Consider the following 72,089-nt stretch of genomic DNA (forward strand, 5'->3'; position numbering starts at 1 on the left):
CTGATGTCTCCAATTCCACCGTTCTTGGGTTTTATTTTTAACCTTTTTTCCAGTTTACAATCAGTGTGTGTTCTGGTCAGCATTGATGGGTAGACCATATAGAGTCAGAATAGTAATACTAAAACTTAAGACTTTTATTTTTAGAAATTCAATTATTTGAATATTACAAGAAACTCTAGGCTCAAACATTTCTGATTTTTCAATCAACGATTTCCAAAAAAAAATTTTTAAGAAAAACAGTTGTTCTAAGAAGTGATAATGTGTACTACAAAAAGACATACATATATAACTATGTACATACATAAATACACACACATATAGATACATACAAGGTATTTATAGAGTCAAATAAATATAGGAAATACTGACTTAAACCAGGTTAAACAGGCCTCATAATTGTTGATATTCTCAGAGCCTTTATTCACATGTGAATGTGATTATGAATTTCCAAATTGTAATAAACTACTCAGCATCTCTAATGTTATTTGAACCTCAATTTGTTATCACCTATTAGCTTCTACAAACATTGTTCTGTGGAACAGAATACCCAGAATGCTTTTCTAGACAGAGTGATTGAATTCTACAAGAATTTTTAAATTATAGAACCAGAAGGAATCTCAAGAAATCATGCCACTTAGCCTCCTCACCAGATGTCACAAACATGGGCTACCCTGACGTCACAGACGCATGTGACGACTGGCAGATCACGTAAACAATTCAGTCGGGCTAGGTGGGCCTATGGCGCCCTGGAAGCACATGTATGATGTACAGGAAGGAAATGACTTAGCTTGAGCTCTGATACAGAACCAGTGTCCCAGATGATTCGATTTTCTAAAGGAAGCCAGAAACCGAGTTTGTGTTAAAGCTTCCCTAAAGGTTTTTTAAACACTGCCCAGACCAAATACAAATACCTGTAGGCCAGATTCGTTACATAATCCCCCAGTTTGCCATCTGATTTAAGCTACCTAGACAGATATTTTTCTGTTCTGTTTTTCAAAATTTTGTACTTGGTGTCTAGGACAGACAAGATAACTATGTAACTATTTTGCATTTGGCTGCCGGGCCAGGTCAGAAGCTGGTCAGAGGCACTGAGGACTTTCCCACTCTAGGATTCGAATTATATTATATTTGAAAAATATTAGAATTAAAAATAATTTTAATATTTTTGCATTTGTAACTATCAGTGATTTACAATAATTTTCTGTATGACCCCCCGTGAATCCTCCGATGTGACCAATCTGTTAAGTGGAAAATATAAATAACATCAGAACAGTCAACATTTCCTTGGCATATAACATCAGAAAAGGGCAGATCACGGAGCTGTGGTAGCTGACGTCATCCAAACTGACCTTTATTCCACTGAAGAGACCCACGTTACTCTCACACTTCGTATAATGCCCTGTTCTATAATAATATAGCTAAGTGAGCTCATTAAAGATGATTTCACTTGGGAAAATACCAGAATTTTTCAAAGGGAAACCTGTATAGCTCCTGGAAATTATAATTCGAATATCACTAGGACCAAGACCTCTTTGGTTTATAAAGCTGGGGAAGAAAAATTAGCTGCACAGATAAAAGCATGGACTTCGGAGTCGAGGAAGCTCGTGTTATAACCCCAAACCCTGTCTCACTGGCTGGTTCACTTTCAGCAAGGCGCCCTTCAGAGCCTTAGTGGTTGGGGTGCTGGGTGGGAACTGAGATAATAAGAGGACATGTTACAGCAGGTTGCTGATGTTTCCATGTGTATAACATGCTCCGAGTAATAAAGTTACAGCAATTAAAAAGGGGCCAGTGGTTGTAAGGCTGGGCTGCGTGACTATCACGGTATGGCAGTGAGAAACGTCTTCATGACGAGGCCAGAGTTCTCTGCCTTCACTCTGATGATGGTTACATAAGAGACGCATGCCCTGGCTGGTATAGCTCAGTGGACTGAGCGCAGGCCTGTGAACCAGGGGATCGTGATTCCATTCCCAGTCAGGGCACATGCCTGGGTTGCAGGCCAGTTCCCAGCAGGGGACTCACAAGAGGCAGCCATACGTTGATATTTATCTCCCTCTCTCCTTCCCTTCCCCTCTAAAGATAAATAAATAAAATCTTTAAAAAAAAAAGAAACACATGAAGTAAAACTATATACACACAAACACATGGAAAACCAATGTAATCTGAATACGGTCTGAATTCAAGTAAGCATTTTACTGATGTCAGCTCCCTAGTTTTGATGAAGTAGTATGGTTATGGAAAATATTGTATTGAGGGCCCTGGATGATGGGTGCACAGAAAGTCTCTATACTATTTTCCAACTCCCAAGTCTTAAACTCTTTCAAAATAAAAATGCTAAAGAAAAACAGAAGGGGGAAAAAAAAGCTTGCTGAGGGGATTATATGTGATAATGGTGCAAAAAATTCAGCACAATTGTAAGTGTTTTCTAAATGGTAGCTGTCGTTTTTTAATTAAGTCTAGGAATTGAAACTGAAGAATTATGAAAACAAACGCTAGATCATTGAGAAAATGAGACAAAGTTTATCGGTCATCTAGGAAGGTAACGCAAATTGAATTTTGAATACTAAGAGCAATAAAAGGACAAAAGATGAGATAATGTCATTAAGAACTCATCAGCTCAGGTTCATTTCTCATTGCCCACCCGCCACCATTTCAGGCACTCAACATTACACCCAGGAATCAGGAACACAGTGCTGAGATATTTGTTTGGCTATGAAGGGTTGCATAATTGACTGTAAATGGCACGCTAAACTTTTTCCTCTCAGCGCTCACTGATACTAATGATGCTTTGAATACTTACAGCTTACTAATAGCTATAATACATTATAAATAGTGGATTTCCTAATTACCTATTTTAATTCATGGCAGGGCTTAAGCAATAGGCAAAAATAAATTGTGATAAATCCTTACAGACAAGTTAAACTGACTTTCTAGTGAGTATAAATGGTCCCTGTTTTTGAAGTAAACTCAGAAAATAGACTTATCAGAAGATTAATGTATATGAGTCTTTAATTTCTTCTTTCTAGTTATACAATTTTTGAGAAATACTAACTTTAATGTTATAGTTTTAATGAAGAATTATAAAAACATGTTTTAATCACTAACTGATACATGTCTAAAATAATCGATAGCATTATAAATGCCCTATTAGAGGTATAATAAAAAGATATAATAAAAAGAGCATGCGATCGGGGGTGAGAACACTGGGCTCTTTTACTGATACATTTATTCAACGGGTTTCGTTGAGCCCAAGCTCCATGCCAGTCATCCTTCCAGGCACTGGGCACACAGCAGGAAGCAAGACAAAACACAAACAAATTCTAAAGAACAATGAGATGCGTCCAGAAGAAAGAGAGTGGTTGATGGAAAGAGGTGAGGCTAGTTATATGGTGGTCAGGGAAGGACTCTTGAAGGAGAAAGCGTGTGAGCAGGATTCAGTGACGGTGAGGAAGTGAGCCATTTGAAGATCTCCCAGAAGAGGACTCCCAGAGAGGAGAACAAGCAGCAAGCACAAATGTCCAGAAGATGGACAAGGGTGGCAGGTGGAAGGTACAAGAAAGAGCCATTGTGGGCCCTGGCTGGCGTAGCTCAGTGGATTGAGCGCAGGCCTGGGAACCACGTGATTGCAATTCGATTCCCAGTGAGGGCACATGCCTGGGTTGCAGGCCACTTCCCAGCAGGGGACTCACAAGAGGCAACCATACATTGATATTTCTCTCCTTCTCTCCTTCTCTCTAAAAATAAATAAATTTTTAAAAAAAGAAAGAAAGAAAGAGCCATTGTGACTAGAGTAAATAGCCACGTAGATGAGGTAGACAAGAGAGCCAGAGAGATGTTCGTGGTGCAGGTGCGGGTGTTCCTGAGCATGATGAAAGCTTCGAGGAGATTTGAGAAACTAAAGTTCCATTCAACTTCTGGGTGGGGAACTAATGTAAATGGAGCAGAGTGAACAGGGAGAACAAGCTTAGGAACAGTCTTCCGAGTGAGAAGTGACAGTGGCCCTTCTCAGCAGTGGGAATGAATCATCAGCCGGTCGGTCTGACCTCAGATTCCTTGTCCATGGACCGGGGCTCTACCTGAGCGTCATTATTTACTTGTAAAATAAATTCTACGTTGACAGCTCAGAGGGCTGGCCACAGAGGCTGCATCCAAAATCAATGTCAGGTTCTAATTCTACCCCAGGCAAAGTTGGAGGGTTGGCTTTCACACCAAGTATTTCATACACATTGTATAAATTTTGGAAAATACCCAAGTATAAAGAATATAAAAAAACTACAACAATTTTAACATGTAAAAATGACAATCCTTAATATGTTGCATTTTCCCCTCAGTTACCTTTTGTTTTGTTTTGTTTCTTTTAATTTATCTTTAGAGGGGAAGGGAAGGAGAGAAGGAGAGAAATATCAATGTATGGTTGCCTCTCATGAGTCCCCTGCTGGGAACTGGCCTGCAACCCAGGCTTGTGCCCTGACTGAAAATCGAACCGAGATCGTGTGGTTCATAGGCCCGCATTCAATCCACTGAGCTACACCAGCCAGGGCTCAGTTACCCTTTTGGAAAACTACTTCTTTTTTTCACAGAAGCATTTAATATCTTTCAAATCATTAAATATCCTTCAACAACACACCTTTTTGATTTATTCACAGCTCCCTACCACTGCACATCTTTCCTGTCTCCAGGGCTGTGTGATTATAAACAATGCTGTGAGAGGTACGCTGGCGGGAACCTCTGGCACGCATACCTGCTTGTTTCCCTACCATAGAGTTTCAAAAGTAGAATTTTTGAACCAATCGAAACACTCATAAAATATTTAATGCACTTTACATACATTGCCAAATTTCCCTCCAGAAACTTATTCCAACTGCCTTTTCTACAAAGGCACCGAAAACTAGTTTTGAGCCTCTAGGGCTTTCTAAAGACCTCTCCAGCCCTCTTATCCCTACACGTATAAGGCTTCTTGTATCCACCGCAGCCTGTCTCTGTGTGTCCCTCCTGGGAGGTAGCCGGCTCCAGACGTCTCTTCCTCTTTATCCAGACCGAACCCCGTCCCACCCTGAGTTTATTCACTCAAAGCCTCCCAGGACATGTCACTGTTGATTTTCTACACAGCTTCCTTTCTCACCCTTGTCCCTAGCTAACAGTGACGCTTGTTTCGGGGTCCGATTGCCAGCAACCTGAGGAAAGTAAGCTTCTCTTCCAAACATGGGAGTGGGAAATAAATATTTATTTATTCAGCCATTGCTAGAGGAGACATTATTATTTTATTTGTAGTTCCATTATGGTTGTCACTAGTTAGAGGCATGGGAACCATGTCTTGCAAATAAAACATCAGGGGAAAGATGCTTCAGGAACAGCAGTCTAACCTTCCCAGGTAAAAGAAACGAGTTCTCTAGCTGCCCTGACTTTTGAACAGAAGTGTGATACAAGGACATTTGGCAGCCACTGTGTAGCCATTAGTAAGTTTCAGGGTTAAAATGAAAGGGGTCAAGGATGGGGGAACAAAAGCATAGAAAGTGCCTGGCTTCTTGACATCACTCAGAAACTGAACAAATTTTGAAGGGATCTGTGTTTACTATTTGGCACCTAACTGAAGCCAGGCTTCTACTCCCCCGTAGAAACTAGGCCACAGGGGACCCTGTCTTTTCTGGTGGTTACATTTGAAAGGGAGAGCGAGCCCCCAGGTCCTTAAGAGAGACATCCCTGGGTTGTAAAACTGGCAGGGGCCCGGGGAAAGATTTATATCTCAAAGGGACAAGGAAAGAATGTATAGTTGCAATTTTTTAAAATAAATATTCTAAGAAAAGGTTTTCAGAGGCCTACAGTCAGGGGGGAAAAAAAACAGCCTGTAATGTTTCATCGAGCTGAGAGGAACATTGAGGCCGTCTTGTGAATGAATGTGCAGTTCCTCCCTCTGAGGTCCCCTGATCACTGGCCATTTTGAAGGCCAGTGCTAAGGAATTAAGTGGGCCTCTCATAACCTCCAGCAAATCTTCTTTGCCTAAATTAGACAGAGTCATTTTCTGTTGTTTGCAACCAAAGTTTCTCTGATGAACCAAGATTTCATTCCTTCACTCCTTTGTCTTGGAATTAAGAAGTAAAATTAGATCTTGCATCGAGAATAAAGCAGACCAGATATGGCAGGAAAGAGGCACTGGACTTGGAGGCCAGCGATCTGGATTCTGCTGTGTGTTTAGTTACCTTGTGGTTGAAGTCTGAGGCTCATTCTTCTCATTCTCCTCATTCTGACCAATTAGAAGGTTGAGCTACATGGTCTCTGAGGTCCCTTCCCAGTCTAATGTTCCAAAAACTCTATGAATATTCTGACCGTTAAATATATGCATCTTTAGAAATGGAAAATAAAAAGATCACTCCTTTAATTCCAAATTTTTACCAGCTAGGGAAAATCAACGTAATTTTGCCAAAGCTGTCCACAGTTTAGTAGATGTGAAATCATGGGCGGGTTTCAAACAGAGGGTTTGGCTAGAGGGAGTTCAGAGCAGCTGTAAATTACTTGCTCTTCAAAGCAGCTCTGAGCATAAACCGGCACAAAGTACGGAGATAAAGTGGTTGGCAGGTGCAAAGTGAAACGGGACTATACAAGAATTATAGTGAGTAGACAAAGAGTTATTTAGACACCGGAGGACACTTTAGAACAGTAACTTGAGAAACAATGCACACGACAAACTGAGCATTATAGAATAAGTTCATTTTTTGAGCAACTAAAAGTGGCAATCCAGAGAGAGGAAACAAAATCAGCAAGTCTGACCACATGGGGCAGCTACAGCCACAGTCTCCACGAAAGGAGGGTAAATGGAATGTGTCACAGGGGACTGAGTGTTTGAGTAGAAAGTTCTTATAACAGAGGTTCCCTAGAATGGACCTCGAGAATGGTTTTCAATGAGCAGACGAGGTAACTGAGTCCTTGTATTTATTCTTCCTGGGCTCAATCCTTGGGAAAAAGGGTAGATTGAGACAAGGGAGCTAAAATTTGCTGCTAGATAATGATGGACATAATTGTAAATAAAATGTTTTTCTCATGTTAAATGTAATTAGACCTCATCTTTAAAAAAGCTACAAAAGGAGACACACTAAGGAAAATTAAGATAATTTTCTATCACTGATTTTTCACGTTTTTATCACTCATCTTGATATAACTCGATTTCTTCATTTTCCCTGGAACGAGATCTCATATGTTATAATATAATAGAAGAATTATTTCTTATGTTACTAGCCATGTACCTAGAGGGAATATGTTCAAACTGGACGACAGGTTTCTCTACCTCTAACCATACAGATGATTACATAGATATTACTTAGAGAGCCTCGGGATGTCAAGAACTTCACATAGTTTTTTGAAGCTGCTAGGTTAGGGTGGAGGGACAGTATCTACTTCTAATAAAACTAGCTTTCCCGGAAGCCTGACATCACTTCTTGAATGAAGGCTATGGCAAGGATTCTCACCTATTAGGTGTCCCTATGAAGGGAATTATCGAGGGGCAATTCCCTGCATTAATTCCTTAGGTCCCCCTTTCAATATGCCAGCACTGTTGGTTCACTATTCATGGGGAGCCATGAATATTCAAGTACAAGGCTGCCTGTTGTCAGCACCTACTGCCTCAGGTCCTGCACTCAGGGAAGTGTTTCAGCATAGAGCCCCACCCTCATCCCCCTGCCGTCTGCACAGCCTTGAAGAGCATTTGGAAACCTCTGGCAATTTTGGGCTGCCCAATGCAGGATGGGTCCTCTTTCTGGCCTGGGAAATAGGGCAACAGACTCACAACACACCAAACTGAAAGGCATGAAAGGCTCTGTCAAAGGGGCTTATGGGGATTGGGGCTGCCACGGGGCGTTACAGCATTCGGAAAAAGCAATAGACTTTTCATTTAAAGTCAGCTGCTAATCCCTGAGATAGAGGCAGAGCCAGTACACATTTACTTGTATTTTTTCTTGTTATTCAATTACAGTTGTCCCCATTTCCCCCATTACACTCCCTTGCCCTACCCACCCCCACCATCTACTTTCAATCCTCCCCACCCCATTGCCCACTGGCTTTGTTAATGGGTTCTTTACCCATGTCCTTGACTTGACCCTTCTCCTTCTTTCCCATTATCTCCCCCTCCCCTCTGGTCACTGTCAGTTTGTTCTTTGTTTCCATGTCTCTGGTTCTATTTTGCTTGCTTGTTTGTTACCATACACACATATTTTAAAAACACAACCAACCAATCCAATACTCTAAACATTTAAATTTTTTCTAGAGAGTGAGCTTGCAGCCAACCCTCAAGAGTTGTGTTTTTGTGTTACTTCAAACAAAGAGGACAAAAAGCAACAAAGCTCATTACCCTTAGCAGTCACACCCTAACAATCCACCATTTAAATCCTTCCTTCAAAAGAACGGATAACAATGACCATGTCTTGATTGCCCCAGACTAAGCACCCAAAGGAGAATCACAAAGTGTATACAATGGTTCATTTTTCCAGGAGCAGCCTGTCTTTTAAAGGGACATCTAAGACATCAGAACTTATGATTTACTCACACTTTACCTGCACAAGACCTGTGCTGGGACAGGATGTTGAAAAACGAGGCATTCAGAGAGAAAGAGTGCCCAGGGTGCCCTTCCTGCCAACTCTGGGAAAAGACTCTCAGGATTCCCTCTTGCTTTTCAATCTATCTTTAAAAGTTAGGGGGGAAACCAAGGTATGGAAATAAAAACGACTTGGAGAAATTTCCCAGAAATTTACAAAACCCAAATTTTTGTCTGAAATTTTAAAGGAGCAGGAAGTTCTCCCAAAGTTTCTTCAGCTCGCCTACATGCGCCAGTCTGAAGTGACATTGGATGGATAGTTGAAAGTCTGAAAAAGTTAAATAATATCAATCAATGTAAATAACTGATCGCTTTTGGCTGATGATTACATTGTGTTACTAATACTACGGTGGCACATTACCCCTGTGATGCGATTCAGGACACAACTATCGCATCCGCAATAGCTAGAACCATGATGTACCAAACATGTAGATGTTCCTAATTTCCTCCATTGAAAATATAATCTGACATAACATGTACAGGAGCAATATAGGGCTCCCCAGTTTTGTAATATTGTTATCTCTATTGTAAAGACAGGAGAAGATTACCCTGAAGTAAGTAAACGATGCTAAGAATCAAATATAATCTCCTTACCATCTTATAGAAGACTTCTTGAACTGGACTTGCTTATCTGTTAAGGCTCACATTCTACAACCATGCCTCAAAACTTCAGTCTCTTCTGGTCTGAACTCACCTTCCTCCACACGAAACGCTCTTCCCTCCCCCAACTGTCAACGAGTTCACTTCTTCTTCCTTGGGTTTCAGCTCTTATGTTATCTTTTCAGAAAAATGTTCTGAACTTGACCAATCTAATGTAATCTCCTATCCTAAGGTAACTCTGTATGGTTTTTTGAAGTTCTTAACCCTTTTTGAAATAATCTGCTTTATTCATTGATTGCCTTTCTGTCCCTACAAGAACATCCACTACATAGTGACAGAAAATTTGTATATCATGTTTATTATTAGATTCCTACTTTCTACAGTACTATCTGGCATATTTCAAAAATGAAGGAATTAAGAGTACAGTGCTAACAACCACACCTAAAACAAAAGCAAACCAAGAGGACAGCTAGATCAGGAGTGGAACCATAGAAATGAAGAACACATGGAGGGTTAGCAACAGGGGAGTGGGAGNATGTAATCTCCTATCCTAAGGTAACTCTGTATGGTTTCTTGAAGTTCTTAACCCTTTTTGAAATAATCTGCTTTATTTGTTGATTGCCTTTCTGTCCCTACAAGAACATCCACTACATAGTGACAGAAAATTTGTATATCATGTTTATTATTAGATTCCTACTTTCTACAGTACTATCTGGAATATTTCAAAAATGAATGAATTAAGAGTACAGTGCTTTTCCAAGGGAAGACAAATTGAAGAAAAGTTCTATTTTATCAGTACTGGTATGTGCCTAATATAGTACATGGCACGTATCATGAACACTTTCTTAAAATAGTGTTTGGTTAAACATGATTTAACCAAATATTAATCACTATAATACAAAAGAGAGAGAGGGGTTAAAATACCTTTAGTGTCCTCAATGTGTTACTGTTATCCACATGGCTTGAAAAAAAATCAAAGTCACTGTAGTACATTTTTACATTTGGGGGAGGGCTGTATACCTTTGTCGGCAACCAGCTTCCAGCACATAATTTAATGCTATGCTGAGGTATGTTTCGGCATTTTCGTACTCGCCTATCTTTAACCAAACTAAACCGAGGATTTACCCTATCAACCAAATGCCACACTGACCCAAAGTCTACATTCCTTGTTGGAATGCATCAGAGAAGATGGTCTGTGTTACAGCATGAGTTTCAGCTCTTCCTCAGCATTAAGCTGTCAGTCTTATCCTAGCAAATGACTCTTGGCCATTCCTGCAACAGATGAGATCTGTCGCATTTTCCTATTTAGTCCAATAATAACTTTGGGGGCACCGTCAAGCCTAGGAATCAGCTGTGCAAATAAATATCACCCCATGGTGAATGGTTATCTTTCAAACACTAATATTTTATCCAATCTTCCAGGGAGCTTCCCTGGAGAATAAATTAAATATTGATAAATGATTGAAATCCAATCTGTCTCCTCCCCAACCTCTGCCCACTCTCAATACCTCTGCATTAAAGTAATTTCATCTCAGCAAAAAGTATATTGAATGTTTTAAAATTCCAACACCTTTTCATTTGAGGTCCCACCAGGTAACCGCTGGCTTGTTTGGAATCTGGCTGCTTCATTATTGCTTTCAGCAGAATTAATATCAACGGCCTATTAGCTGTCAGCATCAACATCTTAAAAACCACTTTCCTGGATCCCTAATGGAAAGACATTAGATGACAGGCAAGTGGTTTCTCTACCTTCCTTTGGTTTCTGGCATCATTAATGTGATTAATGAGGTGACCAGGGAACTCCAATCATTTGTCACCGTAAGACTGCTAATATCATAGCCAAGGCTCAAAGGTAGGGAAGCAATGAGAACAAAGGTCTCTTTTTACATCTGTTCTCTACACTATCAAGGTGACAAATATCCTACCTTGTGTGAACCTGTTACAGTAAAGGCTAAGAAAATAACGAACCAGTGTTTGGTTCTAAATGATTTCTGATGACTAACAATGAATTACTTTAGTTTTAAAGCTTATGAGTACATTCTAAATGATTGAATACGATTATAAAATAGAAAACAAAGGGCTGGATCAGTGCCCTTAAGAAGAAGAAAAAGGAAGGTACACTCACCAGTGGCGGTGACTGGGTCTGGTTAGGTGAAAGTTCAGTGGTGGGCCTTGCTTCACCTCGAGCTGGATCTGTCTTGCTCTTCCTGTTTCTCCCTCCTTGTCTCCTCCATTTTGTTTTTCTCCTCCCATTGCTTTGCTAGTAATTTCCCTGTGGTTATCAAAATCCTAGGAAAAGAGAGAAAAAAAAAATTTTCTCTCATTGTAATAAAACTCCAAACTCAATTAAAAAAAAATAAACAAAAACCTTGCTTGGGTTACTTGCTCACTATTAGAGAATAAGAACATAACACGTATTGATGTGTTCACAGGAGTCCAGTGCTGGAGCAGAGGGAAGAAGTTCAATGTGAAACATACCCTCAAGACTGAAAAAAGGCAATGCTCTTTCACCCATAAAAGGAAAAATCAATCCTGAGAAGCCAGATAATAAAAATAAATATCCACCATTGAAGGAGCACATGTTTTTTAAAGAGAAACTGGATTTGTATTGGTCACAGGAACTTTTTTTCTGCAAAGTTATGGATTGATGAGCATTCTCATATACAATGGGAGTATCATCTTTAGAATTTTCTTGGAGGGTAATTCAAAAATATTTAAAATGTGAATATACACCTTGATTGGACAGCTACCAGTCTAGGAATTTATAAGAAAGAAATAATACTAAATCTTCATAAGACTGTAAGTAGAGTGATATTTATCTAAATGTATATATGACATCAATAAACTGGAAAGAAATAAAATGCCAAAAAAGTAGGGAAGATTAAAAACAGCATGTAAGTGTATATATTCATCTGTTGTTTATTTACTTATTTCATCTGAACAGATGTGCACCAAGAGGCTTGGAGAGCCTGCCTCTGGATGGTTGGAATGCAGCTAGTTTTTTCTGCCTTCTTTTTGTTAATCTCTGCTTTCTAACTTTTCCCCCAAAGCCCCTACACATGTTTTAGTTATGTAATGTTTCTGTTCTGAGGAGAGGACAGCTTGAACACGGATTCCTGATCCACTCAAATGCCTTTTTGAAGTAGTACAACGGAAGGCTTGGTGATCAGGACATACAATATTTGTCACGTGTCTTCAGAGACAAGGACACACTGAGAAACTCTCCTCGTGGGTGTCTGTCTGAATCCAAGAAGCCATACCCAGGGGAGACGGATCACTGATGTTTGGAGTCTCGAATCATGACTCAGGTTTCTGAATTCCTTGAGGGAAATCAGCAAGCAGANTGTTTCTGTTCTGAGGAGAGGACAGCTTGAACACGGATTCCTGATCCACTCAAATGCCTTTTTGAAGTGGTACAACGGAAGGCTTGGTGATCAGGACATACAATATTTGTCACGTGTCTTCAGAGACAAGGACACACTGAGAAACTCTCCTCGTGGGTGTCTGTCTGAATCCAAGAAGCCATACCCAGGGGAGATGGATCACTGATGTTTGGGGTCTCGAATCATGACTCAGGTTTCTGAATTCCTTGAGGGAAATCAGCAAGCAGATACCTGGGCATTACTCTGAGAGCCTACACCTGCTCACTTGCACCTGTGGGTCAAAGGCCCCAGGGGCCTAGGAGAAATTACATTGAAGAACAAAATGCCCCCCAGCCCCTGAAGTGAGGAAAGGGGTCCTGATTTCATATAATATTTTAAAATTAATTCCACATGAAATAATGATACAGATGCAAAACAGAAAATAGTTAAAACACTATAAGAAACTTTAGGAGAATATTTATATCACCTCTCATCATACAAGATTATATTAGGCAAGCTAGAAGACATCCAAGCCCTAAGTAACATTTCATTACATGAAAACTGAGCATCTCTCATGACAAATATGTCATAAGCAGAGTTAAACAACAAATGAGAGACTGCAAAAAAGTGTTTCAAGCCTTTATTTGCCATAAGCAAATAAAGTGTTTTACCAAACACTTTATTTGCTTATGGCAAATAAAGGCTTAATATTCCCTTCATAGAAAGATCTCTAGAAATACTTAAGAAAAACAAAAATAACTGGTAGAAAATAGACAGTGAGGCAAAGATGGTAAAAGATGTCCCAGTGGCCAGTAAATATATATGAACTCTCTTAACCTCTCAAGGGCTTAGGGCAATGCAAATTAAAACAATAACAGTGTCATTTTTTTTCATTCATCTCATATACAAATAATAATACAGTGAGGATACAGCACATGAGGAAATACATATATGTAATCTCTGATATGTAATAATTTGTAAATTACAGTGACCCATCTTAGAAAATAATCAGGCAATAGCTTTGAAAACTGTAAATGCTCACAGTCTTTGGCCTAGTAATCTCAACTTAGGAATTTATCCTATAGAAGTAAAACCCTTGTGTTACATGAACAAAGATGCCTACTGCAACACTGTTTTATAACTTCAAAATAAAAGAAAAATAAAGGTCCACCAAGAGGGAAAATATTGGATAAATGAAGCACATCCACGGTAGGCAACAGTCCCCAGCTATCAAAAAGAATAGGCGAGACCAGCAGTCTTCTCAGTGTGGCCTTGGAACCGCAGCTTCAGCATCACCCAAGAACTTGCTTGAAATGCATATGTTCTTGCCCCCATTCAGGCCTACTTAACCAGAATATCTGAGGATGGGCCCAGTAATCCGGGTCCTAACAAGTCATCCAGGCATTTCTGATATATAATTAGATCTATGTCCATTGTCTTGAGAAGGCTATTTGTTCTGCTAAAGGAAAAGATTAAATTTCAGGAAAGTATATTTAATGCGATGTGTTTTATAAAAATAAACATCAATAAAGCATACACTTTTTTGACATGTACTCATACTTTTGTATGAGGAAGCAGGAAGTTGTGAAATGATACACCTGATGCCATTAACATTGATCAAGGCAGGAAAGAAGTAGGGTGGGAAGAATAACCTATTTATGCATGTTTGCTTCATTTTTCACCAGAAACAGTGAGTATACAAGGTCTGTCTGGAAAAAGTTTAGCCATTAGAAATATAACAGTCTATACACATCAGTGTAACCTGTCAGCCAAGGAGAATGGACTGGAATACACATGTGTGAACAATGATGACTTCACTGTACTAGTCAGTGACCATGAAAGATGACATTGAGTGAGCATGTATACTGTGTGGCCATTGCATTCAAAATGACTGAGTGAGTAGAGCAATGAATGTATATGACATATTGTGTTAAGCTTGAAACTATTTGGATGATTCAGAAGGCTGCAGTTATGGGCAACCGGTGATTGGCAGCTTTATCACAACAATGCAACCATTTATGCATCACATCGCAGGCAGAGTTTTTTGGTGAAACATCAAATCACCCAGGTGACTCAGCTCCCCTACAGCCCAGATGGGCACACTGCAACTCCTGGCTTTTCCCCAAATTAAAATCACCTTTAAAAGGGAAGAGATTTCAGATCATCAATGAGATTCAAGAAAATACAACAGGGCAACTGATGGCAACTGGGAAAACCGTGTGAGGTCCCGACGTGCCTACTTTGAAGGGGACTAAAGTATCATTGTCCTACGTACAATGTTTTTTGCATCTTGTATCTTCCTCAGTGGATGTCTCTATTTCTCACATTACATGGCTCGATACCTTCTGGACAGACCTCATATAATACTTCCTAATTTTAAAAAATGACATTTAAAAAATAAATTAAAGAAATAATAGCCAATGAGCCTAGATTTTCAACTGATCTAGATCAAACAGGCTCCAGTCTAATTGGGCAACAATTGGTAAAAAGATTTTCCTTTCACCAAGTTTAGGACTTCCGCCAAGATGGAGACATAGGTGGAAACACTGTGCCTTCTCCCACAACCAAGTTTGAATACCAACAAAGGTTTGGAGAACAAAGACGCAGCCAAAGAACAGAAAATTGAACTATACAGAAGTCCGAAAACAACGAACTATTCAACCAGGACTGGTACGAGGGGCGGAGCCAGCAGCGGAGCTGGGTTGGGCAGGAAAGATTCCCCCCACCCAGGTGCATAGGCAGCTGGAGTAGCAGCGGGTAGCAGTGCAGACCCAGTGAGGGTGCGGGGCAGGTTGACTGTGGTCACACATTCGCGCGCAGATAAACCAGCAGAGAAGTGAGCAGTGAGATGGACCATGCAGGCCCCAGCAGGCAAACCCAGTGAGTGCGCAAAGCGGCGGGCCAACCGTGGTCTCACATTCGCGTGCAATAGGACGGACGCGCGGCCCCAGTAGTGGGAGGCAGCAGAGGGGGCCGCCATTGCTTGCCTTTGACCCCACCCCCACATACAGCGTCACAACCCAGCAAGTGAGTTGCCCCGCCCTAGTGAACACCTAGGGCTCCGCTCCTCATACATAACAGGCACAAACAGACCAAAACATTATGGCTCAAGAAGAACTCAAATTCCCAGACCCAACAATTCTAAGCAGCCAAGAGATAGCCAACCTATCAGATGCACAGTTCAAACCACTGGTGATCAGGATGCTCACAGAACTGGTTGATTTTAGTCACAAATTAGAGGAACATATGAAGGCTAAACTAATTGAAATGAAGGGAGATGCACAGGAAACCAATAGTGATGGAAAGGAAACTGGGACTCAAATCAATGGAATGGACCAGAAGGAAGAACAAAACATCCGACCAGAAAGGAATGAAGAAATGAGAATTCAAAAAAATGAGGAGAGGCTTAGGAACCTCCAGGACATCTTTAAACGTTCCAACATCCGGATTATAGGGGTACCAGAAGGGGGAAAGAAACAGCCACGAGTGGAAAACTTATTTGAACAAATAATAAAGGAGAACTTCCCCAGTCTGGCAAAGGAAATAGACTTCCAGGAAATCCAGGAAGCTCAGAGAGTGCCAAAGAAGTTGGACCCAAGAAGGAACACACCAAGGCACATCATAATTACATTAGCCAAGACCAAAATGAAGGAGAGAATCCTAGAAGCATCAAGGGATAAGGCGACACTCACCTACAAAGGAGTTCCCATCAGACTGTCAGTGGATTTCTCAAGAGACCTTACAGGCAAGAAGGGGCTGGAAAGAAGTATTCCAAGTCATGAAAGGCAAAGACCTACAGCCAAGATGGCTCTATCCAGCAAAGCTTTCATTTAGAACGGAAGCACAGATAAAATGCTTCTCAAATAAGGTCAAATTCAAGGAGTTCATCATCACCAAGCCCTTATTATATGAAATGTTAAAGGGACTTATCTAAGAAAAGGAAGATAAAAATATCAACAGTGAAAGGACAGCAAACTCACAATTATTAACAACCACACCTAAAACAAAAGCAAACTAAAAGGACAGCTAGATTAGGAGCGGAACAATAGAAATAAAGAACACATGGAGGGTTAGCAACAGGGGAGTGGGAGGAGGAGAAGGGGGGAGAAGGTACAGAAAATAGCATAGACAATAGGTAGAAAATAGATAGGGGGGAGGGCAAGAATAGTAGGGGAAATATAGAATCTAAAGAACTTGAGACACATGGTCATAAACTAAAGGGGGGAATGGTGGGGGCTGTGCAGGGTGGAAGGGAATAAAGGGGGAAATAGAACAACTGTAATGGTATAATCAATAAAATATACTTTTAAAAAAAGCTTTTCCTTTCACCAAGTTTTAATTGGCCTTAAGATTTCTGCCGTAACCCTTTATGAAGCAAACTATTTAAATAGGTAGGTAGGTCAAGGGCAGAATTCTTGGGTTTTTAATGAAGGAGAGAAAACACACAATTCTTCTGGATTATTTTTCATGTTATCTTGAAAGTTAAAGTTAAGCTACATACATGGGACCCACTGAAGAAATTAAAGTCACTCTAAAGCAACTACACAGGCACCAACATCAATAATACGAACCTACTATCAGTTTCCTGAATGTGGGAACTGCCACTGGCACTCTGTCTCAATCCTTCTTTCCACTGTGCTTTCAAATTTAAACCTGTGGGAACAAGGGTTCCTTGTTTAAAACTTTAATCATTTATGGAAATACCATTTGAAAGTCAAATGAAGTTAAGTGTTGAATTGTTACTTTTATTTCTGATTAAGGACAAAATATTCTACCACAGTCACTTGAGACTGAGTTTACCAATCTTTGAAGTTTGTTAGAAAATACGTTTATTTGAAAAATCTAGCAAGTCAACTGTGAAAGCCAAGAGTTACATTCCAGAAAGTCATAAAAGCTAACAACATGGACAAGAATAATCACAGAGATTAGGTAAATTTAACTTGTGATGTTGACTTCTTCCTTTTAATTATTTGGCTCTTGAGTGTAGTCAATAGTCTGATGAGCTCTGATTATGGAGACCTCAGCTAAAAATATTTTGAATTAATAATCACCGGCAATATGACATTTAGGATTCTAAAACTTTAGTACCCTCCTTCACCCACTCTTTTTCCATGGGACAACTTTAGGGTTATAACTAAAATGCATCTCTAATGATTAATGCATAGGTCATTTGTTTTTTTTCATACTGTTAGAAAATTAAGAGATATATTTAAATGCCCTTTAAAAATCCATGTTTCACTGAAAGGAACGTAGATTTAAAATCTTTGTAAGCCTACAAGAAATATTTCCACAACTTATACCATGGTGCTCTAAATCAAAATTTCCTAACTCAATCTCATAAAAAGAAGCCTTTTGCCACTAGATTTAAAATATACTAAACATATAATTTAATTAAGTTGACAAAGTCCACTGTAATTTTTTAGAAGTGAATCTCTTTTAATCTTTCAAGTTTACTGGCTTCATTCCTATTGCAAAGAATATCTAACCCATAATTATACATACCTGTGCCTTTCTATTGAGACACTTTGGGTCCTAAGAAAAACTCAGCTAATTTTATTACATGCAGATACCAACAAATAGAGAAAATCCTTTCTGACTTAGCTCCAAAATGTTTGCTCTGCATAAACATGTTTTCACTATCATAAGTAAATAAGCTTTTCTTCCTTCAGGTATAGATTTGAGAACCTACTGTGGGCCAGCCATTTTTTGCCAACCACTTCAAATGCATAAGGAACATCAAGACAAGAACTAGTAGCTTACATTACATCTTTTTTTTATTACTGTATTTGTTGGAGAATTTGCATCTTCTAATTTAATAGCTTTCATTAGGAGCTTTCATCTCTAAAATGATTCCTTAAATATTTTTGGCCAACTCTATAATTACTAAAAGAAATGTTGGACTTAACACCCATGCTATTTCTACTCTCTTAATAACTAATTAATGCATTTTACTATCTTGCTCTAAATGTTTTACTACCCTTCATGCTGTTCCTTTGGAGATTTCCCTTCATGGAGGCCAGATGGTCACTGGCATTCAACTAAGGAACAGACCCTGTGTTTCTTCCAAAATTATTTGACTTTATTTCTATAATATAACACCCCCCCTTTTATCAAAGAGTGTTCTGAAATGTTGGAACCAAGAAAAAATTTATTTAAATATTAGGAATTTGTGCCTGCATAATCTAAAACATAATACCTTACCCTGAAATAATTTATATGTTATGCTGAGAGAGTTTATCAACTTTATTTGTGGTGTTAATGGAAGTTCCAATTCTTGAATTAGATTCAGGTATCATATCTGCACTAACGACGAAAAAGCAGAGTTGAATTGATTCAGAAATTGTGCATTTTCAAGGTAATGAGCATATTAAGTGTGAAGAGAAAAATAATGTAGCTTTTGAAAAAAATCTTTCTAGTTTAAACTTTCATCTATGGCCATGGGAGTATTTTTTTCTCACTGTTTATTAGTTGTTCCTTAGTCCTAAAAAGACTGCTCAACAGATGGAGGAAGAAACACAATTTTGAAGGATTCATGTCACTGAATTTCCCACCTGTTATTCATGACTTCAGAGCAATGAACAGACTTCACAGGTAAGAGAATGCATCCCCCTCCTACAAAGTTTTCTCCTCTTAACCAGAAAAACCACAGGACCTTAGAGCTGAAAGTTCAGGTTTACCACCCCCAGCAGATACTCAATTTCCCATATTTGCAGGAGGTGCTCCCATGCATTTCCAAAATCAAACTTTTTTTAAGACTCAGAAGGGAGATTGATAAAATCATAGTGGAGTTTCCTATCAGGACCACAACAAAGGAAACGCGAAGCACTGTCAGAAGGCCAAAGTTATCAGTGGAGACGCAGGAGTTGTGATGCCTGACCCCCCGGGTGCAATCTTGCACACCTTACTTTCTCTCTCCGTCATCTCCCCAGGCCTCAGATTCTCCACAGAAGAATGCAAATGTAAAATGCAGATGAAAGCAGTGCCCGCCTCAAAGGGTGTTTGTGGAGATCAAATGAAATAAGGTGCTCGGTACAATGCCCAGCACACCTTCCCCGCTCTATAAACTGATGATTCAACAAGCCCGTATGTGCTGCTTTGGGGTTACTTTCAGGATTTACTCTTTATCATTTTTTTTAGACATCAATGGGTTTAATGATTTTCTGTCATTAGGAGAACGGAGTTAGTATTTATTTATTTCCTCTATTAAATTTTTACAATTTTACTTTCTTCTTCATAAATAACATCTTTTATCCCTATTTTTCTCTTCTTGCTTTCTTTGATTTTTTTTGCCCTAACTTCTTAATTCCTTTATTTTTTTTCCTTCTCTTCTCATGTCAGCATTATGGCTCTGACTACAGTGTGGGCCTGTTGTGTCTCATGTATTTGTTTTTTAATAAGTTTGCAATGTTCATTACCTTCCCTTGAATTCAAGAGTAAACTAGGAGTGAATTCACTAATTTCCATGTAGTTGAGATTCTTCTTGGCCATCTTTTAATTTTTAGATTACTGTATTTGTTTGAGAATGTATAACTTTTAATTTAGAGTCATCCTTACAAAAACAATTCGAGTTAACAATTAAAAATTCACTATCATGTAAGGAAACTTTCTATTTATTTGTTCTACATAAAATGGAATCTTTTATACTAAATTTATTGGGATGGCATTGGTCAATAAAATCATACAGGTTTCGAGGGTACAACTCAATAAAATTGTATCTGCACCCTGCATTGTGCACCCATCACCCCAAGCAAAGTCTCTTTCTGTCCCCATTGGTCCCATTGCCCACCTCTACCTACCACCCACCCCCTCTCGCTCTGGCTGTCACCACAACATGCAGTTTTTCTAAAAAACTTTTTAAAACAATCATTCTAAGAAACCTCCGAGAATTTCCAAGAAAGGACTTCTGGCCAAGATGGAGGCGTAAGTAAACACACTGTGCCTCCTCGCACAAGCAAAAGGAGGACAACAACAAATTCAAAAATAAAAAAACAACCAGAACTGACAGAAAATCGAACTGTGTGGAAGTCGGACAACCACGGAGTTAAAGAGGACACATTCATCCAGACCAGTAGGAGGGGTGGAGAAAGGACTCCCAGCAAGGCTATGGCTGGTGGAGTGGGCAGTCCCACATGTGCAAGCAGATAAACCAGGAGGAACAACTGTGGAGCAGGATGGACTGTGGCACAACCCAGGGTCCCAGCGCAGGGAAATAAAGCCTCAAAGCCTCTGACTGAAAACACCTGTGGAAGTTGAGGCAGCAGCGGGAGAAACTCCCACTCCCACAGGAAAATTCATTGGAGAGACCCACAGGGTTCTAGAATGCACACAAACCCACCCACCCAGGAATCAGCACCAGAAGGGACCAATGTGCTTGTGGGCAGAGACTGAAAACTGGCTGAGAGCGGAGCAAGCGCCATTATTCCCTCTCAGACCCCTGCCTCACATACAACATCACAACACAATGACTGGGTTACCTGGCCCTGGTGAACACCAAAGGCTCCACCCCTCATATGTAACAGGAGCACCAAGACAAAAAAAATGGCCCAAATGGAAAAAGAGATCAAAGCTCCAGAACAAATACAACTAAGCAAAGAAGAGTAGCCAACCTATCATATGCACAGTTCAAAGCACTGGTGATCAGGATGCTTACAGAATTGTTTGACTTTGGTCACAAATTAGATTAAAAAATGAAGGCTACACTAAGTGAAATGAAGGGAAATGCACAGGGAACCAATAGTGATGGGAAGGAAACTGGGACTCAAATTAATGGAGTGGACCAGAAGGAAGAAAGGAACAACCAAACAGAAAAGAATGAAGAAACAAGAATTCAAAAAAAATGAGGAGAGGCTTAGGAACCTCCAGAACATCTTCAAACGTTCCAACACCCAAATTATAGGGGTTCCAGAAGGGGAAGAGGAAGAGCAACAAGTGGAACACTTATTTGAACAAATAATAAAGGAGAACTTCCCCAATCTGCCAAAGGAAATAGACTTCCAGGAAGTCCAGGAAGCTCAGAGAGTCCCAAAGAGGGTGGACCCAAGGAGCAACGCACCAAGGCACATCATACTTACATTAGCCAAGATTAAAATGAAGGAACGAATTCTAAAAGCAGCAAGAGATAAGGGGACAGTCACCTACAAAGGAGTTCCCATCAGACTGTCAGCTGATTTCTCCAAAGAGACCTTAAGGCAAGAAGGGGCTGGAAAGAAGCATTCCAAGTGATGAAAGGCAAGGACCTACATCCAATACTGCTCTATCCAGAAAAGCTTTCATTTAGAATGAAAAGGCAGATAAAGTGCTTCCCAGATAAGGTCAAGTTAAAAGAGTTCATTGTCACCAAGCCCATATTATATGAAATGTTAAAGGGACTTATCTAAGAAAAAGAAGATAAAAAATATGAATAGTAAAATGACAACAAACTCACATGTATTAGCAACCACACCTAAAAAAACAACAACAACAAAAACAACTAGAACAGGAACAGAATCACAGAAATGGAGATCACATGCAGGGTTATCAGCAGGGGAGTGCATGGGGAGGAAGGGGGGGAAAGTACAGAGAATAAGTACCATAGATGGTAGGTAGAAAATAGATGGGGTGGGGGGCAAGAATAGTATGGGAAATATAGAAGCCAAAGAACTTATGGCCCATGGACATGAAATAAAGCAGGGGAATGTGGGTGGGAGGGGATGCGCAAGGTGGAGAATAAAGCAGGGGAAATGGGACAACCGTAATAGCATAATCAATAAAATATATTTTTTAAAAAATGAATTCCAAGAAAACATTCACAAGCTCTATCGTCTCTGTGCTGAGAAACATGAGTAAAATAAAAAGAAATTCCATATTAGAATACCTGGGACTCTAATCAATGTTGCTTTATTACCAATTCTAAATATCTAGTAAAGATCAGGATAAGAGAAACTTAATCCCAGTTGCTTATACACTTTACTCTTTTCAATTTTAATAAGTCTTTGTAATAGAAGCCAGTCCAAGGAATTTTTTAGAAGTAAAATTAATAAGAACTAAAACAATCAAAGAAGAGTGTTGAATGTCAAATAGAGCCAGCAGACTGGATGGGTACAAGGAAGGTGCAGATGATGAAACTCAAGTTTATGTTAATTAAAAAAAAATAGACCATCTGAACACTATGCATGAGGCATTAGGAAAAGGAAATGCTATCTTTGGAGTACCACTGCTTCAAGGAGAAAAGATACCCCAGGAACAAGGTGCGTAACTTCCAAGACATGGCCAACAATAACTCTAAGCACAGAGACCTTTGTATTTGTTCTAGAAGTTTATAATCTAATACTCAGTCCAAGGAAAGCAAAACATGTACCATGGACCCAGAGTTCATGTAAGGTTATAGAAAGAAAAGACAATATTCACAGCTATAGGCAGGTGGTTCTCACTGATCCTCAGTTTCCTCATCTGCTGAATAGCTACCAGGTGGGAAGGGGCCTGATGACATAATCTGCATGTCCTTTTTAGCTCTAGCTTTTTATAATTCTACAGGATTGGTAACATATGTCTATCTACAGGATTGGTAAAATGTGTCTATTAAAAACATAAAATGAAATTCCAACCATAAGAAGCAGGGCCACACTAGACCCTACTAAAGTGGTTTTGATAAAATACACAACATCCTTGAGTATTACTCAGTAAGGCTAGTTTTGAAATAATTCTGTCATTGATGGCAAGTTTTCAGGTATGAAGATTAATCACATCAAAAGTTATTCCATGATGCAGAAATTTTCTTCACTGGAAAGAATAAGAAGGAAGTAAATGTTTGAGAACCTACAGTAAGCCCAGAAAGCTGAGTGTTTTGCATGTGCCAGATAACTGGAAATAAGGAAAACAAAGTTAGAAACTCTCAGCCTGCAGCAGCTGCTCTTGGTTCCCTGCCCTCAGGTCTTATGACTTTGGTTTGCTCCTGTACCAGTGCCAACTGCCAGTATCTGCTTCCATTTGCCCAGGAGTCGCTGAAGCCTTGGAAAATTGCCATGTCCATGCCCAGCAAGTCTAAGGTACCACAGAACTAACACCTCCGCCCCAAAGTATAGCTTTGAGAAGTATAGAAAGTATACTTTCTATACTTTCAAAGTATAGAAATGCCCAAGGAGCTCACCTAGCAAGTAAGTCAGGTGTATGTTTTTATACCATTTTTCAGAATTTCCCAGCTGTGTTAAGACTGAATTACCAATAGCAGTGGCTACTTGCTTCTCTGTGTCCCTTCCCCCCGTCCCTCAGGTTTCTTGCATCTGCTGTACAAACTACGGACATTGGAGCCCTTGACTTGTCTCAGGGCCTGCTCCTGGGGGAACCCAGACTAAGGCTACTACAAACAGACAGACCTCACTGTGCAGATAAGGCTTTAAGTAAGTTATGATTTTGTCCTCCACATACCACTTATACACACACTCATGCTATTTGCTCAAAATTAGAAACAAACTTGACAGTAATCTTGTATTTGCATCAAGAAAGCTATACATGCTTACAAAAATAAATAAATACTGTAAAATCTAGCACTCATCCTGAGAGCAAAGAACATTAAAAACCGCTTTCACAAATGAAAATATTAGAGGGTGAAGGTGGGCAGAGGAAGGGGATTAGCCCTTTAATTAACATTTTCTCTGCTCGTAGAAGAATTTTGAAGATACAGACTTGGACAGCATATTTTATCAGGGTAGGTACGAGGCAACCCAAGAACACTGGTTCTCAGTCTAAAAGCAAAATGTTGGGGGAGGCACATCATGCATATAAGCTTAACCTAGTGGAGTAGGTGGAACCTAATAGGAGTTCAGTGGATCTGTAAATACATAGTGAGAACCAAGAGAGATCAGCAGGCGTTATTACAGCTGAAGAAATGGGGAGTTAACCTTTATCACTAGGTCAAGACTCTAGGGAGGAAATTTAGAAGAAACGTTAATGTTTCTTCTAAGTCTTCCAGTTCAACTGACCAAGTTAGGAAGGAAGACGACTGGTTCAGAAACTCCATGTGCACTGACTTTCAGAAGCGTCCAGATAGATGCTAGCAAGGTGGGAAAAGGCAAAGACGCTCTAGAAGAAAGGGAAGTAGCCGTCATCTCAGTTATGTTTTCAGTATAAAGGCCAAACTGTATATTTTGGACTTTACAGTTTCCATGTAAAGGGAAGCTGTATATTTTAACTCCAGAATAACTTAAGAATTAATGTCTTGGTTTTTACATGGGAAAGTCAAAATTATACCTTCCCAAATGTCTATTTTCATATCGCTGAATCACTCATGAACACACTATGAGCTATAGGCATGATGTTTTCATCTGGCTGAACCAGTATGTTGCCTCCAATATTAATGGGCCTGATCCTAGGGAAAAATTACCCTGATGGAGACAAGAAATTTAATGTTTGACTGACTCTAGCCTTCTTAAGTCACCTCCAGTTATAAAGAATTTGGTCTTTTTTTTTTTTGCTCACCCTCTTTCCATTCTCTCTTCTCTGCTCCCTTCCAGTCGGAGTTTTCTTGGTAAGCCCAGTCCTCAGGGTTTTATCTTTCTGAATTTGGAAAATAAGCATAGTGGTATCTAATTGGACGAAGGGGGATGCTTCAAAAAATATTGAACTTCATGGTTTGGGGCTTGGTAAGACAGGTAGTAAAGGGAGAAAATGAGGGATCGGGCACCATTAGGGGATGTGAAAAACTTCGAGAGAAAAGAGAATTTTCTAAAGTGTGGTTGAAGTACAGAGCTCCGATTCAAATATAAATCACTCAAATACTTCTCTGGAATTATGAGCTTAGCATAGAGCAGAGGAAAGGAGAGTAAATATCATTGGTAATACTAGGCTAAGCTACCTCTCTTTGCCCCTTTTGCTCCTGAAGGTACATATAGGGTTGTTGATGGGTCCCCAGAGCACTAGCAAGAATGATTTATTAGAAACCAAACCACCAAAAAAGACACTAAGCTATCATCTTTCCACCTACCACAATGCCCTTCTGTTCCTAACAGATGTTCAGAGAGTGAGGATATGCATGTTCTATCTGGGGGGAGTGGGAATGTTAGTTCAGTTTTCTGTGCATCATTGGGTTCCCAGAAAACATGGAAACCTCTATCACACATGCAAACTGCTTCATGCATTGAGACCTCTCGTAGGAAGGAAGTGGCAATGGCACCCTTCCGCTCAGGTCATCCCGGACATGAACAAGGGGGCCGCAGGATCAGTTTGGGAAATGACCTTCTGCTCCCAAGAGCAGACTGCTCATACTCTAGCGTTTCTGCCAGCAGCACGCCACCAGACCAGGTTCCAAAAATGTGTATTAAAAAAAATACAATTTCTTTGCCAGTGTTTACATTCAAGTCAAAGTGTTTTTAAAAAATAACAAAAACACCAAAAAAACTGGAGCCATGGCAGTTTGCACCTCGCTAGCGAGAGCAATCATCAAGGCAAATATTTACTATCTGGGTTGTTGCACAGAGATGTGTGGACAGAAGTTTAATGTCTGTGCAATCTGTTTCCAGTGCATTAGCCACCACATTACAAACAACAAACAAGATTCTTTCTTGTTTAAAAAGTGTCCCACACGCCCAGCATCAATCTTGATCAACAGACTGCAGTGTAACATTTCAGAGTTAAGAAGATTCTGGACACATTTCAATTAAAAAACAAATTTAGAGAAGACAATTCATATGCATTATCCATCTAACAATGTTTCCAAAAGATATTTAGGAATTCACCAAGTCAGATCCGAATACGCAGTCTTGGTCTGCTTTGTCAAACAATGTAATGGCCATCGTGGGAACCATAATATGTATGTTTCTGCCCCTTTTTTTTATATTCAAAAAAGAGTATACTTATTAAAGATAGGAAAGTATCTGAACTTTACCATTTAACCTAAGGATCAAGTTGATTAGCTTCCAAAGTTAGGATGACTGAATTGGAATGAAAGCCTTGATTCTCAATATCTAGAGACATAAGCTTTGCTATTCAAAAAAGACTAACAACTTTCTTTTTTGACCATGCCTATAACTAGGCCAACAGCTGTTTCCAAAAGAAATTATATATATACACACATATATAATTATATAGTGGAGAGGGTATAATAGAAAATAGAGAACCTAGAAAATTATCCTTCAGAGAGAGGCAGTAGCATCTGAGTTATGAACTCAGGTTGTCAAGTGAACTAGTTTTGAGAAAGTACAAATAACATTTAGAGAAGTAATAGAGCTATTACTACCAGCTATCGGCTATTTACTGCATACACAGCACATAAAGAAAACCAGGTTAAACACAAAAACAAGAATGTAGTACAATATAACTACTGCAGTCTGTTCCAAACTCTCTCTTTCTCTCTCTCTCCTCTCTCTCTCTCCCTTCCTTCCTCCCCCCACCCCAGCCTTCTTCTCTCTCTTTTTTGCACTCTCCAATTTTTATGTGTGGGATGAAGACAAGGAGGGAATAGATCTTTCAAGGAGAATTTTGCCTTGTTATTTTGCTAATTTAATGTTCAGCATCTGGTCCACCTTCTGCTGGGCATGAGCTATAGTGATCTGACACTGATCCTGAAACGCTGATTGAAAAATAATGAAGAGTTGACTTTAGATTGAAATTCTCTGCATGTAAACTAACAACATTCAAGCTTATTAAAACCAGCGAATAAACTAACCAAATTTTTGTTTTTAGATTTTAACAGATGGCTGCTTTATCCCGTTTCATATATCTTTCATAAGCTCCCAGAGTTCTCATTTGCATTTTCTTTACATCTTAGAAAATAATTGCTGTGGTTCTTCACTTTTTATTCCCTTATGTGTTTAAGTTGAAATTTTTATGCTGAAATTTTATTCTTGACTTTTTCATTTTATAGTGGCAAGAATAGAATAAGTTAGTAATAGTTAAGTGTGGGTCAGAAGAATATGAAAATGCTTGGAAACTCATGTTGCCGCAGGAGAACACTTTACCTATGAATTCAAGTGCAATATGTGAGGTTCTGCATTTGCCAGAGTAATCATCTGCTTATGTAAGACAATTTTTCAAAAAATTAGAAAAAGTTTAAGGCAATAATATGAAGGTTTTTAATAGTAACACTGACTTTCTTTGTAACTGCAAACAGATAATTAAGAAATTATGAAAAAGTTACATCTCTCACGTGCTCATAGGGAAATATTTCCAATGGATCCATGCGATATAGACTCCACCCTAAATCTAAGAATCTTCAGCAGCTGTTGTGGGTTAATGTGGCATATTACACTCATAAGAAATTTATCCCAATCAGTAGATACTTTTTTGTCTGGCCTAGTTTACTTCTAAAAATACTTGGAAGAATTCTCTTTTCTCATGAACTGAGATTTTCTCTAAGCAAGGATCATAACTACTAAATGAGAGAAACAGAAGCCATGATCCGATGGGCAGAAGCATAAAGATTTGTGTTGTGAAGTAGCAGTCAATGAAATGCAGTATTCATAAAACTTCTCAAAAAAATAATAATAAAATTGGTAGCAGGTCTGAGAATCATCATAATTACCACCTCAAAAAAAAAAAAAGCAAACTAGTTCATATACAAACTAGTTTGATAATTCTGCAGCTAATTAGGAACAATACAACGGAGGGCTTGGCAACTCTAAAACCGCTCCTAATTTAGAGAACTGTGGAGCTAGAATGATTTACTGTGGATTTTGAATAATGGAGACAATTGACAAAACTGCAGTCCCAGACGTTGGTGTCAAGAAAGAGATCAGATTTTAAAGCCAGATGGACATGTAGGAGCTTACGCACCTGTGGTGATTTACTTCCCGCGTCTGAGACTCAGGGTCCATCTCTGAGTCACAAAGAAGATACAGACTAACTATGTCACTTCTGTTCAGTGCTTGGTACTGACCAACAATAGTTGATTGCTATTTTATTCACTCGATTATCATTTTGATATTTTTTCTTCTTTTTAAGTGTCTTTAGAAAACACTGGAAGCAGAAATACTATAAGATAATCAGCGAGTTTCACACATACTCCAAATGACTTCCTGGCCTCAAAGTTCAATCTTCTTTTAAAACCTACAATCTCTTAAGTGGAGGCAAGGATACCGTGGTGAAAACAGCCATTGACCCTGAGCATCTGATCCCTGACGGGGCTGGGCAAACTGGTAAACGCCCAGTTCAGTGAAGGCTGAGGGAAAACAAAATCAAACCGCAGCAACTTCTCTTGGCTCCGTCGGCCTAAAATGTGAAGAGAGTGCAGATGTGCTGGGGTCTTTGCGGCACGTTGTTTAGTAAACGTTACGTTGGCCATGGAGCCTGTGGTTTGGCAGCCCGCATCACGGGATGCTCGGTACCAATGGAAGGCAAAACCCTGCAGCTTGTACAGCCATTCTTCCCTGCAGACCGTTCATGGGACATGGATGTGGGCTCCTTCTGGTTTTTTCAGGCACTGAGGACACAAAGGTTACTTAGGTTCAGCTCCTGCCCCCATTGAGTGCTCACAGTTTGGTTGGAATGAGAAACCTTTCAAAGCCGGCATCTGGAGTTACCATGGTGAGCCACAGTACAGGCTGAGAATGAGCTGTTTTGTGGAGACCATGTTGCTGGAGTTACTTATCCAAGCGATGTCATGAAAGGCCTCCTCCTTCCCTGTCTCCCAAATACAGCTTTCCTATGTGAGTGTCCACACCAGGACTAAAGTAGGCAGACAAGAAAATTCAGGCTTGTATTGAATGGAGATTATGCAATCAACCTGAGAAAACAAAAATTATGAGTGATCTGTCCCATGGAACCTGACTCAGAAATTCTAAGCGCCTCGCAGTCCCGGTGGGCGGCCTGCAAGCCTGGCTCATGTCCCCACGAGGTAGCCTTTTCCCAAGGACAATGGGTGGCAACTGTGCCCTGAACACAAATTAGGAAGGCTGTCTAATCCTGTGCACTCTCTTTATGGCCACTGTGTTCTCTGTCCTGCCATGGCTTGAGTGTGTGGAGATGAGGGGTAATAATGAGATAGACACACATGCAAGTAAGTAATTATAATGCAATTTAATGTGGAAATACAGACTAGTAAGCAATGAGTTCTCCTCCATCCCGGGATAGGATGTTCCCAGGAAACTCAGAAGACAGGTCACATGCTGATACTTGCAGGAGGATGTGGAGATTGTGGAGCTGGTGTGAGGCAAGGGTGGGGGAGGCTGGAAGAGAGCACACATGTTGCTGAACGACCAGGGGGCTGCAAAAGTGACTGATGCACTCTGGTCAGGATGAGCAATCTGCTTTCCACAGTGGCCGCACCAGTCTGCCTTCCATGGTCAGTGCAAAAGGGCTCTCCTTTCTCCACATCCTCACCAGCACAGGTCGTTTGTGGATTCACTGATGGTGGCCATCCTGACAGGCGTGAGATGATATCTCATTGTGGTTTTAATTTGCGTTTCTCTGATGACTAGTGATGTCGAGCATCTTTTCATATGTCTATTGGCAAAGTGTCTATTCAGGTCAGTGGATCTGCCTTTTGATGCAGCAATCCCACTTCCAGGAATGTATCAGAAGGAACCCAGCACACTAATTCAGAAGAACATATGCACCCCTATGTTCACTGCAGCATCATTTGCAATCTTCAAGATATGGGAGCAGCCCAAGTGTCCATGAGTAAATGAGTGGATGAAATAACTACAGGACATTTATACAATGGAATACTACTCAGCCACAAAAAAAAGAAGAAAATTTTTGCAACAGTATGAATGGACCTGGAGGACATTATGCTAAGTGAAATAAGCCAGTCAGAGAAAGATAAATACCATTGATCTCACTCACATGTGGAACCTAATGAACAAGCTGAACTAACAAGCAAAATAGAGACAGACTCATAGAAAACAGGGTGACAGCTAAGGAGAGGGGAGGACAAAGGGTGGAGGGATGAAGCAAAAAGGAAAAGGGACTCATGGACATGGACAGCAAGGTGATGACTACAGGGGGAGGGGGCAACAGGGGACTGAATGGTAATAGTGAAAAATACAATTTAAAAAAAAGACCAACAAAATGAGTAACCGACCTACCGGGAGCACAGGTGCTCTGTGTGCACAAAGCTGGGAGCACAGTGGGAGGAAACAGGGAGATAAGACAAAAAGGCGCATTTGGATTGGATACATCACCTGTCGCACCTGACTAAAGGTCAGACAGACCACGGGTCCGTGCACCTCAAACTTTCACCCTAAAGGATCTGTTTTCAATTTCCAATACCTTACATAGCAAGGAGATTTTTATAGAGAAAAAAACCATATTTTAGTATTTTCCAGAAAGCTCAGAAGTGGCAATGTTCCCCAGAGGGAAGGCGCAGTGACCACAGTAGAGGCCTGTGTGGTCCAGTTGCCCACAGACCCTGCCCGGCCCACTTCACCGAGTTTGTTTCCTGCACAGGGGGGTTCTACTCCTGCACTTAGCGATGGAAGGTAACAAAGGTATGTTAACAGGACACTGATTAGATCACAGTGGTTATTTATTCTACTCTATGGGCAAAGAAAGAACGGATGCCAAACACACTCTATTAATGCCAGCCAGCATTTTAACAATTTAAAAGTCTCTCGCTGTTGCCCACACAATTTTCAAGAGTATGTAAATGGCCCTCTGAAATCCAGCTCTCTTATTAACAAATCTCCCTTTTCTTCATTTTTATAAAAGAATTTTCAAACTGTGGAGCCCATTCCCAGAAAGCCACAGAGTTAAATTATTTTATCGTGCCGAGCACCTTTAAATACATTCAAATCAAAGCAAACGATGGACTTACTATCACCCATCTATGATGTTTTACTGTGCGTTAAATACCTAGCTTTGCTCTAATAGATTAAATGAAAGTTGACCCCAAATTTGCAAAGGCCTTCAGCATGCGTTGCTGTGACATGCGGCCTCACTCCTTGAGGGTGGCTTCGATTTGCCCCCAAAAGAGGAAAGTTGAGCTTAATAATATCAGCATATTACACGCAGTACCTTGAATCAAAACAAATCGATATTTTTCCTCAGATAATTCTTACTATAATCCGGAAAGGCTTTTTGAAAAAGACGATTGTTAAAAGGACTAGGAGTTTGGTTCATTTAACTTAACTTTTTTCATTAAATCTACTGCTCAGAGCTGTTTTGAGATTCAGCAAGACGCATTCTTAAGAGGCATAAAAACATAAAGCGTCTTCAGAAACTCAGGTTGCAAAACCCTCTGAACTGTAATACTGGCCAACGAGCAATCTGAACAGATACATCTCATGCCATCACAACGAATGGAAAAGGACAGATTCCTAATGTTTTCCAAGTACTTCATACACATCAGGTATTATCTGGGGCCTCCCCAATTTGCAGAGAGTTAAGTAACACACCCAAGATGACCAGCTGCCCACAGCACTCAGTTCTGAACCGAAAACTTGTCTGATTCCAAAGCTGTGCTTTGAAGGGAAAACAAACCCTCCAAACCATCAGGAGTTTCAGTGAGCGCTTCCCAGTCCTGCGGAAGGACTGCTGCCGATCTCTGCTGTGTGGAAGGACCTGAACATGGGTGTGCACACTGGGGAGGAGAGGTTCATGGGTCTCCCATGTTAGTTCTTCTGTTAAGGGGTGCTCCTGCGTACTGCACACACACACACACACACACACACACACACACATCCTCAAGCTGACATTAGCCCCGTATGTCTAGGAAGTCACAAAAGGATGGGCCCTTCCTTCCCACCGAATACTTAGGCCATTTTAAAAGATATCAAGTGTTGTACCTAAACAGTGCCCCTTTGATTGGCATGGAAAAATGAACAAGATCCTGCTAAAAAACACAATAAATACACTCACAAGCTTTCCATTTATGCCACCACTCTGGACTGAGTTGTGCATGAGAGTCCGTTGATAATCTTCTGAAAAGCAATCTCTAAATCAGAGACGCTCTTTCACTGGTCTCTACAATAGTTCACTAGGTTTGAGGTAAAGCCGGCCAAATAACTCCACCAAAGTAACAGTAATTCTGCCCAGATAGGCTTGTACACAGAGGACCCAAAACCTCAAGGATAAGAATAATGAGACTGCCAAGCAAGATGGATGTAATGGCAGCGTGAAGCAAGGCGATAACCGACTGAAGAGCAGATGAGGGCCACGCCACGGAGGCCAGGGAACCAAAGGCGCCTTGTTGGAACCACGCTCTGAACACGAAGATCAGGTCGCATCAGAAAAACCCTAAGAAAGGCTGTGAAAGAGCGGATGTCTTTCTGCAGGTTTCTTTTCATTTCAAGATTCATGCAGGTACACACCTATTTTTAAATTCTGCTATCTACCTCGTAGGAAAGAGTAGGAAGAGCAGAAAACAACACCCTGCAAAAAAAAAAAAAAAAAAGGACAACGAAGAGCAATTATCAGAATTTTAAATGGAATCATTATTTTACTTCATGTCAAAAATTCTGCTGGAAATGGGCACACTTCCAGAATCTTAACACTTATTTTATGTCCAGATTTCACAGTTTTTCCCAGATACAATACCATTTTCACGGAGCTCTTATCTTCCTGCCTATATATTGTCTTAGATTTTAAACTCCTAGAGGCAATTACGCATTTTACACTTAATTTTATATAACCAGCTGCACCTTCTTCTAAAGAATAATTCATTGCCTTTATAAAGCAGATTACATATTGCTGTGGAGTTTTTTCCATTATATTTCATTTGACTCTCATTGTCTCGTGGGGACAAGCAGGACAGCATTATTCTCGTTTTACAGACAAAGTGTAAAAGGAACGCATAGCTCTCCGAGAACACGCAACCGTCCTGCAGAAGGGTCGAGGCAAGAACCTGAATCTTCGGATTCAAGAACAAGTGAGCCGATGTTCAGAGTCATTAATTTTACAAGAAGAAAATAACTGCAGTGATTCCCACGCAATCCCCTCAGATCCGCCCAGCTTAAATTACAGATCAAGCACAAAGAAGTCACCGGCAACAACTTCAGGATACTTGTTGTTGAGCTCAGATACTTTTATAATGGGCAGTAGAACAAATTACTAAGTAGATGGCAGAAACTGTCTTTGGGGAATAAATTCATTTTGATTGGGAGTACGTTGAATTTTCAATTAATACAATGGCCTATTGAATAGCATAAATAGAAAATAAAGCAAAGGTCACTACGATAAACCGCCTTTTTGTGTGGCCCCCAAATTCACATGTTGAAACCCTAACCCCCAGTATGATGGTCCTTGATAGGGGGTTTTGGATGTAACCAGTGTTATGTTTGGGTCTTGAGGGTGGATCCCGCATGATGGAACGAATACTCTTGTCAACAGAGGGTGAGACGTGTCTTCTTCTCTCGGCGCACTCCAAGGGAAGCCATGTGATGATACAACCAAAAAATAGGGGCCTCACCCAAAGTATGATCATGCTGGCCCTCTGATCTCGGACTTACAGATTCCCAGGCTGTGAGAAATGAAGTTTGTTGCTGACACCACCCAGTCCATGGCGTGCTGTCCGAGCAGTCCTAACCGGCTGAGACAGTCGTGTCACTGATAGGTGGCAGGCATGGCCACAACACAAGAAGTTTCGCAGCAATTCCTTGTACCGTCTGGCCTCTGCTGTCATGTGAGACGGTGGCCCTGCCATCCGGATAATGGATCTGTCCTACTTCTCCTAAAAGGCCCTGCATTAAAAATCCTGTTTCTGGTAAGTTTTAACTCCTAAAATGCTGCCAAGTAAAGAAGTTTCAAAGCAAGGTGAAAATATCCATCCACTGAATCCAGTAAAAATTCTGTAAGTAACATGGACTAGTTAAGTCCATTAGATGATTGGCTCAATACGCCCTTCACTGTTCAATGAGAATTTCTATAGTATTTTCCAAAGTAAAACGAATATTTCAAAAACAAAAACGGCACTTTGGAGGCACTCTTAGAGGGATATAACACCTGCACACATTGCTTAGATGGTGAGAATATTAATACATCTCCAAGTAAAAAAAATGTAAGTATTATCTAAACATAATAAGCACAAGATTCAAGAATCCAAAATGATGGATGGGTTGACTGTTTTTCTGTTCATTCTTTGAAACTCAACTAGTACAAAGCTCCAATGAGAGGCCAGTGCTTAGACGTTCAACCAGGTAGAAGGAGAGATGAGTAAAGTCGGTACAAGTCACTGGGCTCTGCTGGGCAGAAAGAGAAATGACAGGGGGACATTCTTGTGCCTGTTCTTCCGAGGGAGCCTCTGCCCCCCACACATAGTGCACCAAAATCAGGTCATAATTAAAGTATTTAATATTTATTCAAACAACGTTAACTGAATACTTACAAAATCCTAGGCATTGTCCTTGACACAAAGGACAGGAAAGTGAACAAGACAGAGAAGTTTCTCAGCCAACTAGAACTTGCATTCTAGTGGGGTAAATAGAACCAAAAATGTAAAATAAATAGGAACATTTCTAAGGATAGGTCTTTTAAATAAAAGAGCAATAACATAAGTAAATATGACAGAGAGTGACCTGGCTAGGTGTACATAGATAACCTGCTATTAAAAATATTTTTTGTCCGAAAATTCTAGCTTCATTCACTCTCTGCCTTGGCCAGACCTTTCCTGATGAGTGAGAGACATCATAACCAGCTGTCCTAGGTCTATAAACCTCAGAAAACTTTAACATCATTTAACATTTTATACTTCGTGGATTACTTTCAAACACATTGTCTTATTAAACTAGAGAAGCAGAGTAGACACGTATCATTTGCGGGACACCCTGGCTAATTTCGACCTTTCTAACCTTATTTCCTAATGGGGTGCCTCCCATTGCTTGCAGCCTTGGTGGGATCATAAATCCAGGTGACTGTCTGCCACTACAACCTAAATTGGTGGGATTATTCTGCGCCATTCTAGTACATGAGCAGTAGAACATACTGCCTATACCTGGTCGAACAAACGCTTTCTCACAGAAGCAGGGTGGTTGGGTGTTATTCATCCTGTGTGTGTGGCCTTGACTAGACTGTACCTAGTACCAGCTTTTCCTGAAGTTCCTCTTGTCTAGCCCTCAAAAGAGGCTTTGTTCCAAACTATTCTTCCACCTCCCCTTTAATTTCCACACCTCTAGGTAGACTTTCATTGAACGCCTTTTGATGATTTGCCCACAGTTTCTACTGGTTGCAACCAAAGCCTTCCAACTAATAAAGAAGACTATTACGTCCTTGAGAATGGAGACTGAGAGGAGTGACCTGTCTACAGGCTCACCGGTGTAGAGTATTCGAGCTGGGATTCGAGCCTAGTTCTTATTCCAAATGTAGTCTCCATCCTGTGATGTTTCAGCCAACAAAATGTATCAGAAACCTTCCAGTTTCAGGCTATAACTGAAAACGTACATTTACCAAAAATTAAATTCTTCTGATTAAAGACCATACACTGATTTAACATCAGCCCTAGTCTGTCATCTCGAGTGGCAGTTCCCTTCGCTAAAGTGGCTTTTAGAGTCTCTCCATCTTTGAAAGATAGAACATTTCGTGCTTACAGGGATCTAAGGTTTTCTGGGGTTTTAAAGCTTCCTTGGAGTAGTTCAAAGCAGAGATACTTCACCATCGTCTTCATTTCTGAAACTCTCCACCACTGCACGGTGTTTTCCTTGAAATGTTTAGGTAGAACAAAATCGGTCTGAGAAGCATCCCTCACACACCCCAAGCACACTTTGCCATAAAGCACAAAACTGAATTCATCGGGGGCCAGTAGCCACATTCACATGTTTTCATTTATGCTGTTTTGTTTCTTCACTGGTTTTCTATTCTCCTTCGCAGTGACTCTCAGTATTTAGTGAGCAGAAGCATTACCTGATGGGCTTTTGTAAAATGCAGGTTCTCAGGTCCCCAGGGATTTGGATCCTTTGCGTCGAACGTTGACTTTGTGAATCTATGTTTTAACAAATGCCCCTCCATCCTGCGGTGCCAACGCAATAGCTGCAACTCACTGGCCTGCGGGGATAAAATTCCAGTCCCTTGTCACAGCACACACAGTTCTAGCCTGGTCCTTGCCTATTTCAATAATCTATGCTCCTTACCTCTCCGAGGGAACACCACTCCTCTGGCTGAACTCCTGCACGATTTCAAGTATCTGTGCTGTATTCCCCATGACTTTCTAGTATAGAGAGCTCTAGCCAATATTTGCGATTTTATTTTTCCACCATCCCCCACATCTCCTGATGCTCTTGGGAAGGGAAGTTGCTGTTCTACCCCGCCCCGCCCCACCCCTAAACATTCTCTAATGGGATCTGCTCACGATAGAAACCGCTCCCTCCGCCACAGGGAAACTAGAGCGAGTATGTGAGACCTATCAAATGTGTGCGGGGAGGGGGGGGGGGGCTTTCCAAACAGGAAATGTTAAAAAGAGAAAAGAACTTTACTAGTGAAAAGCTGAGGAATGTCAAGATCAGGAGGTAGGCGAAGTCTTGGTCCCTGAAAATGGAGGAAGGCAATCAAACAGAATAAAGCTGACACCCATACAGAGCAAAAATAGTTAATAAATATGAACTCACCAAAATACAATTTTGATACTGATAATAACTGCTACACAAGTTTAAGCTAAATATTCTGAAACAATTATTACTTGATTGATAGACTGAGATTTGCATGGGTTTACCTTATGTAGGAAAATGCATTCAATTCTAAGCTTTATTTAAGATTTTATCATTGCCCATCATTTACTTCAAAGTGCTAATAATATGATAGCCAATGTTAATATTTACCTAAGATAGTTACCTGTAAATGGCCCTAATTAGCAGGAAATCACATTTTGTAGGTCATAGATCACTTTAAGAAACTGATGAAAGTTATATATTTTCTTGGTTCAAAATAATGCACATTTGCACAATTTTTGACAATTTCTTGAGAATCACAGATGGCTCCGAAACCCACTCATGGACCTTTTAGAACTCCCAGAGCTCACTGGGGCTTGTTTCTGTTCTCCACATCTGCTACACCACACTACCTATATGCAGGCAAATGGGTAAAGTAAGTTGACCTTCAGAGAACTGAAACTTATTTCATTTCTGGATCACAGATGGTAGATAATAACATAGATGAGAGGATTCTAAGTGGCAATTAAGTACCAAGGAAAACCTTAATATAAACATTTTTAAAAACATCTTTCTTGGCTTCAGTTTTTGTTTGGTTCCATTTTTGCTTTCTTTGTTGCTGTTGGTGGACATGTTTGCTTGCTTCCTTTTCTTATGACTTCTTAGTATATTTATTCTGTCTAATGTGAAATGCAAATGCTTTTCTAATGGTTTTTCTTCACGCTGTCTCCTGATCTTTGCGTGATTCAAGAAGGCGCTCACTTGACACATCCCAGGTGCTTTGTCTTCCTATCTGCTGGAGATGAGAAGCTCTCTGAAATATCACATAGGTAATTCAAGATTGAATAGAGATGCTACACATCGAATAGAGATTCCAAACTGTCTTTACAACCACATCATATGAGAAAATTTTTAGGCTATTTCATAGTCTGACATTTAATAAGGCATTTTATATTACATTCAAATGATTGCATGCCTATTAGTCTTCTTTATTTTATGTATAGCAAATTATTCCTGGGAAGATTCTAGATCCTCTATGTCCCAGGTAATTTTCACGAGGTATTTTGGTCAACAATGTGAGTTGCATGTGACAGAAACAACTCATACCACCTAAGGAAAAAAGGAAGGGGAGAAGGTTATTGTCTTCAAAAATAGGAGAGTTGAGTGATAATTCTTCCTGCTGACACAACTGAATTCTGAGGTTCAAACAATGTCAAGGGTCAATCCTTCCATAATTCGCACAGCTTTTCTCTGGGTTGGCATCTCCATTTGATGGGTTCTTTCCATGAGCATCTCTCAGCACCTCCAGGGCTGCATTGCCCTCGACTTCTCTTTCCAAGTTCTATATTCTTGTACATTCCTGGAGTTGAGTACCACGTACCTCACTTGAGTAATCTACTCATCCCTGAATAAGCCTGGACATGGGGATCAACTCTATACAAATCATATGAGTTAAGAACTGAGAGGAGGCGCTTTTCTGAAAGAAAATTAAAATATGATTATTGAACAAATGGCAATTATTAGAAGAAAGCTGGGTCCTGGACAGGAGAAAATATATACCCATTACACTGAGTTTGTTAGCTTTTAAGTACCCAGCAAATACTCCTTGGTCGATACAGCACCCATTCGAGACTAAAGATGAAAAATCATCTTGTGCCTGCCTTATGGCCCATTTGTCTGCAAGAAATAAACACTCACTCAATATAGTTTAAGTAAAAAATGATTTTATGTCACTCTCAACCCATCTCAGCCTAAGAATTATAGCAAGATGGCCAGAAAACCAAAACATTGTCAGGCAGGTATGTAAAGTGTGAAGCTATCGGAGCAGGGGCTGTAGTGCATGAAAAAAAGAAAGAAAAATTTCCAAGAATTGGCTATAAAAATGCATACTCTCCAGTTCCCTTATATATATATGATATATATATATATATGTATGTATGTATATATATATATATCATATATATCATATATATATGATATATATATATCATATATATATATGATTGTCTTTCTAGAATTTACAACTTCCAGATCCCATATCAATGCTCATCTTTCTAGAAAAGCAATTCTGCAAAGTAGTTAAGGCAAGGAGTTTAGAATCAGACTAGAGGCTGAATTTCTCTTTCCCCATGCACTGGCGGTGAGATCCAGGACAGATTACCCAAGTCCTCTCAGCGTGTTCCCTCATCTCTAACTGACCTCGCCGGCTGCTGTCTGGATAAACTGAGATAACGTGAATAAAGCCCTTAGGGACATGCCAACACACAAAAAATATGCATTCACTGGTAGCCATGGTTGAGAAAAAATTCATTATTAAAAAAAAAAAAAACAGATGCCCTGGCTGGTGTAGCTCAGTGGATTGAGCACAGGCCTGCGAACCAGAGTATCGCAGTTCGATTCCCACTCAGGGCACATGCTTGGGTTGCAGGCCAGTTCCCAGAAATGAACACACGAGAGGTAACCACACAGTGATATTTCTCTCCCTCTCTCCTTCCCTTCCCTTCCCCTCTAAAGAAATTTTTTAAAAAACAATTAACCACAGGTCCATTCTCACTTCCAAACTTTTATATATCATATGGTAATTATTTTTCTGTGTCTGCCTATCCACCCTCGCTGGCCAGTGAACCCCTTGAAGACAGTGATTGTGTTTTATGTGTTCATACCTAATTCAGATCTTGATATGTATTAGATCTTAAATAATTGCTGGTAAACAGAACTGAACCTCAAAATCTCTGCAAGTCTATTATTTCTTCTAGGATGCAGAGCTATGTGGCTCTCTGTTCTACTTTATGTAGTCCAAGTGAGTAAGATATGTTGCCCTCTGAAATGTTTGGTCAAGTGCCGGAAGAGAAGAGAGAGCTGTTCACGGAAAAGCGAGCTACACGGTGCTTTTTAAGTGCTAGGGGAGCTTCAACTGTGAAGGCAAGGACTGAGTTAATGTCATTCCATTTTAAGTACTGACAGTGTCCTCAGCAATCAGTAAAGAAGAAAGAGGCTGCGACATTCTTTGAGATATTGCATCAGAATTTTTGGTTCTGGGCTCCAACCCTTGCTGCATCAATTTACATTGTGAAGGTTATCTTCAAAGCCAGAAGGGTGAGAAACAGGAAAGTTTAAAATAGACATTTTTCTAGGGGTTACTATATCTAAAAATCCTTATATTTTAAAATTGGCTTCACCTTGATAATAGGACTCTGATTGTGGTAAGAAACAGCCTCATTCTTTTCCCCTTGAAAATGTACTTTTGCCATGTGGGAGAATGCCCTGAGCTACTTTTAAAGTTATGTTTATGGCTATTCCGTAGACTGCATATACTTACAGATAACAAAAGGGCTAGCATTCTCTCCTTTGGAATCCTGACTCAACTCCAGGACCATTAATCAGCAGAATAAACCAAGTTCTAGTTGGAAGCTTTGAGCACCTCCCACTCTGTCTGGCGGTGCCTCGGGGGCTTACCTGGCCTAGATAAAATTCACCAACGTGGAAGGTGGGAGCGCAATTACAGAGTGGGAAGAGGTTGACTAACATCAGATAACCTAACACCCGCCTGGAGAGGAAGAAATAAGTGTTCATTCTGACCTAGCGGTTAAAAAGAGGACAGGGAGATGAGTTTGCAGTACTGAGGAAGGGATGGGGGCAGGGGAGGAAACTTGGAGGTGAAGGGCAAAGCGTAGAGGGGAAGATCTTCAGTGGTTACTTCCGGTAAGAGTCCTAATTAACCACTGCAAATCACACAGGTACAAGAGCTCCTGACCTTGAGTGAGTGCCCCATCTGAAATATGCCCCATCCTTTGTACCCTGACAACGTTGGGAGTCCCCTGGATTCAGTTCTGGGTCCTCTTTTCTTTCTCTTCTATAGCCCTCTAGCCCTTATTAACATTGTCTCATCGCATCACTTCGACTAATGTATGTATGCTAATAACTGCAAATCCTGTGTCTTCTAAGCCCCACTGCCCACCTGACATTTCAGTGTAGGTGTCCTCAAACACCGAATTCTATCATCTCTAATACAGAGCTTGATCATCCCGCCAAGACGGCCTCACTGCCGTTTTTCTTGTCTTGGTAAACGATGCCACTCTCCACATCCCTCCATTTCCCCTGACAACACCGACGTCAAAGCAACTGTCCTATCTTGTCTGACGACTCTGTCACCCCAAGCGGTTTCTACCCGCACTCTGTCCTCCATCATCCATTCTTCATACCTGGCAGCCAGGGCAGTTTCTTTTCTTTGTCAAGAACATGGGTTGATGGTGTCATGTTCCTGAGTCAGGGTTTGACCTGGTTTCCCTCTGCTCTTAGACTCTAATCCCAAATTCTGAAGGTAGCCTAGAAGTGCAGCATAATGTGGACACTTCCAGTTACCACTCTCCTCTCCCTCCCTACACCCCAGCCAGACCAGTTGCCTGGAACATGCACAGTCTCACCTGAGCACCAGGCCTTTGCAAATACGATTTTCCCCCCTAGCTCTCATCCCCCGTGAAGGGGCCACCCCTACTCATCTCTCAAGGCCTAACGTCCATCCCACTATTTCTGGGATGCCTTTGCCATGTCCTAAACTAGATTAAGATTGTCTCTGATTTTCCCTCTCCATTTTCTAGTCAATAAGATTCTCTGCATGTTTTTTGTGTACTATCAATCTCTTGCTAATTAGTCTGTGAGCCTCAAGAGGAGCAGAGTGATGCCTGTCGTGTTGTTTACCTCATGTTCAGCAGCGAGCATCGTGCCCTCGCATGTCGTAAGGATACAATATGGTCCTTTCTGAGACTCACTAATGAAGGAAGTAACTCTATGAAAGCATCAACTAAAGATGGCAACTGTGTTAAGTCAGGGATCTCCCAAAACACAGAACCAATGGAGAGGGAGAATGGAGGGAGAACGGAGGGAGAAAGAAGGAGAGGGCAATAGAAATTTGTTCTAAGGAACTGGCTCATCTGATTACGGAAGCTGGCAAGTCCTAGGATCTGTTGGGTGAATCAGCAAGCCAGAGACAAAGGAGAGCTGATGGCCGGGTTCCAGTCCAAGTCCAAGGTCTAAGAACCAGGGGAGCCAAATCCCTAGTTCAAAGGCCATCAGGCAGGAAGAATTCTCTTTCTTAGGGGAAGGCAGCATCCATGCTCTGCCCGGGCCTTCGGCTGACCGGACGAGGCCCAGCCACACTGCACAGACAATCTGCTACACCTGGTTTACTGACTTAAAGGTTAATCTCACCCATAAACACCCTCTTATGGCACATCCAGAACAATGTTTGACTAAACATCTGAGAATACCGTGGCCCCAGTCAAATCGGCAAACAAAATTACCTATTTGTATCAGGCAAACGGTGCCATGGATCTCGCTTTTGATTAGACATTAAATTTCCTTATGTCTCCACGATATTAATGACAAAGCCAAAATCCTAAAACACAAAAAGTTTTAGCAAAGTCAATTTGTCTGACATGTTACTGGATAACTCTATTTGTGACTTTCTTTTCCTAGCTGCTGAGCTATGTTTTACTTTAAAGACCGTAAAGCCAAGAAAAATGGTAGTAGAACTGAAAATCATGTTGGATGGCCCACGGCCTCTGTCTGCCTCTTTGCCACCACTTCATACACATGCCTATTGGCTCCAACAAAGTTCTCTGTGTTTTGCAGATTTTTCTGAAGTTCTGGAAATAACCAACTTGCTGTTAAGAAAAAAAATAGATCTGGATACCAAATACAATTTTTCTCAGAGGCCGAGGGAAAGAACTGTAAATATAAAGTTAGACATTTACAAGGGTTCTCCTCCTAAGCAATGACCCAAAGTCTCCAGCTTTGCTTTCTCTGTAAATCTCTCCTCTCTCTCCATCCTCAAAGGCAATTCCATTCAACAAGGCTTCCAAGTGCAAACCCTCACGCTCCCTCATTTGGAAGAAGTGCTCAGTCTTGTTGTGGGAGCCACACTGCCTTCCCCTCTCCACAGCTCACATTAAAACACAATCACCTGCCCTGGCTGAGGTGGCTCAGCAGATTGAGCCCTGGCCAGCAAACCAAAGGGTCGCTGGTTCGATTCCCAGTCAGGGCACAGGCCCGGGTTGTGGGCCAGGTCCCCAGTGGGGGACATGCAAGAGGCAACCACACATTGATGTTTCTCTCCTTCTCTCCTTCCCTGTCCCTCTCTCTAAAAATAAATGTACAAAATCTTCAAAAAAAAACACACACACAATTATGCGATCCAGCACATCTCCTGTAGATTATTCATTCTAAAAGACAGCAGCGAACTCAGGCAAAACACTACTCAGTGGAAGAGAATTCTGACGTTCTGAATCTAGTTGATCTCAATGGTTTATAACAGCGGTCCCGAACCTCTTTGGCACCAGGGACCAGGTTCATGGAAGACAATTTTTCCATGAACCAGGGTGGGGGAAGGGAGAGAGGGGGCAGAGCTCAGTCAGTAATGTTAGTGGCATCCACAATCGGGTAGGAGGGAGGTTGGGGGCCCCTGGTTTATAATCTTTCCAAATGCTCTGTGTTAGAAATGCATGGGAAATACAGGCGGGAGGAACCGAGTGATCTGATCCAAATGCCTTTATTTGCTGCTGTGCTGAGAGGTGGGCTACGTCAGGGTCAACTTCAGCACGGAGGGAAGGCAGGAGTGGGGTTTTTGTAAGAAAAAGCACAGGGTTTGTGAGGGGAGAAGGGAGGGGTTAGTCTCTTGTTCTTTCAGGTGGTGCCGCAGGGTTTCAGGATGTGACCTGGGGCAATGGGTTAGGTAAAGTGCTGGGCCCTCCCCAGGTACAGGAGGGTCAGTCTGGCCATAGGCCACTGTGGCTGGCACCAGGTGTCCATTGTAAGAGAGTTTCGAGTACGGGCTACCAAGTGCATCAGCATAACCGAGTCATGAGCAGACCAGTTGCTTGGAAAATCTGTCTCAACTGGGTCATTAGCATTCTGACAGGTTGGGGGGTGGCCTGACCCTTTCATCATGGACTGAATATTTGTGTTTTTTCAAAAGCCTACGCCCAATGTGATGCTGTTGGGGAATGTGACCTTTGCTAGGTAATCAGGTCATGAGAGTTGAGCCTTCACTCTCTACTCTTTGCGAAGTGACCGTGCCACGTGCCTTGGTGGAAACCTGAGCTCAGAATTCCAGCCTCCAGAACTGCGAGAAATAAACTCCTGTTGTTGACAAGCCACCAGTCCACTTGTTGTCGCATCCGCAACTGACTAAGACACCAAACATACAACATTTATTGTGTCCCTACCACATGCCACGCACTGTGCATTTTGAAGGGTCACCAGCAGTGCAAGGTGAAGATACACCCTTTCATACTTTTAACTGCCAGAACACAATACACACACACACACACACACAGGCGCACACACACACGTGAACACACTCTCATGGACAAACAGTGTTTTCCCAATGTAAATTTATCAGGAAAATTTCTCCAGGGCAGACAGACATTTGCATTTTAATGCAGAGAAGTTTTCCTTCCTCTGTGTGCACTCTGTTCACACCAAGCCAGACTCTATCTTTGTCTAAGAAAATAGCAGATAAAAGTGTGTGTACAAGCAACATAAACATTCGCCTCACATCATCACTCCTAGGTACAAAAGGACTGGAAAAAATACTTGAAATTATCAGTTGTTTGTTTCTCCTTTACTATCACCCACACCCCCATTTCTCCACAACTGGTTTTTATAGGCAGACGGGGAGAAAAAGGGAGTGTGAGCCCTTGCTCCAGTTATACATATGTATGTTTAATAGATATATGTATATAACATCTATATCCATATATTTACATAGTCAAACTCAACGTGTCTTAAAATAAAATGTAACTTGCCATAAGAGGAAAGCTTTTTTCCAAATGCAAGTTTGCAAGATGGGTTTGGTAAGGAGGCTCACACTGCAGTCCCTGGGTTCCTGAAAGGTGACCTTCACCCCCAGCTACATTAGTCAGCAATTCAATCTTCTTAGTGTCTTAAAGGGGTGCTAATAGCTGCGAATTGTCCTGACATATGCAACCAGCTGCTTCTTTAAAGCAACAGCTACACAACTTGCTTTCTCTCCATTTGAATTTAGAAAAATGTTCTTCTTTAGCAGTTGCTTTACATATTCAAACTCAAGTTTGGAATTAAAAATTGGAAACTCGTATTTACAGGAGGGTCCAACAGCCATTCTCCACATCTTAAAGCCACTCTTACTGATACACACTTTGATGACTTCTCAGTCTTATTGCCCTAGCACAGCCCGACTTCAAGACCTTCACTGACTTCCCACCACACTCAAAATACAACATGAACTCCTCACAGTGGCCAACAAGGCTTTGCATGGTATCATCCTTTCTCTTCCTTTACTTCACCTTTCCGGGTTATCTGACATACCCACTGCTTCCTAGCCACATGGCTTTCTTGCTGTTCCTCTAACACACCAAGCTTATGCTGCCTCGGGACTTTACAGCTACACCTTCTCCAAAATTTTTGCATAGATTACTACTTCAATGTATTACAGTCTTCTTCCAAATTGCTTCCTGAGTATCTTCTGTTTAAAATAGCCCACACACACTTTTCACTGTCTATCCCCTACTGCTCTTTATTTGTTTTCATAGAATTTATTACAATGTGATATATTTTTATCCATTTATTTTTTTGTTATTTACTTATCCCTGTTTGTTGTAAAATTGTTAAAGGGGTCATATCTGTTTTATTTATCACTATACTTTCCAATGTCTAAGACTGAACTAAGACTGGTCATTAGTAGACACTCAATACCTATTGAGTGAATGAATGATCCCTGACACATTTTTTTCAAAGGTTTTATTGATTTATTTTCACAAAAGGGAAGGGAAAGAGAAAAAGAAGGAGAAAAACATCAATGTGTGTTTGCCTCTCATACACCCCCTACTGGGGACCTGGCCCACAACCCAGGCATGTACCCTGACTGGGAACTGAACCTGCAACCCTTAGGCTCACAGGCCGGTGCTCAATCCACTGAACCACATCAACCAGGGCTGATACCTGCCACACTAATATACCACATTTACTATTATTTACTTACATTGTTTTGTTTAAATTGAATACCTGTGTTACTTAAATGGCCATATTTTAAATTTTAAAAAAATGAAAGTAACTAAAACTCATAGTCACATTTTTCACAAATAAAAGGAATCCAAAAATTATCAAAAACAAAATATATTATTGCACTTCACTTAGCTTTTATTCTAGCAAAAGTCTGAGGTTGGGCCTCCCTCCATTTAAAGAAAGCGAGAGACGTCACCATGTGTCCGAGGGTCATAAGGACACACCTGCACCAATCTCACCGTCTTCTCCTGAGGGCACCAAAGGCATTGAGAGGAAATAAAAAGAGAAAACATTTTTGCTTATGAGATTGGAAGTTAGTCTATGCCACGCCATTATACTACTTCAAATACACGTCTTTAGGGGTGACTTTGCACACATTGGGGTGCCCTGTACTGGGCGGTTAAACCCTTTAACATGCATTCAGCTCTGGGACTCTATAAGGAATGAAAGCAACTTGCCTGGTTCACGCAACCATTCAACAGTTAGTATAAACCGCGGAGCCAGATTTTCTGGCCAGGGCTTCACCCACTAAATTAATTAACCATCGTCACCAACGGACATCAAAACTACACCTACTATCTTTCTACTCATCTATGATCTGGCTCCGGCCTTTCCTGAAGTGATCAGATATTCCAAGTCTGCGGCCAGGAATTGTAATCAAAGCTTACCCCTGGGTTAAATCCAGGTCTAGGAGAATAATGAATTTTACAACCCTTAATGCAAAGTCAATTACACAACAGGGCCCCCTTTTCTAGAGTGTACACCATTTGCATATGTGAAAGGAGGTGGATGTGCAGTGGGAATGACAGAAACAGATGCTTCTGCCACCACTTGGTATGAAGTATATTTTTCTATGCTGGTAAATAGGCTATTCGCTATAGAAGCTGTAAGAAAAAGGGTCTTACATTTTAGAATCCATTGACTATAAACTGTTTCCAACTTTTCCCAAAACTCATGGTGTTACCGAACAAAGGGTCCGGGGGAGGGGCAATACTTGGCCCACCCAGGGATGCCAAAAACTGCTTCAGAAAACAGAGGCCCCTCCCAAGGACGATGCACTAATATCTATAGGGCTCTTCTGTCCGCCGCCAATTGGAAAGNTATCTTTTTAGAGGGGAAGGGAAGGAGAGAGGAAAGAAACATCAATGTATGGTTGCTTCTCATGCATCCCCTGCAGGGAACTGGCCCCTGCCGGAAACTGGCCTGCAACCCAGGCATGTGCCCTGACTGGGAATAGAACCGCGATCGTCTGGTTCGCAGGCCCGCGCTCAATCCACTGAGCTACACCAGCCAGGGCTTGAAATATATTTTTCTATGCTGGCAAACAGGCTATTCGCTATAGGAGCTGTAGGTAAAAAGGGTCTTACATTTTAGAATCCATTGACTATAACCTGTTTCCAACTTTTCCCAAAACTCATGGTGTGTTGTTCATTGCAATGCCATACATTCCTATGTTGGGTTAGGTAACAAAACCCACAGCTTAACGGTTGTCCATCGGTTGATATTTTCACTTCTGCTTCTAAGATATAAATACCTAGATTGAAAACCTGGGTTTCTGACCACCCCAGCCCTGATAACATGGGTTCATTACAAGTGGTTGTCATAGCAATAAGCAGAGTATCGCACAACTGAGATAGAATAATACATCCATATGGATTTTAAAGAACTTAAAATACACAGTCAAGGATATTTAGGATAAAATTCTAAACGCACTATAGTATAACCAAGGCTTAAATGTCTGTTTTCAGCAGGTTTTCCAGCCTTAATTTATTCATTTATTCAATAGTCACTTGTTGTCAAGAAGCAACAGGGTATAGTGAATAGGACAAGAAATTTGGTATCATATACACCGGGGCTCCTATTTTCCCTCTCCCAGTTACTAATTCTATGAACTTGGATGAGAAACCTGGCTCTTCTGGGGCTCTAGTTCCTGTTCTACATAAAAATGATAATGCCTTTCAAGGCTGTTATGGAATTAAGTTAAATAACATGTGAATCCAATACAGTTTTTGACAGCTACTAGGCAATTAGCAAATGTCAACCTACTTGTAAAGCCCTCTTCCCTTCCTGGAGCCAACCCACCCTACTATGTGCTGCTGTGTGTTATAAACACAAAAATGTGGAATACAGTTGTTGACTCAGGGGTTCACAGTGCGAAAAATTTCAAATTCTTTCCTATCTTAGTGCCATACGTATGATTTTTCTGTCTAAAGAGCTGGATACATTTTTTTTTAAACTTTGTAGATTTGGAGATTTTTAAAAATATTTTCTTTATTTATCTTTAGAGGGGAAGGGAAGAAGAGAGGGAGAGAAATATTAATGTATGGTTGCCAGTTGCCTCTCATGTGTCTCCTACTTGAAACTGGCTCGCAACCCAGGTATGTGCCCTGACTGGGAATCGAACCGCAATCCTCTGGTTCCAAGGCCTGCACTCGATCCACTGAGCTACACCAGCTAGAGCTGGATACAATTCTTTAACCCTCAGGTGTCTCTTCCCTTCTCATCCTTCAGATCTAAGTCTATTCTGAAGAGTCTATCCTCACTATTCCCTCATACAGTTAGTCTTAATTCCCAATATCCCACTCATTTCCTTCATGGTGCTTATCACTATTTATATAATCACTCTGTGTGTGTGTGTGTGTGTGTGTGTGTGTGTTCAGTCTTGGAACACAGAGGGAGGGGAAGGGGAAGGGCTAGGAATGGAAAAGTAGTGAGTTCTGAGGCAGAGCGAAGAAAAGGTGTTCTCAAAGGACCTTCTGCCAAGTGAGGAGCTATTGGCAAGCGTGTCTGAAGAAAGCCTAGTACAAAGGCTTTCAGATGCAGGGAATGCAGACGCGTGTAAGAAGAGGGTTGGCCAGGAGGGCCTGGGTCCTTGCCTGCAGCACCCTTCCAAGACTGTGATTTTCCTCCACTGCTAGACTGGAAGCACACTGGGCTGGAAACACACTGTTCTTGTTACAGTTCCTTATTTAATGCCTAGCATTTGGTAAAAAAATCAAAAATATGTGCTCAGTAAATGAATGAAGATACAGTGTTGAACAATAAGAACATGCCTCTCACTTATAAAAAACCATTCTAAAGTGAAAGTTAAGTATTAAACAACACATTAAAAACAGTAGTTCAGTTATAACTGAACAGCATGAAATACATGAAAGATGTTAAGGGTATTTATTCAGGAATAAAGAAGCATCCATAATATAATTTGATGAGCCCTATATCAAAGTGCTTCATGAACAAAGATGATGGAAAGACTTCTCTAACTAAAGAGAGTGAGTGAACCTGAGATTCCGTGGAGTACCTGACATTCTGATCTAGGACTTGAAGAATAAGTACAATATTTTCAGAAGCTGAGAGAGTAAGAGAGTATTCTATGATAGAGGACTTCCATAAACAAACCCACATCTTCTGTAGAATATATTTGTCAAAAGATAGAAGGAAATGCCCAACAGGGAAAGAAGAGCATATACCAAAAGTTACTCAATAAAACTTTGAGTCCAGCTCTGACTCGTAAAGAGCTTAGCAGTCATCATTTTCATCCTTACAAAAAAAAACAAAAACCAAAAAAAAAGCTGGACACATGGACAAACTGAAAATCAATGACTCCTCTTGGACTTGCCAGAGAATTGAGTTTGCAAGATAAATGGCAGGCCTGAAATCCCAAGAGACGGGCTCACGTAGACAGATAAAGCCAAGATCTGCTTTGCCTCCTGAAGAGAGGCTGCCGTGAATGTAAATGGTGCATCATTTCCCAGGGCTGCTGTAACAAACACCACTGCCTGGGAGGCTTCCAGTCCTCTGTCTTTGTGTGGCTGTGTGTCTCCCTGTGTCTCCGGGCCTGCCCTCCGTGTGTTGCTTTTCTGGGCCATACAGATAGACTGAGATTTTTCCAAATCATCAAGTTCTGGCTCCTTTTTGCTTAACATTTCTTTCCTCAATTTTTCTCTTGCCTCTCAGATTGCACTAAAACCAGAAATCTCTCTCTACTTTCTCTGATAAAGACACCAGTCACTGGATTTAGGCCCATCCTAATCTGTGTGACCTCATCCTAGCTTGATTACATCTGCAAAGACTGGACGCCCAAATACAGTCTCATTTACAACCGCAGGGGTTCAGACTGGCCAGACCCAAGGGGAGCTGGAGAGAGCTGAGCTGCCAGGCTTTGGAGTGGCCAATTAAACAATGAGCCAAATGAGGTAGCAGTCAATTCTCCATCACTTACTGTGATAGTGGAAGCAAGGGCCTAAACCACAGGAAGCACTGACTCCCCTCTGTTCTCTGTGCAATGGCTCTTGAGGAGGGCCAGATGGATCAACACAGACTTAGGGAGTTTTCTCACTGTGGAGAGAGCCCCCAACAAAGACTTCCTGCCGTTTATTCTGGCCCTGAGGCCCAGAGGGAGGGGAAGGGGAAGGGCTAGGAAGGGAAAAGTAGTGAGTTCTGAGGCAGAGCGAAGAAAAGGTGTTCTCAAAGGACCCTCTGCCAAGTGAGGAGCTATTGGCAAGCGTGTCTGAAGAAAGCCTAGTACAAAGGCTTTCAGATGCAGGGAATGCAGACACGTGTAAGAAGAGGGTTGGCCAGGAGGGCCTGGGTCCTTGCCTGCAGCACCCTTCCAAGACTGTGCACAAGGTCTGGTGAGGGGAAGTCAGCTTTTCCACGTGAGGTTTGGCAGGAAAAGCCTTTGTAACTGCCTAGGTGTGGGCCTGAAAAGGTACAAGTCAGAGATTATCAGGATTTGGACACCTCAAGGGCTTGAACACATCTTTTTCTTTTCTTTTCTTTTCTTTTTTTGGCAGGGGAGGGGGACGCAATTTGATCTACTATAAACTGCAATTTTGACAAACTTCTGGAGACCGAGTGCAGTCTGGTGTGAGAGAGAGAAACTACAGTCAAGGGGGCAGATGCTTCCATGGGCTTTACCTCCAGGAACCCCACCAAGTGCTCCCAGGAAAGACCTGAGACCCTCTCTTGGTTCTACCAAGGAAGAGGAAGAGGAAACAATGTGAATACACCCAGAGCCATCTCCTGAGAGCCCTCCTCTCCAGAGGAAAAGATTTCTCCTGAGGAGGTTTACCCTCCATAGGGGGTGGACATTCTTCTGATTTTAGGGCTCCTGAGCCTTCCTGTGTCACCTAAGGGGAAGAAATGATAGTCAACGGGGCCAGGGCTTCAAGGGAATAACCTGGGAATACTGCAACCAAGAAAAAAGCAGGGCACGGGGAGAATAAAAGGTAGACTGCTGGAAAAATAGCTGTGAGGGTCACAGTCCCAAGACACGGGGCTAATAAAAGATGGATAGAAACTTGTGGAGAAAGCATAACCAAGAGATTTTTCTTTAGTGGATAGTATTCCATAATATTCTTATGCTGACACAAAATTATGGAAAAGTCTATTTCAGGGAGGAGGGGAGTTGCTAGAATGATGTTCTTGAAAAAAGCACAGGAAAATGAGATTCAGGAGACCAAGGCAATGTTGGTCATAAGTAGAACAGATAGTTTTTCCGTAGTGACAGAAGGAAATTAACACAAGTGAATACAAATACATCTAGGCTCACAGGTGTGGTAACATCAAATAGTACCTCTTTACCAGCCCTCAAAACCCCTAAAAATCTACTTTTCATTTGATAAGAAGGAACAATGGGTCATTATTCTGTTTTGCTACCAATAAGCCCTTTACTAGAAGATTTTAATTGGATCCAGGTTCTGAACAAACAGAGCTTTACAGAGATGTTCTAACTGCATTAGCTGGAAATGAAAGGTACAAAAACCGGCAACGTTCAATTACGCAGTCAATCAAAACCATCTTGCCTTCAAATGCCCCATAATAATGCATGAAGTAGGGGGCAAAGTTCGAAGGCTTTTTTCCACTTGAATGTCCTACTTTTACAAACACAACTCAACAATGTACCATTGTCTTCTGACCGTAGCCCGTCCTGGCTGTAGGATGAGACAGTCCAGTGTGGTCTTGATCAACAATGCCATATCTCTAGCAACCTTCCCCTATAATTTGACTTACGAGTCCCTGGATTATGGTAACCTTCCGGTGGAAGTGAAATTTTCAGATTTTCAAAGCCTGTGGAAATATACAATGCACCGAAAGGGCGCACATCTGGATGCACTCCCAAAGCTGGTCAGCTGTGAGTGGCACCCACTTCAGTCCCTGGAATGCTGAAGCCTCAGTCCCTGGATCAGGGTCAGACTTGATGAACGTCCACACTAAGTCAAGGATGTAGGAAGAGTTGAACAAGACTGGACGTTAAGCCCTTGAGAACCACTGAGGTCTGCATTTCTCATTCTGATGAGCTAACAAAAAATATAAAATAATGAAGCCACTCAGTCTTAAGCCACAGTGATTTTTCCATGGAGCGCAAGTGTACCCAGCCTATTCTCAGGATTCAGAAGTTTAAGAATAGCATCTCTAAAGGCAAAGACATCTTCACTCTCTTTGAGAATATCTGATGTTTACATATAGAACTAGAAATTTTTCACTTTTGATCCAAAAATGGCGGCTGAGCCAAGACCTACAATTCCTTTCTTTATATTAATCATTGGGAACCCATCATTCTGCTTCTAAGGGTTATACCACTTCTGTCTCTTTCCAAATTAGCAGACCCAGATTCACCCTAAAAGCAGACCAGTTCTTCTTTTTTACAATGTAAAATTAAATGAACTTGCCAATATTGAAAGCTTTCAGAAATCAAACCTAAACTTTATCCATCATACAGTTACCTCTACTTCACTATGGCTAAATGAGAATATAAAATACTTAGCTCTGAAAAGAAGTAATGTCATTATGTAATATGCAACGTTGTCACCTTTTGGTACACTACTTGCTGAGTCATTAATACACAAATCTGCAGAAAGTACATGTCACTGGAAAAGCACAGGGAATATTTGAAAGAAATGTAAGCACTTGACAATCAGGAGAGAGTGTGTTTCAAAGGACAAGTTGATCTTCTCAAGTGATCTAATCTGCATGAGTCATTAATATTTCTTTAACTATTTAGGGCACAATTTTTATTTTTCACAAAAGGCACCCTGAGAAGATTTATAATAGTCTGTTTAGTGGTTACAACCCCACTTCCGTTTACCTAAATAAAAATATCTCTCATTTTACATGTGTATCTACACCACCTTCCAGTGCCACAAACCAAAAGCACAGACAGTGCAATAGATTTTGTAACGCCGACCAATTTATTTTTGTTAATCCCCATAAATATCAGAAGCGAACACTGTAGCATTTTTAAATACCTGTCATAAGGAACTTCTGCAGGAATAGCTGCAAATGTAATTATGCCCAATATACTTAGCTGATATATAGCTGCACATGTAAAATGTAGTACTATAAATACATAAATATTTCTAATCATAGCTTTGTACCTACGGGACCAAGTCCAGATTTCCCACTTTTTTCCTAAGAAATGTCATTAGTGAGTATGAGCTACAACTCAAAAGAATGTGGGGATGGAAATGAGTCAGGAAGTCTTTGGGGAAAAAAAAACTAATAAAAAATTCCTAATTTTTTCATCCATATTCAAAGGAAACAGTTCTGTCTCCATAATGTTGCCTAATACCATAAGTGCAAAGCTAACAGCGTAAGTCAGCAACCTTTCACTAATTCTAGAAGCTTTTTTCTGGGTTTAGACCCCTTGTCCTGTTTACGTTTGGGGAGAACATGGAGGGTGCAAAGTTCTTGGCACTGATCACTCGCCGGAACAAGACCTGTCCATCTGGAGCCTGCCCTTTGCCTCAGGAGAGACTTGTCCCTCAGCTGTGGAGCACTGAGTGGCTCAGATGTCACAATTTATCATTTGTGTTCCTCTAAAGGCAACACTCCGAAAGCAGGATAAATGGAAATGCTTCCGAGTTTCCATTTGTGGTATGACTACTGACAGCAGCTTGTAATGTTCATCGCAGTGAGTGCTGGTGATTGTCCACACACACGGCGTCACCCAGAGCAGCCAGACCCTTCTCAGCATCTAGCGGAATGTGAATGTCAATGCCTTCCCCTCTTGCTTTCTGCTCTGTGCTCCTCTAAGCTTATAGCCTACAGATACCCAGCAGATGCCATCGGCAGTAATGCCGAGTACACCCAGGCAGTATGCTTCATGAAAAACCAGGAATGCATTGCATCCCCAGTATTCAGGGATGGATGAAAGTGGGCTTTTTATAAATTTTAATGACAACATGGTTTAGCAGGAAAAGGATGGTAGTGAGGATCGAGAGCTACAGCTTTCTCCAAGCTGCCAAACATTCAGGACTGCGGTCCCGTCATTTTCCAGGCGCCTTTGCTGGGATGTGGGGATAGAACCTGATTACAAACAAGTGCTATGGGATTGTGATTGACCGAGCGCTGGATACATTGTTTACAGCACACGGTCAAGGGCAGCATGAACTCTCCAGGCTACCACGATGGCACTGCTCCCCCACAAGGCCGCAGGGAATAAGGCAGTGACATCTGTGAGATAATAAACTCACTAGAGATTGCCTTTGGGATTGAGTCAGGTCTCAGAGCAGAATTTCAGCAAGCCCGCATCCCACTGGTCCCGTCTTTTTCAGTCTTTCACCTGCACACGTTTCAGCGGAAGCAGGAATCCACCCATCACCTTTCCATCCCACTCCCGGTGGCCACCCTGGAAGCCAGGCTGCACAACTAATTGGCTTATCCAACAAAACAAACACAGAAGGAGGGTGTGCTTTTAAGGGTAGAGGCGTTTGTTTCTTTTTTTTTTTTTTTGGTTTTGTTTTTCCTTGCTCATTGAGGCCAATCTCAGCAATCTTAAAAAAAAAAAGACAATCTGTTAATGAGTATGAGGTCCAGTTCAGTTCCTTCTCGGAGAGTACTTCACTGCAGAAAGTCTCTAATTACCCTTCATTTAAACTCTTCACTAGAGGAACAGACCTGTTCCATTCCCTCTGATAAGCCTACCAGACGGACTAACATCCGTGGTGGGATGAACTGGCCAGCACTCTACCCAATTACGCGCCCTCAGTTGAGTTGTGTTTGCTTTCTCCTTCCCTGTTGGTACCACCTAAACTCGTTAAGGTGATGAAAGCCTTTAATGGCCCATCATGTAAACCACTGGAATACGAGTTCCAAGAGAAGAACTGTGTTTTCTTACGGAACCCAAGCCCAGTGTTTTGAAAAGAACTTCACACAGGACTCTCAACAACCACACTGAATTGGGTGTGCCTGGGATGGAGGAATCATAAAAATCTACAAGGAGTCTGGAAGTAGAAAGCCTCACAGATATTTTTAAATTCTGGCACTTTTTAAAGAACTGGAACCCGGAAACAGGATATGAGAGACGCAACCTCTTGAATAGAGGTTAGTCAAGAAAAATGATACAGAACTCTCTACTCAGTGATGCTTCCTTCAGAGAAAGGCCTCGGATTATGTTTGCAAGATTGACAAATAAATATATTGTGAAATGTTTTACATTGAACTCAAATATTTAAATGTGGGTATTTCACTTTTTATGATTCCCACTCAAAATGAATTATTTAAATATTTTATTCATTTTATTTTTAGACAGAGGGGAAGGGAGGAAGAGAGGGAGAGAAACAATGTGTGGTTGCCTCTTGTGTGCCCCCTACTGGGTACCTGGCCTGCAACCCAGGCATGTGGCCTGACTGGGAATCAAACCAGTGACCCTTTGGTTCACAGTCCTGTGCTCAATCCTCTGAGCCACACCAGCCAGGGCTCCAAATGACTTTTTCAATTGCCTCAGGTAAGAGATCTACTTATTTTTCTCATCCTAATCACATTTACTTTCTCCTGTTTTTCACTCTGCTTCCTCCAAGAATAGTATTTATTAAGAAATCTCCCTAAAGAAGATCTAAAAATGCTAGCGAGTAGAGCGATAGCAAGTCTTTGTATTCTAACAGTGAGCAGTGATAAGGAACCCGATCGACCTGCATGAATGCGGATTTCATCCTGGCTTCCCTTTCCTTCCGACCCTATTACCGCCCCGTGACAGTTTGCACGACAGAGGGGAGACGGTGGCTAACCCCTTCGTGCAAACGTAATTCATGGCAATTTAAACCGAGTCAAGGAGTCAATGACTTTGGAATAATGCATTCACCCCATGCTGAGTTTAATCAGGGTTTATGAAAACATTGGGTTACTTAGGCTTTTTTTTGCACTCCATGTATCCTCATTTAAAAACAAGCTTACCAAGAATTAAACCAAAGGCCTCACAGTGCCCTTCGTCTTTTCTGAATTGTGAGCTTTTTATGAAAATGGCTTGTCGGAATGCGAATGGTTAAACAAGACTCCGAGGCTCCCCCTTGTCCCTCCTCAGGTACATTATCAGCAAACAGCACATTTCTCTCCACTCTGAAATTGGAGAAAATGATGCTGCCGCGAAGCCTCTGGGACTCCTCGCTAAACATGAATATTCAACACCAAGAACAGAAGCTTCAGCTCATCAAATTAAACAGAACCGTAAGAGGAGCTTATCATTTTTAAGTCATTTGCATCTTTCTCCCCAGACTTCCCTTCCCCACTCTGGAAGATGACGAGGCGCCTCTACCCACTCAGCATCAACTTGACTGATGTATGTGAGTGAAAAGGCCCGTGGATGCTGTCCCTGGAGCTCCAGGGGGAGGAGCGGGGGCCGGTCACCTGTAGCAGCCACACAGCCACCAGTGCCAGTATCACACGGGATAAAGTTATTATTGACAGGCCTCGCAATATTATTCACGTCCTGTAAGAGCGAGTATGTGCTAGGAATTCTTAATTAGGATGGCTCGACTGCAGGGATCAGAAACCCAACTGGAGCTGGTTTAAGTAATAGCAGGAATACGTTGTGATACTTCTTCTGAACGTTACAGGGGAGTGGACTGGCCTCAGGCACAGACGGTTGAGGGGTTTCAACATCACCGCATCTCTTGCATTTTGCCTAGCCTCTGCTCTCCCAGATAGTCCTCACCGTCCAAAGGCAAATTCAGTTGAAAGAGCACCCCTGAGTGTCCATGTCAGGCTCCTTATTGTGCCATCCGAGGTGGGTTACATGTCTCTGCTTTTGGCAGGGACCTCAGGGCCAAAGGATTATGAGCCCTTTCAGGATTGCAGGGTGCAGGGTAGATGGAAGGGAGGGAGGGAGGAGGGAAGGAATCAAAAATAAAATAGGAAACATTGACAAATATCCTTTCAAAGAGCTAATAGAATGGTAGGCAGAGAGGATGCATATTGGGTAATGAAAAGGATACGAGCTTTGGAGCAAAAGTTCTGCATTTGAAAACTGTTCCTACCACTTACAAACAGTGAGTGCCTAAGTCACTCATTTCTCTAAGGCCGCTTTCCCACCTGCAAAGCAAGTCCTAGCTTGAAAGATTAGTTCAAGAATTAGATATTATCCTTGTAAAGCACCTAGCATGGGGCCTGCCAGATAATATACGCTCAGAAAAGCGTAGTTCTTATTTGGATGAGGCCAAGGAGCTAAGATTAATTTTAAATCTCAACCAAAAAAGAGCAGAGAGCTGAAAAAATATGAAAGAATATAAAGCTTACTCTCTCTAACAGAGACTAAATAAATGACCATATTAGCTTTGAGATACTTCACACCGGGGGAATGGGTGAAGAGGTGAGGGGTTGTAAGAAGTAAAAATAGGTACTTACAGAATAGCCTTGGGTATGTACAGTACAGTATAGGAAATGGAGTAGCCAAAGAACGTATGCACGTGACCCATGGACCTGAATTATGGTGTGAGAGATGCTGGGTGGAAAGGGGCAAAGGGGGGAAATTGGGAACACTTTAATAGCAGAACAATAAAAAAATTTTTAATGTCTTGCCGTGGGGTGAAGTGGTGCAGAGACTCATTTACAAACCAAGCATGTGTGTGGAGTACATAGCTGCAATAAATCCGTGACAGTGTTTTTCAGTCTCAATATTTGCATTGATACTTAATACACATTGAATGATCAGCACAATTCAAAATGGACTAAACGCGTTTCCGAAAACAGAACCAGGAGAAGGCAGCAGCCCCGGCTGAATATGAGGCTAGGCAGACACACAGAGGGCGAACCAGAGAGCTGAGCAGCAAGTAAAAGTCAGGGGAAATTGTAAACTGATGGAATTCTGAAAGTGTTCCCCAAACTACACAGAGACCCAATGACAACAGGCAGGAACATGAACTGCTTGAGATATTTAAACATAAAGGAAATAAAAAATTATGTCACCTAAAATATGCTCATTTAAGGCCCAATGATTATTTTGAACTGAAAACATTTGAGAATCTTATACAAGAAAAGCTCCCTGCCCCACCCCCCAGCATCCTATTTGCCTAAAAGCAAGTCACACATTTGTAAAGTACCCATCCTTTGTTCTCCACCAGGAAAGACAAAAGTTCATCCCTGGAACCAACTTGAAACCCCATCAGACAGGTAGCTTTTAACTACCATTAGTTTCTCATATATGTACCTTCCTATATTTGTGGCTCCCAGGAGCTTAAAATTCCTTTCTTCTTTCCTGTCATTTCCTTTACAAATTGTTATTCTTTATTTAAAATGCTATATAAGCCTGAATTCTAAATCACCTCTTTGAGTTACTCTTCTGTGAGTTCCTCATGTATATACATGATAATAAACTCCTTTTTTTTCTTGTTAATCTATTTTTTATTACAGAAATGCAGCCATGAACCTAAGAAAGATAAGGAAAAAATTCTCTCCCTTACAGACACAACCCCTCGCCAATCATTGGTTGAATACTAAATCATGCTAACTCAATGGTGACCCCTAGGAAGCTGGATTTGAACATAAAAAACAAGAACTGAGAAAAAAAAAAAACAAAAAAAAATGCTGAGCAGAAACATCAGTGTCTACAACTAAACAGAAAGACTCCACAGAACTAGCCCAGACACGTACTAAACAAACAAAATGGCAGCCTCAGAAAAACCCAGAGGAGGAAGAAACCAGAACCCAGAATGGCTACAATACATCGGAAACGTCCAGTTTTAAACAACAAATCTAATGAGATATGAAAAAAACAGAATGTTTGATTCCTACTGAAGGAATTAAAAACAGAAAATTGGAACCACTTCTAAGGGTGCCCAGATGTTGGACTTGGCAGAGAAAGACTACAAAACAACTATCATAAATATGTTCAAAGTAGTAAAAAAAAGTTTCAAGAATTAAAGGAAATTATGATGATGATGACATATTAAATAGATAATTTCAATATAAAGAAATTTATTTTTCACTAAAATTTTGGAGTTGAAAGTATAATAACTGACTCAATTACTACATCTGACTCTAGAAAAGACAGATATAATAGTCTTTCATTAATTCTTCTATAAAATTTACTCCATGAGGTTAGTATTACCAAATCCAAACAAAGACACACAAGAAAATAAATCGCAGGCTAATATGAACACAGAAGTAAAAACTTCTCTATAAAATATTAGCATACCAACATAATGATGGTTATACACTATATAATGATGATTATACACCATGACCAGGTAGGATTCATCCCAGAATTATGGAGCTGTTTCAACATCTCAAGATTGATTCATATAATATGCCTATTAGACCAGGGTTCCCCAACTGCCAGGCCAAGTACCAGTTCAGGCACAGGCCTGTTAGGAACAGGGTCACACAGCAGGAGGTCAGTGGCAGGCAAGCAAAGCTTCATCTGAGCTCCACCTCCTAGCTCCCCTGTCTCCCCTGACCCCTTCCATGGAAAAACTGTCTTCCATGAAACTGGTCCCCGGTACCAAGAAGGTCGGGGACCACTGTATCAGACAAGGGACAAAAATCACATTACCATCTCGATAAATGCAGAAAAGGCATCCGATAAAAATTCCACGTATTCATAATTTAAACTCACACCAAGTAGGAAAAGAAGGGAAACTCCCCCAACTTGATAAAGAGCATTTAGGAAAATCTGCAGCTCACATGACACTGGACTTCCCTTCCCTCTACGTCTGGGTCCACAGCAAGACTGTCGCTGTGAGTTTGTGGTCACCACTTCTATTGAACGTTGCACTGGAGGTCCCAACCAGTGCAATAAAGCAGATAATAGCAATAATAATGGGAAGAAGTAAACAGGCAAAAAGTAAAATTATAAAATTTTTGTCATCGATAGATAGTAAAATCTTGTACAAAACCCTAAGGCATTCACAGAAACATTGCTAGAATAAACAAAATCAGCAAGTTCACAAAATACAAGCTTAAGTGATAATTCATTGTATTAGTACATTAACAATGTGCAATCCGAAAGGGATAATAGAAATAGATTCTATTCACAATGGTACCAAAAAAAGAATAAAATATTTAGGAATAAATTTAACGAAAGAAGCACAAGACTAGTATACTGAAAACGACAGCCACTTTGGGAAACAGGTTGGCAGTTTGTTAAAAAGTGAAACAATAAACTTACCATGTGACCCAACAATTTTATTCCTACCTCAGGGAAACAAAAATAGGTTCACATGGAAGCTCATATACGAACGGGCATAGTAGTATCACTTGTGACAACTGAAAACTGGCAACAATTCAAACACCTACCAAATAGAGAATGAATGAAGGACCACGCATATCCACTCTGTGGAATACCATTCAGCAGTAATTTTAAAAAAACTAACTACTGATCCATGCTATTTTCAAATATGCTCAACTATTATGCAAAAAGTAAAAAATATGACATATATTGTGTTTAGAACAGGAAAACTGTAGAAATAGGAAACAGCTCAGTGACAGCTCTCAGTGACGTCTCTGTTTTCTGTGGAAACAGGGGCAACTCACTGATGTTAGAGGTGGGGGCAGAAACTGACCACAAATTGGCACAAAGAGTCTTTAGATTTTCCTAAAATGCTCTTTATCAAGTTAAAGAAGGTCCCCTTCTTTTCCTACTTGGGTGTGAGTTTAAATTATGAATACGTTGAATTTTTATCGGATGCCTTTTCTGCATTTATCGAGATGGTAATGTGATTTTTGTCCTTCATCTGGTACAGCGGTCCCCAACCTTTTTGGTACCGGGGACCAGTTATATGGAAGACAGTTTTTCAATATTTTTAATTTGGTAAAAATATTCTAAAACTGGATTATAGTGATGATTATACTATTCTGTAAATTTACTAACACTATTCATTTTATACTTAAAACAGGTAAATTTTATGGTATATAAATTTTACTTCAGTAATGCTATTAAAATAAATATAGATTCGATAAATTAAAAATTAAGTGACTAGAAGTACAATTTATACCACTTATAAATAACATCTATTGAAATTACACACAGAAATCCAAACCAGCTTCCGTCATTGCTTGATCTCTCTTACAGTGGGGGATGATTCAATCAGTCCTCCATCAATTTCAGATTATGATTTAGAGGAAATTTGAGAACAGAACTGGATAAAGAAGACAAGTGAGACAAGAGGTTTTAAAGAGCAACTGAAAAACTATGACATCATAATAAGATCAAGATCTCACATATGTCACTGACTACTAAATTTCATGTCACTCTACATAAACAACATGTAAAGCAGATGATAAATGGGTGAAACTATGAATGTTGACATCTCCAAGTCCTAATATTAACATAAAAAATGAGTGACTAGTTCTAAAAGTCAGAAAACTGAAATACTCACATTTTGCATCTTTTCTCTGTCCTAATCAAGAAACTGATAAATTGTGAGGGTTTTGAAATCATTGTTGTCTCAGATAAAACACTACAGAAATCCTTTTCAAACATTTACGATCATTTCTTACATCAAGAAGACAAATAAGATTGTTTTTCTTCTTTCTAAGGTCGAAATAAGCTGCTAAAAGGCATGTTTTTCTTCTCCTCTACACCCATCCAAAGACTATAAGAATATTTCTATTGATGTTTATTAATACTGAAGTCACAACCCCAGAAACTTACAATACTATTATTGCATTAGGCACTGGGAAGCCCGGGGCCCTTGGTCACTAAAATTTAATTGGCAGTGTTGTTGACCACAGAGTGTCAACAAGAGCAAAGGTTCCCTGAAAAGCAAATATCAGAAGCCAGCTGAAAAGGCCTCCTTATTACTCACTCCAGTTCTCAAGGGATGTGCGTTGTTATGGAAACGGGAGTAAGGATGAGGAAAATGAGGAGACTAGGAAACCTTGTCTTCACGGTTTAGGAGGTTACCTACAAACTCAATCTAAAACATTTCTTCTTTGAGTTATGCCTAACATCAGCCTGATCTCCTGTTGTAATCAAGTTCAAAGTTAGTCCACCAAGGTTCTAGGAGCCAGTCTGATGTCCGTTTTTGCTTTTGTTCAGCCAGGAGTTTTACAGAGCCTGAGAGGTTGGCTCTGTGGGAGCCAATTTTACAGGGAGTGGGGCAGAGTACCATGGTATTAATGACAAACTGACTTTACTGAACAAGTTTGAGGGATTACAAAGATCTTCAACATGAGAGCTTGATTCCTATTTCTATAAATAAAAGATAGCATCATCTTGTTTGTCAAAATTAAACTGGAAGGCAGTGAGATTTAAAAGAGGTATCCTTAATCACATTCCCTTTAAGGCAGGAAAGGGGCTAGACCAAACTTTTAAAGGAATTCTGCATACAGGGACTTCCGGACAAGATGGAGGCATAGGTGGAAACACTGTGCCCCCTCCCACGACTAAGTTTAAAGACAACAAAATTTTAGTAACAAAAACACAGCCACAACACAGAAAATTGAATTGTACGGAAGTCTAACAACAACGAACCATTCAGCCAGACCGGTAAGAGGGGCGAAGTCATCGGTGAAGCAAGGTTGGGTAGGAAAGATCGTTCGGTTGGACCAACCCAGGAACGTAAGTTAAGGCGGCTGGTGGATCCCAGGCATGGGGTGGCGACGGGCAGACCCAGTGAGGGCACAGAGCGTCTGGCTGACTGCGGTCACACATTTGCGAGAAGATAAACCAAGTGAAGGAGCAAACAGTGAGACAGACCGCTCGGACTGGGGCCCCAGCAATGGGAATTAGAGCCTGAAAGCACCAACTGGAAAGACTTGCTCGGGGTCAAGGGGCCAGGATAGGCTCCCAGGCCCACAGAGAGTTCGTTGGTGAGACCCACAGCGTCCTGGAGGGTACACAGGCCCACACACCCAGGAACCAGCACCAGAGGGGCCCGGTTTGCTTATGGGAAGCCACAGATGGGACAGAAATCTGAGAGAGAGCGGAGCAAAGGAAAGTGCCATTTTTTTTCCCTCTCTGACCCCACCCCCACGTAGAGCGTCACAACCCAGCAACTGGGTCGCCCTGCCCTGGTGAACACCTAAGGCTCCACCCCTCATACATAACAGGTGTGAACAGACCATACATTACCACTCAAGAACAGCTCAAAGCCCCAGAGCCTATAATTCTAAGCGACCAAGAAATAGCCAACCTTTCAGATGCACAGTTCAAAATACTGGTGATCAGGATGCTCACAGAACTGGTTGATTTTAGTCACAAATTAGAGGAACAAGTGAAGGCTAAACTGATTGAAGTGAAGGGAAATGCACAGGAAACCAATAGTGATGGAAAGGAAACTGGGACTCAAATCAAGGGAGTGGACCAGAAGGAAGAAAAAAATTAGCAAACAAAAGAATGAAGAAACAAGAATTTAAAAAAATGAGGAGAGGCTTAGGAACCTCCAGGACATCTTTAAATGTTCCAACATCCGAATTATAGGGGTACCAGAAGGGGAAGAAGAACAGCCATGAGTGGAAAAATTATTTGAACAAATAATAAAGGAGAACTTCCCCAGTCTGACAAAGGAAATAGACTTCTAGGAAATCCAGGAAGCTCAAAGCGTCCCAAAGAAGTTAGACCCAAGAAGGAACACACCAAGGCACATCATAATTACATTAGCCAAGATTCAAATGAAGGAGAGAATCCTAGAAGCAGCAAGAGATAAGAGGTCAGTCACCTACAAAGGAGTTCCCATCAGACTGTCAGCAGATTTCTCAAAAGAGACCTTACAGGCAAGAAGGGGCTGGAAAGAAGTATTCCAAGTCATGAAATCCAAAGACCTACAGCCAAGATTGCTCTATCCAGCAAAGCTTTCATTTAGAATGGAAGGGCAGGTAAAGTGCTTCTCAGATAAGGTCAAATTCAAGGAGTTCATCATCACCAAGCCCTTATTACATGAAAGGTTAAAGGGACTTATCTAAGAAAAAGAAGATAAAAAACATGCATAGTAAAATGACAGCAAACTCACAGTTACTACCAACCACACTTAAAACAGAAACAAACTAAGCAAACAACTAGAACAGGAACAGAACCACAGAAATGGAGATCACATGGAGGGTTAGCAACAGGGGAGTGGGAGAAGGAGTAGGGGGGAGAAGGTACAGAGAATAAGTAGCATAGATGGTAGGTAGAAAAATAGACAGGGAGGAGGGCAGGAATACTATGGGAAATACAAAATCTAAAGAACCTGTGACACATGGACATGAATGAAAGGGGGGGAATGGTGGGGAAGGGGTGTGCAGGATGGAGGGAAGTGAAGGCGGGGAATGGAACAACTGTAATGGCATAATCAATAAAAACAACTTTAATGGCTAATCAATAAAATATATTTTAAAAAATAATAAAGTAATTCTGCATACAGAATAAAAGAAGCTCTCCTGGTTTGCTGCTCTGTGTCTTAAAAGCCCAGAACTCAAAGCTGTGCCATCAATGCTGCAGGCGGCCAGAAGCTTGGAATGTGCTCACGGTGCATCTGTCTGTCATAAAGACTCAGGTCTCTCAATGACAGCGTCTCCCCTCAACAAAAGAGGCACAAACCTCTCTGTTCCCTGAGCACCTGAGCACCCTTCTAGATTATATCTAGTCCACACTTTCATGACCATTCAGAAGTGATTTACCTATTTTTTTCACTATAGAAAATTATAGCCTGGTGTTTTATTTGCTTTCTGGATGTTGCTGTTGTTATTATTGCTTTCAAAAACACTTCTTTCCCAAATCATGAAAGATTTGAGAAAGAAGTGTTCTGTGCATGATAGCATGCACAGAAAGAAAAGAATTTGAGAAAGAAGTAGACATCACGCACAGAACAATCGGTCTCTGCATTCATGTCAATTTTTTTGGCTACCTGGGAAAAAGAACGTTCTAGTGAAAAGAGTTTTGAGGTCAGTAGGCTTAGAAAAAGTCTAGACTTTGTCACTAACCAGCTATGAACATGGGGGGCAATGTGTTTAATCTCTCTCTGGCCCTTTATATGGTGGTGATGGCAACGTCTATCTAGAGGGCTGGAGAGATGGTTTAAAGAAATACCTAAAGAAGCCACTTATGACAGAGCCTGACTGAGAGAGTACATTCAATAAAACAAATAAAGGGGCATTTTCCGAATTAAATGAGAGTGTTTGATCTTAGGAAGTTCCTGGCTCCTGTAATTCAGTTTATGAGTTACAGGAAAATTAACGCCGTAGAAAGCTGCCTTATATTGAGAATTTTCCAGTTCTTGCTGTCATTTCTACTGGAGCAGGGATGAGCCAAAGACAAGCAGTCTACCACTTATTTCTGCAAATAAAGTCCTCCTAGAATACAGCAAGCACATCCAGTCCTTCACATACCATCTATAGCACCCCGTGTGCTGCAAAGGCAGAGTTCAGAACTTGTGACAGAAACTGCATGGCCTGTAAAGCCAAAAATGTTTACTTCAGACAATGTTTACCTACCCCTCCTGACACGTGGTCTCACTATACAGGCGCACTCAGCAGAACCAACATCAGAACCTATATAGCCTTGTAGATCAATTCAAGTTTAGTCATTCAGCTCAATCAACTAATATAAGCAATTAGGAGTAGGGGGGAAAAAAAACTATGACTTTTAACTACCCAGCCCCTGGCAAAAATTCCAGAAGACTATGGCATGGTTATGGTCCAGTGGAACTTCATAGAAATCCTACATTCTAACTAGAGGGGGCAGGAGGGAATTGAAAGTGAAATAAAGCTTTCTTAATACATTGGCCAACTGGAATGATCAACATCAGGTCATTCTTAGAACAACGAGTTTATTCTTAAAAAGACTTGTTACTTAAGTGACATCTAGTATCAAAAAGTCACAGAAATGTAATCTCATAGGCACTGGAAGTCACTTTTCATGTGCGTCTGTTTTAAAGTTCAAACAATTAACACTGAGCACAGGTGACAGAGACTCATGGAAGATGACAGTCTACCAGCCCTTCTCAACTGGGGTTCCATGAGAGGATCAAACCTCATGGCCCCAGACACACATCACACATGATGAGTTAACTCCTCCACGCACCTGAAACAGCACTGCTCTGCTATCCTTAGGAGAACTGAGGAAAGAGTAACTAACTCACTTGTTTTCTCTATGCCTTTATTCTCTCACTGAAGCCCAGAAGATAAAAGCTGGCAGGTGCAGGGTTGAAGGACCATGATTTAGTCGTATTTTCTTGACAAAACCTGTAAATGCCCTACTCCCTGTCCTAAGCTCGGATCACTAAGAAATACCCATGGGGTATGAATTAGAGCAAACAGACTAGGATGAGAGGTTACAAAGAAGCCGCAGAAGAATCATAGCTCCAGAGTCAGGCATCGACTAATGGTGAGGCTTTGGGAAACAAAATGCAGTAACGCTTTCTCAGTGCTTACGATTTAATAGGGGCTCAATAAATGATAACGGTCATTAATTTTTTCTGCTATCACATACAGTTCTCGAAGTTCTCTAACAGAAAGGACCACCTGGCTTTAAATGAACCATCCAACCATAATGGCCAACCAGAGAGCAGGATTTCTAGAAGCTGGAAAGTGGCTTGAAAATAGAGAAAGTTCTTGGGAATTTTCTTTAGATTTTCAATAAGTCTACAGAGTCTAATAATTCAAAGATTTGAATACTAAAAAAATTACTAAGTGCTCTAAGAATCACTATTCTTAGCATCCCCCACTTAAAAAATAATGCAATTTGATAATGCCTGAATTTTTTAAAGTAATAATTCAAATCTTTTTTTTTAAAGATTTTATTTATTTATCTTCAGAGAGGAAGGAGAGAGGTAGAGGAATATCAATGTATGGTTGCCTTTCATGTGTCCCCTGCTGGGAGTTGGCCTGCAGGGAACCAGCCTGCAACCCAGGCATGTGCCCTGACTGGGAATCAAACCGCGATCCTCTGGTTCGCAGGCCCGCGCTCAGTCCACTGAGCTACACCAGCCAGGGCCCCAAATCTTAATAAAAGGACCAAAGCAAGCACAGAGGATTGTTGATGAAGTTAGGAGAGTTTTTACCCTTAAAAATAAATTTACTGGTAATAGGGAAATACAAATAAAATTACAATGAGAAAAATATTTTTACAACAAGAGTATTTGTTGGTAGAAAGTAAAAATAAATAATTAACATCTGTTGTTGCCAATGGTATGGAGATAAACACTCTCACACCGACAGAAGTAAAAACTGGTAGAGCCTTTGTAGGGGGTAATTTGACATTTATTTTATGTGCATATCCTTGCACTTAGTAATTCCCTTCCTGTGAATATCTGCTACAGAATTCTGACTATATACAAAGATCTGTGTTCAAAAATATTATTGGCTTTTTTTTGCTCTTACCAATATAAACATTTCATCAATAGGAAAATGCATACATTAATTATGATGGTGCTATGTTATGGATGCAGTACAATCCTTTAAAATCATAAAACAACTTCCATATGCGGATTTGGAAAGTGGTCCCAGATACACTGTTCATTAAAAGGGGAGAGAGGTAAGCAAATTGCAAAACAATCTTCGTAGTATGATATTCATGTAAACATTCTTGTGGATAGGGTGCACATGAATACACACACAAGATCCCAAATGCAGAGAAAAACACGTGGAAAGACAGATACCAAACTGTTGACAGGGGTCTCTCTGGGAACAGAGATGAGATTGGGAGAAGGGAAAAGTTAATAGTTCTCACACTCTGCTTAGTCATTATTTTTAAATAACTTTAAATTATTTAAAATTTTCATCAAGATACACTACTTTTGTGATTAAAAGTACTTTGAATAATTACTAATAGAGTTGATATTTACCTTTCTGACTTGGTCAACACAGACCCCAAGAACCTTGATCTAATAATCAAGTCTTCTATCAATATAAATCAGTTAGGTAGAAAAGTGAGTATTAACTTTCAAAATTAATGAAAACAATAATAAATATGTTTGGAGAACTAGAAGAGCCGAGAAGTAAATAGCCTGTATTGAAATTCAGCAAACATTCACATAGTACTAGCAATGTTGCAATTACTGTGAGTTGCTTGGCATTGAGAAGTTGTTAAAACAGATACAGATCCTGGCCTTGGGGAGTTCTCAGTTTAGAGGAAGCATTTGACATGCAGGCAAATGGTTTCAACATCCTGAAATAAAGGCCATGATTGAAGCATCTACAGCTGTAAGAACAGGGAAGAGGGGTCCGAGGAAGGAAGTCCAGATAATATTTGTTCCTAGACTCCAAGGAATTACACTGTAAGAACTGAGACTCTTATCCAACTTACTGTAAACAAGCCAATCTAAATTTAAAATCAAAACAAAACTTAATAGACCATGCAGGCTTTAATTAATTCTTCAAAACATTGCTTTTCTTAATGAGTAGAAATGTTCATATCCATGTCAGAAAGTAAAATAAAAGTTACACTTTAGCTTACTATAAAAAAAAATGTTCAGCCCTGGCTGGCGTAGCTCAGTGGATTGAGCACGGGCCTGTGAACCACAGGATTGCCGTTCGATTCTCAGTCAGGGCACATGCCTGGGTTGCAGGCCAGTTCCCAGCAGGGGACTCACGAGAGGCAACCATACACTGATATTTCTCTCCTTCTCTCCTTCCCTTGCTCTCTAAAGATAAATAAATAAAGTCTTTAAAAAAAATTTTTAAATATTCAAGATTCTATTTTTTTTATTTCTTGCTAAATTCCCAGTGATAATCACTATGGAAAATTACTCCATCATTTATAGTTTACAAAGCACCTACATGTACACCATTTCACTTCCTCCTACAATTTTTGTGTCAGATGAGAGGAATTTTTCCCATGAAACAGATTAGAGAGTGGAGGTTCTGAGAGGTTATAAAGGACAGTCCCTAGCCAGATGACATTCTGCCAAAAATGGGGCATTTTTCTTCATCTGGAAGAAGATTCTAGATTCACAAATACAATATTTAATAATTAGAGAAAATATAACAAAGTGTTCCTTTTTTCTCCACAATTAACAGCAGGAATCTTTCATACCACGCTGATGTGATTACAGTAATTATTGTGGTAACAAGAATAGAACATACTGTAAGGAAATAGAAAAATAGCACTCTAAACTTTCCTTAGAACTCCCAGAACTGCTCAAAATGGCAGATTTCTCCCTGTATGATTGACAACTCCTCTACCCAAGTTTCCTTTGATTATCTTATCACTTTTAATCCTTTTTGGAGACATACATTCACGCATCCTCAGTAATAACTTCACTTAGAAAAATACTTTTCTATTCTGTATATCCTAGAGTTTATTGCAAAAATCTCTGCCTAGGTGCATATTTGATTCTTGGGCTGGGTACTGAAGTGCTGATCTTTGGACACTTTGGACAAAAGAGAAATTAATTCATATTCACATGATCTCACTTTTCCTTGCTTTGGAATAGGCGGTGGACTTCTAAGTTCTTCACTGGAACGGACGGATAAAGGTTGCATCTCTGTTATACCCCCAAAAGAATTCCCTCCCAAGTTGAAAAAAAAACTGGTCATCAGTTGTAACTCATTACTATTTTTATTAGTTTGGTTTAAATTTAAACCTGTAAAATAAAAAACAGCTTTACCTAATGTAAGATGAACTAAAATGAGCAATTAAAGCATAATCTTGGCTTTAATACACACATCTTCACATTTTTCACACTTTTTATATATCTGCTGTGCTAAGAGCCCCCTTTGTCCTGCTTAACATTCAGGATGAAGCAGTGTATGCATCTATAGACCAACTTGTCGAAAAATAAAAGTCATCAAAGAGAGTCACATTTGAATAATAAGAGTGGACTAGACACGAGAATAGAACAGGCCTAGGCAGCTGCAAGTCTCCGTCTTAAAATTACTTACTATTGTTGGGAATAATAGGACATCAAAAGGATAAATTCAAAACTCAAATTCATTCCTGTCCTCCCAGGAGAGATTGCCTGCCTGATCCTGATCCGCCTTTCATGTGCCGATCTCACTCACACTTACAATTTCAAGGGCTAGAATGTCATTCCAATATGCAAAGGAGTGTTGGCATAATGAGAGTTATATTTAGAAATCCTTGCACTGTGAGACAGAATCTAATATTAAACTTATGAATGTTAAGGTCATGACAAGGACCTATTGACAAGGTAAAGTTTCAAAACTATGTAAATTAGCTACTTAGGTAATCACAGGCTCCACTAATCTTCCGCTCAAATTAAAAGGGACACATTTATTCATTCTTTGCACAACTAAGGATCTGTCAGAACAGAGCTACCTTATTTCCTGCTACAAACAATTCCACTGACATAAAAATTGAAAGTCTATTTCTCCTTCGTACCGCATGGCTGCCATTCCCAGTCTATCTGCTCCTCGGTGCCTCCATCTCAATGTTGCTGGTCACTCTGACAGTTGGGAAAAAAATAGTTCTAGAGTGTGTTGCACTAGTGATTTGTTATTTCTGCCTTGAAGTGACTTTCTCACTTTTTCACAACTCATTGGTTAAAACAGGCCCTATGACCCCATCCAGCGATAATGGGCAGCAAAATGCTCTCTCCAGATACCTAAATAAAAAGATTACGACCACAGCAGTGACGCCAACAACAACAGTCCCTGCCCTGAGAAACTTATTCGTGAAGGGAGTCACACAAAAACAAATAAATAAGAAGGTAACTTCCCACTGGGAGAGATAACCAATGACATGTGACAGAGTAACAGGAGGAAAGAGAGATGAAGGTCCATTTTCAATGAAGTGCTTAGTAGCCAGCAGGTACATTTTGGCATTTTTGCCCTTCCAAGTCTGCTCTCCTCCCTCTTCCATCCTGCTCTATGTTTTTAGAAGTTGAGCAGAAAAATATCCACCCAAAATAGGACTTATAGGCCTCTAGGAAACGCCACCCCAAAACACTCCGCTTTGTTTTATTAACAACATGAGCTATAGGTACTTGAAAAACAGCAAATACAGAGAGAGGCTTTCTCTGAACACCCTTTATCTGCCTAAAGACAGATCTCCAAAAGGACCTCAACTGTCAGAGTCCCCTCGGTGGACTTCCGTCAACCAAGGAAGACTGACTTTTACCACAGAAGACAGTAAAGGTTGAGACCACACCCAGGCAAACTCCATCCCAAACCATCGCATCTCCCATCCATTCTTCGAAGGGCCCATTCATCCTTCCTGGAAATCATTTACTCTCCTGTAAGAGGCCGACATCCTCCTTCCCTTCTCCCTATTAAGATGGTATTTAAGTCTGAATTCTAAGACACCTTTGGGAGTTCCTCATTTTCCCTGGGTATCTCGTATGTATATATAAGGCATACATGTTAATAAACTTCGGGGGGGGGGTTGTTTGTTTGTTTGTTTAATTAGTTAATCTCTTTTATTACAGAGATCTTGGCTAGAAGCTCAGAAAAGTGAAGGAAAAGTTATTTTTCCTCCCCTACACAGGTAGGGACTTCATTCCCACTGACTTCCAGTTAGGTTCCACCACTGGGAAGCCCAGGACAAAATGAGGGAGGCAGGAGAGTGCAGTCCTTGCTCCTTTTGGGAGGGAGGGCTGCTAGCTGGATGCATTCCACAACCACAGTTCCGGCTCCCCTCCGGTGGCCCTGACCACACCCATTTTCTCTCTGCCCAGAATGGTGGCCAAACCCTCCCCAGTTCCTTCAGGCTTAAGAGTGGTAACTCCCTACGGTTTCCAGCCCCAGGGTATTTTGCTATCCGCTGTGGGTCCCCTCACTGCTCCCGAGGGAATTGTGTCTTCCTAAAAGTCATAAATGAAGACAGAGTAAGAAGGCAGCCCTCTGCAAACCAGGAGGAGAGCCCTCGCCATGATCCCATGCTGGCAACCCGACCTCAGACTTCCAGCCTGTGAGACACTAAATTCCAT

Source organism: Sturnira hondurensis, unplaced genomic scaffold (genome assembly GCF_014824575.4).
Source record: "Sturnira hondurensis isolate 20B ecotype Veracruz unplaced genomic scaffold, ASM1482457v3 Scaffold0000022, whole genome shotgun sequence".
Lineage (NCBI taxonomy): Eukaryota > Metazoa > Chordata > Mammalia > Chiroptera > Phyllostomidae > Sturnira > Sturnira hondurensis.